General features: G+C 35.0%; 3 protein-coding genes across 5 annotated transcripts; all 3 read right to left on the bottom strand.

Annotated features, from left to right (window-relative positions):
* Nucleotides 1-5,017: 5,017 nt before the first annotated feature.
* Nucleotides 5,018-6,880, bottom strand: LOC140821338 (uncharacterized). Its single transcript, XM_073181812.1, has 2 exons — nucleotides 5,921-6,880; nucleotides 5,018-5,875 (listed from the first exon to the last, which is right to left on the bottom strand). The coding sequence occupies exons 1-2, from the start codon at nucleotides 6,878-6,880 to the stop codon at nucleotides 5,018-5,020; spliced, it is 1,818 nt and encodes a 605-aa protein (XP_073037913.1).
* Nucleotides 6,881-9,985: 3,105 nt separating this feature from the next.
* Nucleotides 9,986-25,321, bottom strand: LOC140821332 (LEAF RUST 10 DISEASE-RESISTANCE LOCUS RECEPTOR-LIKE PROTEIN KINASE-like 2.5). Of its 3 annotated transcripts, none has more exons than XM_073181804.1 (3): nucleotides 24,410-25,321; nucleotides 11,424-11,459; nucleotides 9,986-11,305 (listed from the first exon to the last, which is right to left on the bottom strand). In XM_073181804.1, exons 1-3 carry the CDS (start codon nucleotides 25,161-25,163, stop codon nucleotides 10,167-10,169), a joined length of 1,929 nt encoding a protein of 642 aa, XP_073037905.1. In that variant the 5' UTR covers nucleotides 25,164-25,321; the 3' UTR covers nucleotides 9,986-10,166. The 3 variants fall into 3 exon arrangements, with proteins under 3 accessions (XP_073037905.1, XP_073037906.1, XP_073037908.1); XM_073181805.1 differs by lacking the exon at nucleotides 24,410-25,321 and adding an exon at nucleotides 11,649-12,388; XM_073181807.1 differs by lacking the exons at nucleotides 11,424-11,459; nucleotides 24,410-25,321 and adding an exon at nucleotides 11,649-12,388.
* Nucleotides 25,322-44,145: 18,824 nt separating this feature from the next.
* LOC140821334 (LEAF RUST 10 DISEASE-RESISTANCE LOCUS RECEPTOR-LIKE PROTEIN KINASE-like 2.5) lies at nucleotides 44,146-47,965 on the bottom strand. Its single transcript, XM_073181809.1, has 3 exons — nucleotides 47,248-47,965; nucleotides 45,417-45,449; nucleotides 44,146-45,339 (listed from the first exon to the last, which is right to left on the bottom strand). The coding sequence occupies exons 1-3, from the start codon at nucleotides 47,915-47,917 to the stop codon at nucleotides 44,201-44,203; spliced, it is 1,842 nt and encodes a 613-aa protein (XP_073037910.1). The 5' UTR covers nucleotides 47,918-47,965; the 3' UTR covers nucleotides 44,146-44,200.
* Between the last annotated feature and the right edge of the window lie 7,041 nt (nucleotides 47,966-55,006).

Raw genomic sequence — 55,006 nt, 5'->3', positions numbered from 1 at the left:
CACAAAGTCCATGGAGATATGTTCCCATTTCCATTCTGGAATTTCTAGAGGTTGAAGAAGTCCTCCAGGTCTTTGGTGCTCTGCTTTGACCTGTTGGCACACAAGACATTTGGAAACAAATATCGCAACATCCTTTTTCATTCCACTCCACCAGAAATTCTTCTTTAGGTCTCTGTACATCTTGGTACTGCCAGGATGGACTGAAAATTTCGACTTATGTGCTTCTGACATTACTTCTTGTCGAAGGTTATCTATGTCTGGTACGCACAATCGTCCTTTCATCCAAAGGACTCCTTTGTCGTCGATCTGAGTATCTTGAGACTTTGCTTCCTTAGCTTGTTCCTTAAGTTTTACTAGAACTGGGTCTCGATCCTGGTTCAACTTGACGATTTCTCGCAGACATGGTTTAGCGGAGATTGCAGCTAGGGTAACCTTACTCATATCCCTCCGACTCAAAGCATCAGCTACTTTGTTTGCCTTACCTGGATGGTAGCTTATAGTCAAGTCGTAATCCTTCAACAGCTCAATCCATCGTCTTTGCCTCATATTTAATTCCTTTTGGGTGAACAAGTATTTGAGGCTCTGGTGGTCCGTGAAGATTTCGCACTTGGAGCCATAGAGATAATGTCTCCATATCTTCAAAGCAAAGACGACTGCTGCCAGTTCGAGGTCGTGAGTGGGATAATTTCGTTCATGCGGCTTCAACTGCCTTGATGCATAGGCAATCACTCTTCCTTCTTGCATGAGTACACATCTCAACCCTTCCTTCGATGCGTCACTGTAGATGGTGAAATCCTTATCTTCAGTGGGCAAGACTAACACTGGTGTAGACGCGAGCTTTTCTTTCAATGTCTGAAAACTTTTCTCGCAGTTGTCATCCCAAATGAATTTAGAATTCTTTTGAGTAAGCCTTGTTAGTGGTACGGCTATGGAAGAGAATCCTTCAACGAATTTCCTGTAATAGCCTGCCAATCCAAGAAAACTTCTAATGTCTATGGCGTTTCTTGGTTTCGGCCAATCTAGAATTGACTCCACTTTCTTTGGATCCACTGATACTCCTGCTTCCGATATCACATGCCCTAAAAAGGACACACTGTTTAGCCAGAATTCGCATTTCTTGAACTTGGCATAGAGTTCTTTCTCCCTTAAAGTTTGTTGAGTGAGGCGGAGATGCTCTTCGTGATCTTCTTTGCTAGGAGAGTAGACAAGGATGTCATCAATGAATACCACTATGAACCGATCCAGGGACGGCTTGAATACTCTGTTCATTAGGTCCATAAAGGCTGCTGGCGCGTTTGTCAGACCAAAAGGCATCACTGTGAATTCGTAGTGTCCATACCTTGTCCGAAAGGCCGTCTTTGGGATGTCTTCAGCCCTGACCTTCAATTGGTGGTAGCCCGTTCTCAAATCCAATTTGGAAAATACTGTGGCTCCCTTAAGCTGATCAAACAGATCATCTATTCTCGGAAGAGGGTACTTGTTGAAACGTCTGCTTATTCGTTTTCTCAAAACGTGCTAGATTTTTTTTTTTTTTTTCACTCAATTTTCGGCCATACACATAAACCTTTGCACTTTTTTAAGATAAACCTCAATCAACTAGTATTTAAAAATTCGAGTGAAATAGTCATAAAAATGAAATCGTCGCATGTTTTACCAAACCTAAAAAGCAATAAATGTTGAAAAAGTGTAGCCCATACTAAACCTCTCAAAATCTCTCAAAAAGCATAAATAAAATGTCGTAAAAAAAATCTTTAACTTAAAATCGTAAACTTAAATGCGGAAATAGAAGCGCTGGTCCTCGGGTTATGTGCACCGACAGTCCAGCAAGTCACTCGTCAAGACCTCCAATATCATAGTTATTTATATCACCTGCATCATACACACCTAGTGAGTCTAAAGACTCAACACGTCATATTCTTGATAACGAGTAATACGTAATACAGTTAACATATAACAGTGAAAAATACGTGTACTTAAAATATCATTTTCATGAAGATGCATAAACATAATTATTTTCGTAAATATTTTCATGATGCATAAAACTTTAAACAATAACATTTTCGTAAACTTAATCATATCATCCTTAAAATAATCATATTCATATTATCATCAACATATACGTATTCCTTTTTACTTTCGTTGAATTCAGATCGTTAATTGTGACTTTCGTGTTCATATACGTCTACGTCTACGTGTTGGGCGATGGATCCATCTACATGTAACCACAGTACTGGACGGCGGGGACACCAGCGACACTCTCACCCGTCAACTGGGCCTTGGCCTTACGTATTAACATATCATCGTATACATCTACATATCCGTATCCAAGGAAACACGATCGTCGGGCTCCCACTGGGACCATAACCCTCGCGAAATTTCCAACATATCATCGTATTAGTCACAATTACTTCACTTCCTTCAACGTTTCATATTCTCATCACTTTAAAAAAAATTAAACATGCGTATAACGTTTTTCTTTTAAACCAAGCATGCAACATATCTTTTAAATGTCCATAATTAAACCATAAAATCCATAAACGTTTTAAAAATAAAATTTTAACATATAAATAACCATGAACATTTAAAATAACATTTTAACATTTTAAATCATAAACATTTGAAATAAATCTTTCGTCATAAAAATCCCTAAATATATAAAATTCCATCAACATTTAAAATAATCATATAAAACCACATAAACATCCATAACCATTGAAAATAATCATATTAGCACATAAAACAGCATTTCGGGCACTGCCATGACGTTTACTAATTTTTAGGTGTAAAAAGACCGTTTTACCCCTGGACGTAAAATTTCACGTTTTTGAATTATTATTAATTTCATTGACTCTAACATTTCCAAAATAATTATTTAAGCCTACATGAATTTTTTCATATTTTTATTTAGCTTAAATCAAAGACTTTTAATTTATTCTTTAAATGTGACGTATTAATGCGTTTTAATCCCGAATTAAACCAAACCTTAATATAAAATTCCCAAATTAAAAACTTAGACTTATAATAATTATTTAAGCTTAAACCTAATTTTTTATAATTTTATGAAGCATAAAACTAGGATTTTCAATTAACTCGTTAATTAGCGTTTCGTGCGGCGATTAAATCTCGATTAAATCCAAAACTCGTTATTTTGATCCCAAATTTTTAACATAGCCTTTTTATTATTTATTCTACCCTTCCATGTCATGAGCCACCCCCGTGGACCCACGGAATCAATTTTGGCTTAATTAATCTCGTTTTTGACCCTTCGACGAACACACCGAGCCATCTCCTAATTTACGCGAGCCACGCCCGAGCCACCTTGAACCAAAACCTAGCCAACCCATCTAGGGACCCTACTGAACAGTTATAACCCATTGGACCTTACCCTAAGCCCCAAAAACGAAGCAAAACATTAGCTGCAGAAACAGCCCCAAAACACATCTAGACACCCTTGAGCCAAACTCGTTTTTCCCTGAGCCAAGCTCGAACCCTCTTGAACCAACCTCGACCCATGCCCCCTATGGACCCTACTGGACCCTTAGAACCTAAGGACTCGACCCCAGCCCCTGAAACCGAAGCCACATCTCAGCAGCTTGTCATGGCCGAGAAAACTCATATGCAGAAGGACTCTTGTTTTCACTCTTAGGACTCTAGCCGACCGAGCCACCCCTGAACCAACCTGTTGTGCACTTACCTAGGACTCCAAAGAGTCCCCCTAGCCCAGCCCAAGCCCCCTGGTCAAGCCCCTTAATCCCCTGTACCCTGCGCAACCCTGCACTAAAGAAATTTGCTTTCTCGGGTGGGAGTCCTTGCTGTCAAGGACTCCTCCCAGCCTCTTAGCTCGAGTCCTAACTTGGCTAGGAATCTTCCCTAGACTCCCTCCTGACCTTGGCCAACCCCTGGAACCAACCGAACCAAGCCCTAGCCGTGAAGAACCAAAGAAAACGAACCATATACTCCTTGGCCTGTGATGGTGCTTCAGCTTGTGTTGTGGATCGTGTGTAGTGTTTTAGGTGCTGTTTTTGGTGTCTAAATTCATCTAAAACGACGTCTAAGCATGTCCTGATCATGGCAGCCCCTTTAACACATATAAAACATGATTTTGGGAATTCAAAACACCAATTTAGGACCCATGTACATGAAGTTACGAGATTTTTAACATGCTGCTACATTTTTCAGAAAAATTCATGCATAAAACAAATAATATGATGTGTTGATGGTTTGAAGGAAAGAATAGGCGTGCCTTTGCGTATTTAACGCACGAAAAACCCGTTGACGATCGCGAAGTACGGACGAGAACCGCGGATTTAATCTCCCTAAGCTTCCACCGAATTTTTCCTTCAAAAATATAGTGTGTGCCGTGTGTTTTTCTTGCTTGGGAGAGTTTCTGAATTTTGAAAGAGGTGTGGCCGTGAGATTGGTTTTGCAAAGTGAAGGGTTTTGTGATTAAAAAAACTTTAAATAGCTAATTGAATTACTAATTAGGCTTAGGCCTATTAAACCTCTAAATTAAGCCCATTAGTCTAATTAAGATTTAAATAAAATATTAGCAATGTTTTTGTTTAATTAAATTTGTGAATTTATTAGCCGGGCTGCCAAAAAACTTGTATTTTAATTGAAAAACCAACACGGATAAAATTTACGCCCCGGCGTATAAAATCACCTCAAAACCCTTAATTTCAAAAATACTAAAAAGCATCGACCATATTTTAAATAATTAAAAATAATCATTTAATAAAAATCCTTTTCTATTTTTCAGCCATCGGTCCCCGTTCCTCGATCGTCACTTGAATATTCCTTAAAATACATTTTTAATGCATCATGACAATTAAATCATATTTAGCAAATAATCATGCATGTCACATAATCAAGTAAGCAATTAATATCAATTAGTTAACCATTTTTTTTTTCAGAATTCCTAGATTTGCATGCCGTTGGGTTACGTCGTATTAATTTTGGACCTTACAATTGTTCTTGATAGTGATCTTATTCAATTCCCTATAGTCAATGCACAGCCTCATGCTCCCATCTTTCTTCTTGACAAAAAGTACTGGAGCTCCCATGGAGACGCACTTGGTCGAATCTGCTTTTTGTCTAGCAATTCTTGAAGTTGCTCCTTTAGCTCCTTAAGTTCAGCTGGTGCCATTCTGTACGGTGCCTTGGAGATGGGTGCCGCTTCGGGCACTAAATTGATTTCGAACCCAATTTCTCGATCCGGGACTGCCCCTGGTAGTTCCTCTGGAAAGACGTCTGGGAAATCTCGCACGATAGGGATGTCCCTCGGTTTAAGTTCAATCTCTTCCTTTACTACGTTAACCGTTGCTAGATAGATATCTGCTCCAGATTTCATGGCTTTCCATGCTTGGGATGCGGAAAGAAGTGACTTCCGTTCCTTGGATTTGCCATGATACACGACCTCTTTTTGGTTCGGGGTTCGGAGCCTAACACTCTTTCCCTTGCAATCTACCATCGCATTGTTTCTTGCTAACCAATCCATTCCTAAGATGACATCGAACTCCACCATGTTCAGTTGTTTCAATTCTGCTTGGAATAGGTGCTCATTGATACAGATTTTACACTTTCGGTGCACTCTAAGTATTTCGATTGTCTTACTAGTAGGAGTCGCTACTCTAAATGGTTCAACTAGTAATTCAGGCGTAAGCCCTAGTTTCTTAGTGAACCTCTTAGATATAAATGAATGAGTAGCACCACTATCAAATAACACATAAGCTGGCATTTCATTGACAAAAATGGTACCTGCCACGACATCGTTTGCATCATCTGCTTCTTCTTGGGTTATTGCAAACACACGAGCGTTGGGCTTATTCTCCCTTGGCTTGTTGGGGTTAGCATCAGCATTAGGCTTGGTACTTCTCTTCAATGGCTCGGCAATTAGCAATTCGATGCCCTAATTTCCCACAATTGAACATGCTCCCGTCTGTCGGTGGCATTCTCCAGAATGACAATTATTACATTTGGGGCACATCTTTGGTTCTTGGTAAGTTGGGTGGGACGAAGCACCTTTAAATGATCCACTGGACTGATTCGGTCTCTTGAATGGTGGCTTCCCCTGAGATAAATGTCCAGTAAGAGGTCGCTTATTCTTGTTCTCGTTCTCCCGACGCTTGATATCCGTCTCAGCTCTTATCGCTGCTCCCATTAAATCAGCAAAGCTTGTAGGTTGGTAAACTGCTAAGGATGACTGGATACGGCTGATCAAACCCTTCTTGTATCTGTGCATTTTTAGAACTTCATCTGCCATGATTGTCGGGGCATAAGTTTCAAGGTCATTGAATTGGGAGGTGTAATCCACCACTGACATGTCTAGAGTTTGCGAGAAATTCTCAAACTCGCTCAGTTTCTGAAGTCTGACTTCTGCTGGGAAGTACTGTTTGAGAAAGACATCTCTGAATTGTTGCCAAGTGATTGCTCCGGCGGCTGTCAGGGTAGGTGAGACGGTTTCCCACCACTTGCTTGCCTTATCCTCCAGGAATGGCACTATCACCTCTACTTTATGTGCCTCCGGTATCTCTAGCAGTTGCAGTTGGGTTTCCACGCTTTTCAACCAACTCTGGCTACTCTCAGGGTCGGCGTCTCCCTTGAACACTGGGCAACGGTTCTTACGAAGGGACTCATAATAATACTTGATCCCATTCTGTGCCGGTGGTGGTTGTGGCTGCTGATTACCGTTACCATTGGGGTTTCCCAAACCCTGGATAGTTGTTGCGACTATGGTGGCTATAGCCATTAAATCTACTTGGCTCAGGCCCACTCTGGGAGGTGGATTGCCGTCAGCATTCGGATCTTCATCATTGTTGTTGCGGTTGTTAACGTTTGCGTATCGCGGGTTGCGATTGTTTCGGGGAGGTCTTCCGGCCATCTCCTACAAGCGTACAAGTTTCTAAGATATTTGTTGCATAAACTGATAGAATTAATTGAATAATAAATTGACGCCAACAAGTAATCGAAATAACAACTTTTATTGATTTCTCAAATAAACATAAACAACTGAATGGGAATTTACTGGAATGGAAAATAGCAACAACGGAAATAAACTAAAAATGGTTCACTAAAATATTCTAATCTGATATCTCTCCATTCCCCACGGCTACGTCAGGTGGGGCTTCTTCCTCCTCGGAATCCTCCTCCGGCACCTCCGGGTCTAAAAACTCTGCCAGCTGCATCTGCAGGTCTTGATTCTCCGATTCTAATTCAGCAATCTGTTTCCTATGAGTCAGAATCTTCCCTATCGCGTTGTCCAACTCATTCTTTGCACGCGCGCAGTTTGCTTGATCTTTCTGGATGAGTGCCTTCTCTCTTGCCTTCCTTTCGTCTATCTCCTTTGATAGCCTTTGGTTATTTTCTGACAATTGCATGACCACCTTCCAGGACTCTTCCATTCTCTCCTTATCTCTTACACGTGCGTGACGAGCTTCAGCCAATTCTACGGTACGTCTGTCCAATTCATTCATAGCTTGTTTGGTTTGGGCCCTCGTCAGTTGTAATGACTCTCGCAGTTCGCCGTTATCTTCATTAACGAGTTGGAACATCTCATATACCTGATCGATCCTCTTTTCTGCTGCCAATAGCTTGGTAGTTAGATCCTCCACTTGCTTCCTCCTCTCCAGATTGCTAGCTCTCAGCCTCCTAACCGTCCTATCGTGGCGTGCTAGAGCCAAATCATCTAAACGTATAGGAGACTGAGCGCGCGGGCGAGGTCGGGGACTGTCTAGCTGGAACGTCTCTCTATGAATAATCGAAGCTACACTCTTACGGACAGTTAAACGTATGCGAGCCATTTCCTGGAAAAAAAAGAAATGCTCAGAATATCAAAAATAGGACAGAATAAAATATCAGAGTCATATAGAGTCAAATAAAGGGAATAAATAAAACTTTTCGAAAATTTCCAAATATGGAAAGTTTCGAGATAGATATAAGGATTCGAAGCATATGTCGAACGGATTCCAGAACAGTTGACGGAATCGAATTCGGAGTTTCCTACGAAAAGTTATAGGAGTTACGAAACTTTCCTAAAACGGCAAAATCGAGGTTTCGGAGGCCTAAAAGAAAGAATTTCGCGATTTTTCGCTGGAGCTCCCGATTAGTGTGGGGAGTCTTGATCGTTGGGCCGTTTCGGAGGGGATAGCATTGGCCGATTTATAAAATCCCACCGAAGAATTTTTTTTTTTTTTTTTAGACAATTTCCTTCCCCAACCGGATTATGAACCTGGCGGTTCTGATACCACTTAAATGTCACGCCCCGAGACCAGGGTTAGTCGACACCGGCATTATCTCACAATCACATAATTGCAAAATAACTAGCCTCGTAGTACAGCATATACCAAACCAGTTTATTATCATAAATTTCCCAGAAGTTCAACGTCTTTACAACTCAGAAAGAAATAGAAACATGCGGAAGCGTAAATACGTAATACTGAAATCATAAGACTGAATAATCAATCGATCACGAATTAGACTGCTTCTTCACCATCCCCAAAAGTATTCTTGCTCATCATCCTCAATTTGATTCTCATTCTTATCTGGGTGGGAAAGTAAGAGGTGAGTATTTTTGGGAAAATAAAATCGTGAACATTCAGCCTGTGGAAATTTCATAAGATATATACTATATTTTTAAAAATAATAATAATCAAAATAATAGTGGATATTCTACTCATAATGTATTACGGAAATTGGTCTAGATCAACGGGAGAGTTAATTATTTAAGATCAAATAAAAGAACTTTATATTTTTTTTTATTTTTTTAATTTAATGTGTGAATTAAACAATAAGTAGGACCCATCGAGATGGAAAAATCGGAAGATTAGTAGAATGAACCACAAGAGTCTTTGTATATTAAGACGATCTCCAATCCATAAATCTATTTTGGTGCAGTTTTTGCACCAAAATATTGCAGTTTCTGCACCAAATATAACATTCATCTCCAACCCATTTACTTCAAATCTTACACTAAAAAGTATATTCCTAGAATATTCTTTTAGTTTACTATTTATTTATAAATTTAACAATATAATTATAATTAATATTAATATTAATATTAGTATTATAATTATAATTTCATTTTATTAATAGTTAAATTTATTTATTTGATTCTTATATATATTAACTCTAATATTTATAATACGAATTAATACAAATGCTTCATTATTAAAATTGACATAATTTTAATACAGATAATTTATTTTTAGAAATTAATATGAATCCAAATTCAAGCATCTGAACAATTATATTCCTTCCACAAATGATCAATTAAAGCATTTCGTAGTGCATAGTGAGCATACGAATTAATACAAATGCTTCATTATAAAAAGTGAATTGTATTGTTATATTAATTTTTTGCATTTGTATTTAATTATATTATTTATAAATCATTAAATCAAATTATAACTTAATTATTAATAATTAGCATAAATAAATATTTAAAAATCAATAATTATTATTCTTTATTTTTTATTATTAAATATCTATTTATATAAATAATAAAATATATATTGTACTATTATTTAAATAATCTTGATATTTTTTTTAATATAAATATTTATAAAAAAAAACAAAAAAAATAAAAAAATATATATAACCCTTGCGCCAAATTGGCGCAAGGGCCTTCCTCTGCGCCAAATTTGGCGCAGAGGAAGGGGGCTGCGCTATTTTAGCAAAATAGCGCAGCCCCCGTTGGAGTGCAAAACCTTGCACCAAAATGGTGTTTTGCACCATTTTGGTGCAAGGTTGGAGATGCTCTAAATGAGACGGGGAAATACCGAGGTTGAGTTCGTATTAATGTATTTGATTTTGAGGGAAAAATAAACATTTGATTTTGGAAACATTCATTTGATAAATGAATTTTAAATGATGAAATTACAATTAAAAATACTTAATTTGATATAAAGATGATTTGAAATTCACTTATTTTTTGTCCATGTAAATAAGTTAAAATATTTAAATTAATTATGGATTTGAAATTCATCGATCCTAGTAAATCCCGAAACTTGTTAGAATTTTGGTTACGTCTCCAACTCGGAATATGAAACTAACTTTAGTAGAATGATAAAACTTCGGTTGCTTAGCATACATGTTTTTACTAAAGAATTTTCTCAAAAGATATCATATTTCAACCTCATTCCCAGTAACTGTTCAATTGCCAATGTGATTTATAATAGAGATTTCGATTCTGAACTTGAATATACAAACGGTAATCTTGGGGAAGAAGACAAGTTTGGTTTTGGTGGAAGTTGCAAGGATTCAAGTTTTGCTTCCAACATCTCAATCACACCAATAATCGATGGCCTATTCTTGGGATCAGTCTGTATGCACCACAATCCAATTATTATCAGCCTTCTCTTCACAGTGTTTCCTTCATCTTCTTGCGAAATATCGCTGCCAACGACACATTTTTCAATTGTATTTTGTTCCAAATTCTTGTATATCCAATCTGAAAAATAGATTTCAGTCGAGCGTTCACCTTGATGATCAATGCTGTGCTGTTGCCTCCCAACCACCATTTCCAGAACCATCATGCCATAGCTATAAACATCGGATTTGTGAGAGACTTCGCCAAAATTCCTGCAAAATACTTCTGGAGCAATGTATCCCACAGTCCCTCTTGCCTCTTGCATTAACACAATGCTTGATCTGTTGGGGCATAGTTTTGATAGGCCGAAATCTGAAATCTTTGGCTTAAAATCCTTATCGAGAAGAATATTATGAGGCTTTATGTCGAAATGCAAAATTCGTGTGTTGCAGCCTTGATGCAAGTATTCTAGTCCTCGAGCAATCCCAACTACAATTTCAAACAATTTATCCACTCCTAACGTAGAATTTAGTGCTGAAGAAGAAGTATTGGGTATGAACTTCTCGAGTGAGCCATTGGGCATGAATTCGTAAATCAAAGCTCTTTTCGAACCGTCAAAGCAAAATCCCAGGAGAGCAACAACGTTGACGTGGGAAGTTCTACTAATACTGGATACCTCATTCATAAACTCTTCTCCATTTCCTTTTGATTCACTCAAGATTTTAACAGCCACGAGACGTCCATCTTCTAGTTTACCCTTGTAGACGATACCATACCCTCCTTTACCTAAATTCTCGGAAAATGAATTGGTTATTTTTTTGAGATATGAATATTTGTACATTTTGGGTGCAAGAGTGCCATGATTCTTCAAGAAAAGTTCAATGTCCACTTGGTTTTTTGCATACGTCTTTTGAAAGGCATGTGATTTTAGCAATTTTTTCCTGAAGAAGACAACGAGTACGAAAGAAGCTGCTACTGTTACAGCAGCCACACTTGCACCTGCATGCAACGAGGTAATGACTGAGATTTAAGATGCTAATGAAGTCTAACCTGAAGAAAAATAAGTTATGGAAACCAGAATACTAAGATGGAAACACGGTAATCAAACTGACAATACCTGCGGCTATTATTATTTTCCTCTTCTTTTTGTTTCCTGCAACCAAATCAAAGGTATGAAAAATTATTAATTGCATGTCCCAAACAAACCAGTGGAGGGTTACTCAAGAAGAAGCAAAAATAAACAACAGCATTGAATTTTTCGCCAAGAAAACAACTCTATATGTTAGCATAAAATTTGGTTCCTTTTGCAAGTAACGAACAACATATAATATATGACACGGACCTTTAGTTTGTTCAACATGCCACTCAAGATCAAATTCATAAGCAAGCAGTTTGAACAAGCCATCACTCCAATTCAAAGAACGATTCCACAAAGGCATTTGAATCGAACGACATCCAAAAGGGAGATCAGCCCCACTAGCACGATTTCCATCCTCTGGGTTTCTATAATATACATCAAAGCCTACACATTTCGAGTGATTTTTGTAATCTTTGAAATGCTCTTCCACACTCCTATCATAGAAAGGCTTGTCACATGTGAAGAGGGTGAGATTTGGGGATATTACGAATGAAATATGGGGAGAAATATAGAGAGGAAGACTGCTGAAAGAAAAACAACTACTGCGAGCCAAATTATACCGAAGGGATAGGTCTCGAACAAAATATTTATTTGTGGAAATATTATCCAAAACATCGTAGAACGGCCCTTTATCCCCAATCTTAAACATTGGTACCGAAGTATTACAAGCAACCCCGATTAACCCGCAGTCGGGGCGTTCGAGCCCGGTGAGGGGATACTCCAGGATCCCAAGTTCTGAACAAGGGAAGGATTTGGGGCAGTTGTTGGCATCGGAAAAGTTGAGAAGCAGAGCATAGAATACGAAGAAGAACACGAATAAATTGGGAAAGGCCATGCAGAGAAGAAAAAAATGGAAAATGGAGGCAAGATTTTTGTATTCCGGTGGTCTTACTTTTGTAACACAGCCGTAGTTGACTTGGTACACTTTACGGAAGACCGAACCAAATAAAATTAATTTAGAAATAATTTAAGGGTATTTTGTCAAAAACTCCCTATTTTCATTCTCAACTTCCTCTTTACTCCCTACCCCATTAAAACTTTGTTTCAACTCCCCATATCCCTCAAATTTCCAAGTTTGCCCTTATATCTTTATTTTAAATAATTGATTTTTTTTTTTGTAGTAAAAGGCCCATCATGCTTCCGTAAAATAAATTGAATCTTTTACCTTTTTGACTAGAGTACCACCGGGTTGTATCCACCGTTTTTTACGAACTGCTCCTCACAGTCCAACCACACGATCGCAACCGATGGTTACTAAGCAGATTCCTTCAGCAATACTTAGCACAGCTCTAATTCGTTTCCTACCTTAGAGCGTACAGCAAAAGATCAAATTTTTGAAAATAATACATGATAGGGGCTAAGAGCAAAGATCTCTTTTATTCAAACACAAATATTTATTTATTACATAGTAACCTCCTGTAGAGGAGGAGAAACTTGTTTTAGCTACTTATCGTAGCTGAACTCTTAACACACATAAAACTTGAAAGAAAATATTACAACCTTGTATGAAAGAAATGGAGAAAATATTTGATGATCTTCACTTCCTTCTTCCGGCTTTATTTATAGAAGGCTCTTTCGGATTTGAAACTCGGATTTCAAATCTTCATTAGCCTTTACAGCTTGCTTGGGGACCATGTAGTGGTTGAAGGGTCCCTGTCTAGATTATTAATCTGGACATCAACTTCTCATCCTCCTTTATCTCTTTTAGATACCATTGACGATGAGTTTCCAGGATATCGACAGTAATTTCATCTTTTTTATACTCTTTGAAATGATTTACTAACCATTTCAATGCTTCTGCCTCTTTCCTCTTGTATGTTATTCTTCTTTTCAAAACTTTCAAATATACACGATACATTTTTAAGTTTTGATTCTGGTGTGTTAACTGGTTTCCTTTCTGTCCTTATTTATGGATGAATTTTCGGGACCAGTTAATTTACTTTTATTCATTGGATTCCTTTTAGATTGGTGTCCAATGCTTGCTGAGTCATCCACCATTTGTTATTGGTGGTCTATTTGTCCTTTACCACTAATTAGTGGTTGTCTTGTTTCTACCACTTACATGGTAGTGGTCCTGCTTTTGTAATGGAGGGTCACATGTCCCTTTTAATTTTGTCGAGGAATCTTCGGCTTTCGGCTTCCTCGAGGAAATCGTGAATGTGGTCCATCCCCACTTGTACTGGTATCGGTAAAGTGTTTCCGATCAGATCTCGGCTTGAATCCTTTACCAAATTCCGGTTCCTTCTGGTTTTGGCATTCTGGACAGATGTTTTCAGACCATCTTCCTACATGTGCCATATTACAGAATTTCCGACGAGTTTCTTTACTTGCCGGCAGCTTGCTATTCCACAAAAGATTTCTTTTCTTTTCAAATAGATCTTCTGCAAAACTTGTTGTTTTTCCTGTCATGGTATTTAACAGGAATGATCCGTTCACTGAATGATTGTAGAATTTGAACGGAAACTTGACTTTGTCCATCTCAGTGAGACAGACCCAAATACCCCAAGCTCTTCTGGTAGAAATGTCATCTTCAGTTATTGAAGACACCAGGGGTGTTTCTTCTGTCGGAGGGTCCTTGATAAATTTCTGGACATTCAAATCTGGCCTCCTTAGCTTGATGAAATGAAAGGCTTCGTTAGAACCTTTCCCTGCTGGTTCTGGTGCTGCACTAAAGAAGTATAGCTCCAAAACATCTCCTCTGGACAAATAATCATTGTTTGCCCAAGTCTCGTGAACAGCTTCCTGGATCCACTTTGGTAAACCTGAGATTTCCGGAAAGCTGGGTGATGTAGTATAAACTGAGGCAAGAGCCCCAAATTCATACCAAGCTTTAACCTCCTTGGGATATGAATTAGGTTTCATCCATACCCTTGGATATTTTCCTGAAACATCAACCCTATTTGTAGCTGGGTTAATGCAAATCGGTGTTTTTAATTTCTCCCAATTCTGCTGATAAACCTGAAATGGAGAAATTACACCTTCATTAGTACCAACCTTAGCTTTGCCTTTGTCAATACGAGGCCTAAGGTTGATCTCTCCCTCTTCAATCCCCGAGGTGAAGGGTTGACTTGAGGACTCAAGATAAGGATCAGGAGTCTCAATTTTTGTTTCAGCCGACTCATCTCGTGATGATCCCGACTTAACACTTGTGCAAGGGGTATTTGAATCCCCCGCTACAGGTATAGAGTCCTGTACTCGAAAACTCTCCATTTGAGAAACCAGTGGTCTCTCAATGCCCTGGAGGATAGGCCTTTGCGTTACAGACCATAACTGAGTATATGCCTGTAAACATCCTGTAATTCGATCAGAGACAATTCTCTTATCAGCTTGTTGTAGCCTTCCCGCAACTTCTGCGTTAACAGCTAACTTGTTGAACTCGGTTTGAAGCATTTCAAGGTGTTCCCTCAAATGCCTCTGCATCTTGATAATAGCATCAATGTCAATGCTGTCCATCTCTTGTTAAAAAATCTGCAAGAATATTTTCATGAGATTTTATTATCATAATATCAAAAATATAATTTTGACATAAAGCTTGCCATCGTAATAATCTAGCCTTCTCCGGTTTAGACTCAATTCTATTCCTCAAAAAGGCTTTAACTTGAGTGTTATCAACTTTCAAAGTGAATTTCTTTGCAAGTAAAAATAATGGCCATTTTTCAAAAGCCCTTTTTACTGCATAAAATTCCTTTTCGTTGATATGCCATCTTATGGCTTCTGCATCTGAGAATAACCCACTACAATATCTGCATGGTTGTTCTCAATCTGGTGTGAGCTTTGTTAATACTGCAGCCCACCAATGATCACTGGCATCGGTATATAATACCAGATCATCCTCGTCTTGAGGAATAGCCATCTTTGGAAGATTTTTGCAAACCTTCTTTAAATGGATAAGTCCTTTTGTGTGTTCGTCTGTCCATATAAATCTAGCATCCTTTTTCAATAATGGACTGAACACCTTCCTGTGTTTTGCTAGGTTTTTAATAAACATCCCAGCAAAATTAACAACCCCTAAAAAACTTTGAAGTTGCTTCTTGTCTTTGAGATTTTCTGGAAAATTCTGCACTTTTTCTACTATGTGCTCTTGCAGAATTATTCCTGACTCATCGATCTCAATTCCGAGGAATTCAATCTTTCTTGTAGCAATGACTGCTTTCTTTTCAGATAAAACCAGTCCTTCTTTCTTGCAAACATTAGAGAAAATCTCTAAATGTTTAACATGTTCATTCATATCTTTGGATGCTATTAAAACATCGTCGATGTAAACAAACATAAACTTGAAATAATCTTTGAAAAGATTATCCATCTTTTTTTGAAATATTTGGGGTGAGTTAGCCAATCCCATTGGTAATACTTCCCAAATATAATGTCCTTGAGGTGTGGAGAAAGCTGTGAATTTCTTGCTTTCTTCCTGCATCCGAATCTGATAGAATCCAGACTTGCAATCAAATTTAGAGAATATCTTGGCATTGCGAATGCAACTAATCAAGTGTTCTCTACTAGGTATAAAATACCCATCAAACTCCAGAATCTTATTAATTTCTTGATAATTAATAACCAATCTGGGTTTTCCTCGTTTAATTTCACCATGGTTTCTTACCAGAAAACCTGGACTGCTATATGGTGACATACCTGCTTTGATTAATCCAAGGTCCAAATGTTCCTTGATTATAATCTGCATATCCCTCTGATCAATGATGTTCATTGGGATGGGTTTACAACGGACAAATTCATACTCTTTGCCTTCCTTGATCTTAAGGCAAGCCCTGAGTTGATTTCTGTCCCACCATGCCAAGGGATCTTCGTTATAATTTTCTTTGATCCTCTTCTTGACATCTTCCAGTGATACCTTAGATTCAAACTCTACTTCATTTGTGTGTAGAGTTATCTTAAGGCATTCTATATCTTCTGGTTGGAGTTCCTTATCTGCTCTTAACTGGAGCATTGTTTCTCCAAACCGTCTTGAATCCTTCATTTTTGGGTTCAGAAGTTTTCCTGAATCACCACGCTTGCTGCAAAACTGGATTGGCAATTTTCTGTAAAATGCCTCCCGAAGTCTCTGGACTATGATTTTGTGAGCACATGGTGTTGTGAATACTAATCTTCTAGTCTCATTTTCCTGTGTATAGGATTTGAACATTTGTAGGAAATTATTTCCTAACAATATGTCAGCTCCTGTATCATGAAAATAAATTGGTGGTGTCTTTACCTTGTACCAAGGTGTTTGTCCAGCACCGCCAATCATGATTTCAGTCATCTTAATCCCTTTACATAAGATTAAGATTCTTCTGGAAAAATCTCTTCCAGCAATCTTGGGTAACTCTTCTTCCAAATTATTTGGAAAAACTCCTCGTTTTGCTGTACATATTCCAGCACCTGAATCAATATATGCAGCAAAGTATTCTGCCTTATATTGTTCATACAACATTCCTACTGGAATGTATATAGAGAATGGACTTGTGGTCATTGGATTTTCCACATTTTATCTTCTGCCATAAACTCCATTCCATACTCTAGACGTTTCCAAGGTTTAGGTTCCTCGAGAAACTCTAGCCCAAGAATCAATCGTTCTGATTCTTTTCCTGGAATTCCTTGAATATGAACCTCCAATTCTCCGATATTAATCAGTCCTTGGTAAGTTCCTATCATCGGTTGTTCCAAATGGTATATTGAATTACAAGGAAATTGATTCCTTTGTTTTGTAATATCAAATACTATTTCTACTTCCTTCCAACCTTCTGGGCCTCTGAGCTTTCCTATTGTAGAAAAACTTTTCAGCTCCTGTTGGGTTTCTATGACATGCTTTTTATCCCATCTGTAACTTGTAATTCTATCTCCTTGAAAAGATAGTCTTCTTGGTTCCAATCTAAGACTTTGATTCCTCTGTAGAATCCGTTTGTCTTGGATCTGGATATCTGTTTCCTGTATTAAAGGAAACTCAATTCTTTCTGGATAAATTGCCTGCGCAACTTTTCCAAATATCTCAGGGATTTCAATAAATTCGTTTCTAATAAACAACTCAGAATGATGTGTATTAGATAGAGCATATGAAATCTGATAGGTAATAGAATATGGTCTATTGCCTTCTTTCATCAACCTTTTTTCCTTAAAATTCTGATGTAATGTCAAGGCTCGGCTGAAATCTCGATCTGCCAGGTTGTAGGCTATCCTTGGATAGATCACTCCTACAATTTTTCCTGCACAGAGGTTTCCTGAGATTGTTCCCAGTACTGAATCTTGTAGATTCCCCATTCTTTTATCGCATATGGCGATATCAATTGGTGAATCTATCCCTTCTTTGAAAGTAGCCTTTATCATAATCTGGATTGCTCCTATGTGAATCCAGGACATAGTCCTTGCTACTTCTATCTTGAGTTTTTGTAATTCCTCCTTTATTTCTTCGGAAGGAATTAACTGCATCTCCATTCTATTTCCTGTAAGTTCCATTGGGACTGCCATTTCCCTTCTAGAAACTTTATAGATTAGATGATGCTTTCTGTTTCTTAGGCCAAGACTTCCTAAGAACTTTTCTACCTGTCCTGCAGAGAAACCTTGGTATCTCTGTAAACTCGGATTTTCTCTCATGATTCTTTGAACCATGTTATGAGATATTGTTGTCTGGCTAAAAAACCCAGACAAATCTTCATGTGTTTCGTGTCGAAACACCTCGTCTTCAGTCAGATTCCGATTCTGTTCCATCAGATTCTTCTTGACTTAAGACGACTTCTTCTTCTTCATATATACTTTCATCTGAGGCGATGTCCTCAAATCGGTATACTTGAATAAGATCTTGGTAATAAACTGCTTCTTCAATATCCGGAGTAGGATCAAAACGTTTAATACCTCTTTTTTCATTTTCTGGACAATTGGTCGAGATATGACCTCTTGCTCCACATGTCCAGCAATTACAATCCTTGAAACTTTCATTGGCTCTAGTATGAGCTCTTCTGAAAGTTTTCTTTGTAGGTGTTCTTCCCGTGCTTCGAGATGAGCTCGATGCTTGGGATGATACGGTTCTTGGTTTCCAAGAACTTCTTCCACTTCGTGCATAAGGATGAGTCCTAAAACTTTTCCTTTTATGCTTCTGTGGTTTACTTCCAATAATTGTTGGAAGATCATTTTCCTTACAACACAAAGGAGTTCTTTTGTTGATACCCCTTAGTCGTTTGTAATTCTTTTGTAATGCTGCCATGTGACACCATTCTGCTAATTTCCCTTTAAGGAAAGAGGCTCTTCTTGCCAATGTATCTGGATTACCAGGTACGTATTCCCTTATGAGAATTTCTCTCCAAGGGCTTGGCATTTTTGCGAAGAAAAGCTGCATAGCTATATCTTCTTCGACTCCTGAATTCCATCTATATTTGGTGAATAACATAATGTATTCATATATCAAACATATATCATGTAATTCAAGACTATACAGAGCTTAAGTATATTTTTTCTTCTTCTCTGTATCTTGACTGTTGAAATAGTCTACCCCTATAAAGTGTGCTTTGAATAGGGTAGCCATCTTTCCAGCGATCTCACTAAGAGATTCCCCAACTAGGACTGACTCTTTCATGTCTGCTGAAGTCATGTCCCAAGCAATTTTTACTGATCCCATAAGACTCATTTCCAAAAGTTTAATGAATCCTTCTTTGTTGAGATCAAGTGTTCCTGCTGCAATTCTCATAGCAGATGTCCAATCGTCTATGAGATCTTCTCTGTTTTTGAAGTCCAATACATCAAGGTTAAGCATAACCCCGTAAGGATGTATAGGATCTAAAACAGTTTTCCCATAGGGTGTTTGGTGCAAAGGAATTTGAGTTCTCCTTGCCCTTGTTCCCGCTGGGTGTGATCCTCCACCGGTATGGAAATCAGTCTGAGGTTTTCTCATATTTACATTATGAGATCCCATACTTTCCCTTGGTGGTTCCTGAGAAGATGACCAGGTTATTGCAGGTGGTGTTTCACCTACTGTTGTATTCATCTTTAGATCGACTACTTTGAGATTTGCGAAAGATTCCGCAAGCTCTTGTAGATCCTCCAAACCAATCCTTTCTAAAGTTGTCATCAGATCAATTTCTTTTCTGAGACAGACTTGATTAGATTGATCATCTTTTCTTCTTCAGTTAAAGGTTTTGACACCACTCTGGCCTTCCCTTGTTGATGTAACAAAGGTTCGGTACCAAAGGATGGTGGTAACCAGCCTCCTGAAGTTCTTCTACTAGAACTTGGTTGTTGTTCTAGTTTCTGTATTCTTGTTTGAATCTCCTTTAAGATTTCAAGAATTTCTTCTTGTTTTTCTAGGACCTTTTCAATCTTTTGAGGTACATAATATAGCATATTGCCATAATTTTGTACCGTTTTCTGTATTTCTCTAAGATCCAGAGAGAGCTTAGAGGAGTCTGGTACTATCTCCAGAAATTTATTATTCTGAATCATAAATTTTTACCTGAGGGTGCTGTTGCTTCCCTTCGTAGATCTTCTGTCTATACAGATCCATTGTTCTCTGAAGAATTTCTTCTGAGTAGATTTTGAAGTATGTTTTTACGGTTCTTTAAACCTTGTAAACGCATACCTTTTGTTCTGAGTTCAGTGAAGCATATACTTCGCTGTAATTCTTGTTCTAATTGATTTATTTCCAGGGAAATAAGTTCAATTTCGAACTGGATGGTAGTCCCTGACATATTTAACAGATCATTGAAGATCTGGTCTTTTCGGCCTGTAAGAGTCTACCTTTTGTGTATGCAAGGTTTTGCAAACACTGCTATCTTTCATCAGGAGATAAATTTCCTGATTCAATGAGTTGTTTCAGATGCTTTATAGAACATCTGAATAGCTCTATTCGGAAACTAATGTTTCTGGAATAGAGATTGAAATGATTTCGGGGATTCCGAAATCCTTTCATTTCTTGATACATGACATATACCGTCATTTGTCTGATGTTTCCATCAGATCTGTACCATAACTTGGTGGTCACCATTGGGACATACCTCTGTTCTCCTGTTTCTGATATCTAACAATAGTTAGATAAACTTGTGTATATTCCAAAATATTGGAATAGTTCTTGTAAATTATTCTCCTCGAACTAAAGTTCGGATTCATAATTTTTTCGAAATTCTCCTTCTCATACATTTAGTTACTAGTAATAATAAAATTTTCGTGTTTGAAATAAATTAACCATGCTCTGATACCATTTTTGAAGCGCGGAGGATCAATTAAAAGAAAATAGAGAATAAGGGTAGTTTTGTCAATTTTATAGGTTTAGGGAGTTAAAAGAGAGTTTTTGATGGCTAGGGAGCTAGGGACAAGTTAAGTTTGGGTTTAGGGATTTATGAGCAATTTCCCCATAATTTAATCTGAAACAAAACTTGAAATGATATATATATTTTTTTAATTATTATTGTTTTTTATTTATTTGCTTAATTAGTTTGAAATGGTCAGATTGAGGTCAAGAACACTCAAGTTTCGCTGTCATTATCAACTTGACTGGAGGGTCGTTTACATAATTGACCCTTGACTTTGTGACATGAGTTAAAAAAACTACAAAATTGGATAATCATACAAGAAAATGCATTATATATTTAGGTGTACTGAACATCATATCATTAAATTCAAGAAGTTGAATTATGAGTTAATGAATTATTAGTGACTGTCAGCTAACTTCAAGTTTGCATCAATTTATCTGAAGTTTCCTTCTCCTTTTTTTCTTCCTTTTTTTTGCCATATTTCTGTTGCACAATGATTTTGTTATCTGAGAATAGGAGTGTGCAAATTTCGGTTAAATCGAATTATCCGACTGAACCGAATTTTTCAGTTCGGTTAATTTGTACGTTCAGTTTTGAAATTTTAAACAATCGGTTAATTCGGTTCAATTTCGGTTTTAATTTGAAAAATTCGGATTTAACCGAATTGGTATATATATTAATTTAAATTGTATATAGACATTTAAAATATATTAGAAAGAAACTCAACTTTTCATACATCAGAAGAAAGCTCATTCATCTAATGATTTATCTTCAATATTTTATTGATATTTTTTGTTCAATATGTTTCTTGTTATTTATAAGCATTCTATCGTTTTCTTTTGTGTGTGTGTTAAAATTCACATATTTTAAAAAATATCGGTTATTTCAGTCGGTAACCAAAATAACCGACTTGAAATTGGTTCAGTTAATTCGGTTTCTATGAATATTTCGATCAGTTCGGTTATTCGAAAATAAAATCGATTAAAGGTCTATTCGATTCGGTCGATAACCTAATAGACCGATTGCACACCCCTGTCAGAGAACCACAAATTGAGCTGGGGATGTTATAGAAACAACCTTGATATCGAACAATACAAAAGAAATTGGATTTAACTGAATTGAACAAAGATGAAAATTTTTACACACACAGACTGCAAGAGAAAAGATCTCGATCCACACTCCCGAGCTCTCGTATTCTACGCTTCCAAGCTCTCGCGCTCGACTCTTTCTCTCACGCTCTCGAGCTCTAGTGCTCTCCACCCCGACTCTCGCTACACTATATGGTATTATAGCAACAATCAAGACTATAACGAATCGTATCTATACTGCAGCACTAGGACACTTCATTTCTAATCTTATAACCAGGACTCTTAGGCTAGAGCTATGCGCAGTTATCCATGTTGATCTTGTCCGTGTTTTTTCTTTGGTTCTAACATATAGATATCTCAACAAAAAGTACATCAAATTACATAAATTGTCTTTAAAAGAAAATTATTTCTATGGTTCATCAATCCTAAACATTTGTGGGGTTAAATAATTTTATTTGTGTTGGGACTATATTTTAATTAGGTCCAAAATTGGTCAAGTCCAAATCGCAGAAGAAAGAGGTGACAATAGTAGATAAGACCTCATCAGTTTTGAATTGATTTGAATAAATCAAACTACGTATATACAAACATGAAGATATCACAGAGAGCAAAATCATGTAGTAGTCGGGCAGTGGGAAGAACCGCCCAAAAGATCAGAAGAAAAGAAGAAGATCGACAGAAACGAAAAACACACACATCTCGCACAAACGTTGGCAACTCCCTACAGAAATCTTAGTCATAACTCAAGTTTTTTTTTTTTCCAGGATTTAGCATTAAGAATATTTTTAAGTCATACTTTAGTACTATTTGATTATGATTTCATGTTGTGTAATTTTCTGCTGATTTGTAAATATACAATCGTGTTCGGATTTTATGTCGTAAAATTCCATCGTCTTTTCTTTGGTTTTGTTGTATTTGTTTAGGAGATTATAACGAACTATCAAGTTTACTATGCATAGTGTTCGTGAATTTTAAAAGTTAGATTTATTGGTTTTCCGCACAAGTTAGTGCAATTTATATTGACACGTCCAAATTAAACTCAAAATAATTAGGCAAACAATTTGTCTATCATCTATTAGTAAACTTCCTAATCACCATCCTATTTTTCTCTTTTTAGGCAAGACAAATCTTCAGTGTTTGTGCTAGTAAACCAGAATTAAGCAGATCCTTTTTCTTAGTGGACCGATAAGTTGAAAGATCTAAAAGCAGAACGATTCAATGAGAAATAAAAAAAGGTAATAAACAATTGAATCGTAACAAACGATTCATGGCAAGAATTGGTTCATTTTGCAAGTAATTAACAACAAACCGACCTTTAGTTGGATCGAAATGGTATGTTCATAAGTTAGCAGTTTGAACTGGTCATCACTCGAATCCTCAGTAGCTTTTATAGGCAGTTGAATCGACCAACATTATGAAGAGCGAAGGAGATCAGTCTATAATTAATATACTGTAAAGTCTTTGCAACCCGAGTATTTTTTTTTTTTTTTTTGTAATTTTCAAGATAATCTTCCATGCCTTTGCTATGAGTGGAAGTTACATTACATTTGAAGAGGGTGGTGAGGGAGAGAGAGATTTTCGCAAGTATAACAGCTACGGTTATCCGAATGAGACTGTAGCATTGTGTCTCGGACTCGGACATATTCATCGGACGAGATATTTAGTTTCATAACTTCGTACCACATCAAGTTTTCCTGGTGTCGAAGAAGAATTACAATCAACCTCGATAATCCAGCAGTCGGGGGCCGGTCGAGCTCGATGAAGGGATACTCCGGTGTCCCAAGATCTTTACAAGGGAAGTATTTGGGGCACTTGTTGGCATCACAAAATTTGAGAAGCAAAGGATGAAATACGAAGGAAAAGACTGACAAATTGGAAAAGGCCATACATAGACGAGAAAATGGAAATGGAGCCAAGATTTTTATATTTCGGTGGTCTACTTTTGGAACAGTTGTTTGTGCTACACACACGGTAGTTGGACTTGGAACATCTTTATGGAAGACCCACCAAATAAAATTAATTTTGAGATATTGTAAAGACAATAGTTTTACTTTATGATATAAAACACATTGGTTTTCGAGATTTTATGCCCGTTAAGCATAACATTATTTGATAGTTTAATGAGTAGGTCTCTTGTGAGACGGTCTCATTAATCTTTAGTTGTGCGATGGGTCAACCTTACCGATATTCACAATAAAAAGTAATACTCTTAGCATAAAAAGTAATATTTTTTCATGGATATATATATATATATATACACACACACATTCATAGATATACGTTCAAATATTAAATTAGCTTTTTCAAGGATTTTTTTGAGTTGTATAAGTGTGTGTTGAGATCATCGACTCCGAGATCTCATTTTAAATTTGAAATATTTTGCTATCAGACGAGTTTTAAGTTACCGTTGTGATTGTTTATTTTAAGAACAGTTGAAAACGACATGTTATAAATTTTATTTCAATATTATTTTGTTGAATTTTATAATCGTAAATGAGACCCATGAAGTAGAAAAATAGTGACAATATTAGAATCAACCGACAAGAGTCTGCGTTAAGCACGAAAGGAGACCACCAATTACCAGTTTTTGCTTTGTTAAACGTATTTTGGTTAGTAAATAAACATCCAAGAAAAGGGAAAAATTACTTACCGCGTAGGCAACTCGAGGAATGAGACCTGTCAGGGCAGAAACATATGAACTTGTATAAAGTTTCATTAAATCCACAACGCCCACCACTTATTTCACATGCGTCACAATCGGCTGATGTCCAGTTCAATTCGAATCCCTTCTTGGCAACCTCGAGGACATCTCCAATTCCACCGTTTCCACCGCCCGATTGGCCGGCCCCATCCACCGGCACCAGAACGTTTCTTGGGCAATCTTCCAGCGCAATTCTGATCAAGTTTTTATCTCTACCATCATCATACAATGCCAAGTCCCAGTTACCACAGTCAACCTGGTACTTAGACAGATCATTAGTTAATGTTTCCCGGCAGTCTCCGAACAGACGGAGATGTGTTACATCTACATAATCGAACTGGGGTTGCGTATAAAGCGTGCTGTTTCTAATTCCGGGGAGACAGCTGCTGGAATTTGAGTTTAAAACAACTGAATCAATCACACGAAAATTCCGGTTTGTATAAGAAATTCCCTCGATTACATATTCGTTTCCGGGTAATCCAAGAACTGGGGATCCAAGATCGCTGCAGTTTAGCATAAATCCAGGGAATCCACAGTAGGCTTGCTGCAGGCCTTGAATATAGAACGGAAAGCTTATGTTCAGGCCACCACAAAGGACCGGTACGCTGCAGGCTTCATAGCCGTTATCAGCGCCGGAAGATCTTTCGGATAAGATGATGAGACAGAATATACAGAAGCTCCAATAAATGAAGAAGTCATGCATGATTTTTGGGTTCACTGGATCAAAACCTCTCTAGTTTTAATTCGAAACAAAAATTATCAGAATCTTAAAGAAAAAGCAATTTAACTCTGGTGTACGAAGTGGGTTGCGTTGACTAGGTCATCTGAATCTGTACATGTGTTTCTGTACGCGGAACTTAAGTACCTCCAAAATTTTGAATGAATATTTATATTTTAAGTCCTATAAATTGTATTTTTCACTATTTTATTTTTGTAACGACATATTCCTATTTTTACTCGTGTAATTTATATTTTTTGTACATTTTTTGTTTTAAAATTTGTATTTTTGGTCAATTTTTTTTATAAGAAGATAGGATGGATTTGAGTAAAAACAGAAAATTTACATGATTAAAAATAAAAACTCATCGTAACATGACTAAAAATAACAAAAACATATAAGTTATGTGAGTAAAAATACAATTTCATTATTAACAAAATTAAAATAAACAAAATTAAATTACAAAACCAAAAACCTAATTTTTCCGAAACCAGCAATTGTGGTATAAGTTGCCTCAATTGACCAAGCTCCTTTATAATTGAACTTTTTGACTATTTTTTTCTTTGCTTTATGATGATGGAACTGCACTTGATTGATTAATTTATTTAATTTAAGATTTTGCTGCCACCGTACACTTTATTGTTTTCCCTTGCCGACACCACCGTACCCTCCCTTTGCGAAATATTTAATATTACATTATTCACTTTTTTAATAAAATATTACATTATTCAATGGTGATTGGTCTATGAGTATGATCTCATTAAAATAGAAATATTATAATATAAAACTCTAAAGTATATGCCTAACATACTATTACATTTCACGCAAATATCAATTCAGTTACAAAGATAATTTTAAAATAATTATAAAAAATTATTCATTGTGTTGAGTAAAAATTGTTAAATGGCCTGTTTACAATTTATCTGCATGAGACTTATTATGTAAAATTAAGTGTGATTATTGTTTGGTTGTACATGCATTTTTTATATTATGAGGTTTGCATTTATATATCGTAATATTACATGCAATGAAGATGAATAAAATTGGCATATTAAGATTCACATTATATTTATATTTAATTGTAATTTTATTTTTTGTAATTTTAAATGAACAAATTGAGTTAAAATGTGAATAATAAACTTATCTAATATGTTTTCTCTTGCAAGATCCACATTATGGATAATTAAATTGAGTAATTTAATAATTATGAGTAATAGCCATACCAAATTTTCCTTTGTGCAATTTTAAAAGATGTTGATTTTCTTACTAAATAATTATTACATGAGAGAATTAAATATAATTTAATAATTATATTATTAAGTTATATGAATCTAACTGAATTAAATATTTAGTTTGCATGCAATTTTATGTCAATGAATTATATTTATAACATGATTTACATGATTAAAATATGACGTGTGGTTTATTGCTTCATTTGCTGACATTAGCATTTATAATTTTATTTATTTATTTATTTTTCAGCATTTTGTCATGTTAATTACTCTGATATTAATTTCGTAATTCTCAAGATTCCATGTTATAATTATAAAGTGCGGAACGGAATATTTTTCTTCATTTGGGCGGTTCAGTGAACATAGATTATATTATTAGTAAGCATGAACCATATGTCATTACTGAAACCAGTTATTCATATGTTTATATTTATGAAAATTTGGAGAGATATAAGCTTTTCTCAAATAGTTTCATAAAGAACAATATTTAAATTGAGATAAGGTGTTCAATTGAACAATATGATAGTGTTCATACAATCACAAGCACCTTACTTACATAGTTTTTATAAAGATCACCAGTATTTGAGTGCATGATCCTGTCACACACAAAAAATGATATATCATATTAGTTAATACAATCGAGGTTGAGATATTTCTCGTTCAACTCTTATTAGTTATGAATCCAACATGGTCAGTATTAGTCACAGAACTTGGTGGATTGATTTTGATTCTATAGTCCATATTACCAATAACTTTGTTAGGGTCAGATTAGAGTTTAAACGAGATAGGATAAACTCTTTAAAACTTTTTAAACTTTGAATTATTCTTAACAAGTTTTTTAAGTTGTTAAGAAATATTCTTGAACGACTAGACTTGCCCATTCACCCACCTTAGAAATTTTTCACTAAAAGACTTTGGTTTTACAATATTTTGTAACAACTCACTTCAGTTAGAATTTATAACTGCTTAGATTGAACTTTTAGTGATCACTTTACAAATTCGGATGTTTAAGAACCCTTGGTTCACCTACAAAAACCCAACTGACGGTTTGATAGCGTGAGTTGATAGTGTAACACGAAATTATCTTTGATGATCTTATATAAACTGATAAGAAATGTTAAGTAAGCAGCTTATGACAGAAAGATTAGGTGTGCTCGAAGATCTTGAAATATGTTGGCTTGAGATAAATTCTAATAAAGGATTAAGTTATATTCTTCTCTTCAAGTTTTATATATTTATAGTTCAAGAGTTCCAACGGTCGGATTTTTTTTTATGAATATCTGTACTTCACCTGACAAAAGAAACATGTCGCTTTCATTCGTCATAAGTATTGTTAAATGCTCATCAAATGTTCCTTGTGTTTTTGTGACGGTAAGCTCTTGTTTTTCATAAAGCTGACACACCATGTCCGAAATAAGTAAATTTCTATCATTCAGGAGTTGTAAGAATACTGTGAAATCATTCTTTATATGGCAGACATCTGAAATGTTAGATCCTATATGAAATAACTCTTTTCTGGTTGGTGGCAATGCGGTTGGATATTCAACGGATTGGACAGGTGTACCGTAGGTCAGTTTGACAGATAATATCTTGCAGCCTGAGTTCAGACAGATCTGTGGCTTGGCTTCTTGCCATAACGTCTTGATATTCTGATTCTCTTGTCTTGAACAGCCTGAAGCTATCCCGCTGTCCAAATCCTGAACTTACATTATAAGAGCGAGTGGACCTGAAACTGTTCGATACTGTTATTTTTCAGTCGCCAATTGTTGAACAAGAATTTTTATGTTTTGGTTTTAATAAATCTATCAAAATTCATGATCTTAAATAACACTTAGAAATTTACCAAAAATTGAAACGAAAAAACTTACTCTAAATCGAAATTAAAATCGTCTAAGAGAAAATGAACCGAAAACGCGGATATTAATAGACAATTAGCGATGGTTTTTGGTTAACCGTCGCTATTACGGTTAAATCACTTCTTTCCAAACATTCTTCCTCGTTTCCATCACTTTATAAAAATACACATGCAATAATATCATTTTCTTTTAAATCAAGCATTCAACACGTCTTTAGCATTTATCGTTTTTCATTATAAAATTCCATAACCTTTCAAAATAAACATTTCTAACGTTCATTTCAACATTCAGGGCACTTCCATGACGTCTAACATTTTTCAGGTGTAAAATGACTGTTTTGCCCCTGAAACCCTAACTTTCCCAATTTACCCTTAGACGTTAAAACGACTACCCAAATCCATACAAACTTAACATAACACCTTAAAATACACCCATAAATATTTCTTAGTCATAAACTTAAACTTATCGACTAATTTCTCAATTTGTTTTACAACTTCAACCTACGTCCCGATTTTAACCCGAATCAATTCGAAACTAAACCAAACTTGAACCATAGCTTATTAACATCTAACCATACCCTATGTAACCCAAATTAAGCCATTTAAAATCCTTGAACAAGCCTAGAAGCCTACTGAATTTTTCTGCCCTAGTTTCGAAAAACCTAACTTGAATAACCATGAGTTCCTTCAAGCCTAGACCCTAACCACCATGTCCAGACCCTATGAGACCTTCCTAGGACCATACTCGAGCCATTGGCAAGCTACTGGACCAGACCTAACGAACCTAGCTTGCACATCCCTCAACCCGTCATTCAACAAGACCCGCGCGACCCAAGCTTCAACCTACGGCCTTCTCCTCGCACCAGCCTTCCCTCAAGCCATCTAGGACCTTGACTAGGTCCCCTTAGAACCCCTGGATGTGACCCAACCGTAGCACACGGCCTGCTCCTTCATAGTCCTCAAAATCGAAAGCCTAGCTTGTTATAAACCAAATTTTCGTTCAACATTTTTACCCTTCTTGTCCAGCCCTTAGTCAAGCCTATATGGACCCTTAATCATGCTGAAAAACGCCCTTTCCCATAGTCTTATCATGACAGCCCCTTTGTGCAACATAAACATGCATTTAAAATTATGAAAACTCAAAATTTGATCATGTATTGCCATAAAACGAAAATATAAGAAAGTGAATCGTATTTTTCATGCAATCATGTATAAATACACATAATATGGTATGAAAGATGAGTGAAGGAAGATTAATGTGAGCTTTTGCATGTTTCAAGCATGAAAACAATCCTTGACACGATGGACGTTGGCGGAGAGACGGGGGAGAAGATCTTGCTGAAATTTCCCTTCAAATTCACGTGAATGGCCTTTAACATTTTTGTGTGTGTGGCCGTGTGTGCTGATGGAAAAAACCTAGGAGTCTATGGAGCTTGTACGCGTGAGATGTGGTGAAGAAATTAGGGTTTAGGATATCTAAGTTTGACATAAATAATTGGGTATGAGTCTAGGTCTAATAACCTAGGTATAATAGTCCCATTAGAATGTAAGAAAATTATTTCATTTAGGATAGTTTTCGAAACTATTAGTCGAGTTCCCAAAAAGTTTCTATTTTCTTAAAAAAATTGATTATCGGTTTAAAATACGACTCGGTGCGTAAAAATATCTCAAAAAGCACCATTTTCGAAAACACCATATAAAATATACCATATATTAAATAATTAAAAATAATCATTTAATAAAAATATTTTACCATTATGGTCTCCAGTTTCCGTTCCTCGATCGCGTCTCGAATAACCTTTAAAACACAGTTTTTATGAATTCAAATAGAAAGTCATATTTTTAAACATTTAAATATGCCTACCACATTCAATAAATGTAATTAAATAATTTAATTAAGTATTTTCCACTTTTCCTAAATTTGCACGCAGTTAGATTATGTTATCACATTTTAGACCTACAGCAATAGTCAAGGATATGAAGGTGAGCGGGTCCTCGTTCCATTCAAAGTTTTGGGGGCGATGGTTTAGTATACTAATTAATCATTTAGTTTTGTGATCCTTCTGAGTCGTCTGCTTGAAGATATTTGTGTTCTTTTGAGTGAATCACAAATTCTACACAAGACTAGACTGTTGGATGCATCGTGAATCTTAACTTTGAGACCCAAAGGTTTCACTGCAAAACTGACTTCAGGTCAACTGATGGAATTCAAGAAAGAATTCAAGAGGCTCTCCAAGACTGGGGCTCAAAAGGCCAAAGTCGGTCGGTCGAAGGCTCACAAGCCTAAGACCGTGAGGAAGTTAATCACTCATGAGAGTGACTTTGAGGCAACACCTCCATCACCCGTCAAGAATGCTAGAATCACACCTACATGTAGTACACAAGTTGAATCATTGAAGTGTATAATATATGTATATATAAACATGAAATTCTATGATTTAAATGATTTATCAGTGACTAATATCCAAAATCTGGAGCCTTTTCCTACAACCGAAATCGACACAAAAAGTTTACTTCAGGATGTCAGCTGGTTAGGCATAGAGAACAAGAAAAACATTGGAAATAGGATGCAACATTTTGTGAAATATTTCATGCATGTTTGATATCATTATTTGAGAATTTATCGAACATGTATCCATATAAAAGATAGGGGAAATAGTTTTATGGTTCATTAACTTTTTCAATTTTGAGATTTGATTCATTAAATTTCAAATTTTTTTAGATTCGTTAGAACTAACTTTTAGTTTTCAAATACTTTGCTCCAACTGCTGACGTGATACCAGAAAATACTAAAATGACATTAAAAAATGTTAATATAACATAACAAATTGATGGCTTGCCAGGTGTCTCGTTAGTACTTGTACCACAATAGCTGAAAAGTAAAATTTGATGTATCAAAATCAAACCTTAAAAACTAAATGAATCAAAACCTAAAATTAGACAAATTAGCGAACAAAAGTAGTTTTCTCTTAAATGTGTCTAGTTGTTTCTAATCTTTTACTCGATAACATACTCAATTTCTACAATTTTTATAATATATTTATTATATTTAACTTAAATATTTCATTAGCTTCGACGAAAGAATTTATTCTATTGATATTATATTTCCATTATATTATGAATTACAAAAAAATTATCTGCAAATCATCGTTTATGTAATCTTAAATTACTTCACATGGTCAATAAAATGTCTTATATATATATCATAATGAGGACAAATTAGAATTTTAGTGATGTACGTAAGTATGTTTTAGATTTTAATCTTGTAAATTTGATTTTCATCTAGTAATTTGGTTTTTTCGTCTGGTCATTATTTTTGCTTGCGACGACTAAATCTATCGAATATGATTTATTTAGAAAGTTCTCGCATGTCAAGCTTTTGACGTTGCACCGTTTGATCTGGTTAGCTAGGGTAGAGTAGATGCTACCTGTAGGGGTAGTGCCCTCACAGGATCTCAGCCATTGATTTTATATGGTGATTAAATCTGGGCCTTTGATCACTTCATAGGGTGTATGTGTGTGTAAATCTGGGCCTTTGATCACCTCATGGGGGCAGTACCACACAAGGTAGGGTGAAATGAACCGCTAGCTAGATAGGTCGTAAAAGAGTAGCGCAGATTTTAACGAGTAATATTATATCTGCTTAGTACATGACTGATGGTAGGAAAATGATTAAACTGATCTCTAAATAATATAAGACAACATCAACAGATAAGATGCATCTCGCCGAACTCTTAGATCTAACTGTATACTTTATCTTCCAAAATTATTTTTTTTCAGAATATTTTAAAAAACAAACACAATAATATAGTTTTTTTTAATCTTTCTGTTATTTTATTTCTTAAAATATAAGTGTCTGCAAAATATAAATAAAGCTACACTCAATTTCTTATTATCAAACGAAACCAATTTTGAATCAAAACAAAGAAATAATTACTGTATGAAGGCCTATAAAGTGAGTGGGAGTTGTCCAGATCGCACCTTTTACGTTTTTACCAGTAACAGGCGGCGCCGGGGATAGACTATCCGATGCCACCGGTGACGGCGATGGCGACTACGTCTTCGGTCGCCAGAATATCCGATGACGCTGGTGACGGCGATGGCGGCTCCAGATTAACGTCTTCTGTCGTCCATTTCAGCTGGAACCCCCTTCTTAACACCTGATAAACATTATCAACGCCGAAATCCACCGGTGCCACAATATGTGTTTCACAACTTTGTATAGCCCTTCTCAAGTACGCAGGGCCCAAAGAGTCATAATCATATATCGCCAAATTCCAGATCTGATCATCATCTTGAGCATTGCAAATAACTCTGTACATCCATAAACCCGTGGACGCATTTCTCCGGCAAAGCGGGAACAAATGGAGGCTAGAGGCGTTAAAGAAGCTGAAACGTGAAGTGGGAAGCGAAGTGTTTGTGATTTCTGGAAGACAGGTGGTGTTGGGATCGAAAGTTAAAAGAGCTGCGTCGTACACGCGGAGAATCTGGTCTGCGTAGGAGATATTCCGGATCACGTACCGGTGATTATCGGGTAGTTGGAGATTTAGGAAGCCAAGATCAGTACAATTTAGCTCGAATCCAGGGAGACCACAGTTGGATGGTTGCAGGGCTGGAATGTAAAATGGAAAGCTGATGTTTGGGCCGTTTCCGCAAGATATGGGCGGACATGGCTGCTGCTGATAAGCAGAAGGCACAGACGATGCGAGGATGAGAGACAACACGCTAAGTTGGAGGAGGTCCTGGATCATATTGGATATCAAGAATCTATCCGTGTTTTAATTTTGTGGAGCTCATATTTTGATTTGGTAGGGGTGTGTGCAGTTTGTAGCTGGAGTATGGAGGAATGGATTGATTCTTGTTATTGAAATATATGTTTATTTATTGAAAGAAATATTTTTTTAGATATCATGTATTATAAAAATTTATTGGTTTACTTATATGTCATGTCATATTTATTTATATGCTTAATCAATATATGCGTGCACGTAAATTAGGCGATAACATATATTAATAATCTTTTTTCATCTGTTCGGTTAGTAGATTTCGGTAGGAAAATCTGTTAATGCATATGCATGAAAAATGATGGAATAATCAGTGTAATATTTTTGCAAAAATAAAATCTAAATTCATAAAATATGACCATTAATCTTTTTTTTTTAAAAAAAATATAATAATTGTTAACATGGTCTTGCCTCTCATAAGATTAAAAATTAGGGATTTATCAGTTAACCATGAAAAAAATATGCTTTTCAGTGTCATCTGTTGTGTTTTGTTCTGATTTGTATTCGAAATTCGTACCGTTCAAATCGTATAAATATATATGTATCTTTGTTATTTGTTACTATCGATCAGTCTCCCTTGCTGAATATTTCATAAATTACTCGTCTCTTACTCTTCCTCCCTAAATAAGGATGAAAAACAACTAGACAAGAAGGAAAAAAAGATGTTATGAGGCTAGTGATGATCAATCCAAAATTATAGTTATAGTTCTGCTTTAGTACTTGTAGAATTCATTTCCTGACATTCCGAATTTTGTTTTCATATAATTGTAAATAAAATGTTTACTTGTGAGAAAACTAGTTTTGTTGTATAACGAAATACGATGCTTGTTGTTATTCTAATTTTTATTTTTCAAACAACGCCAATGTCATACACTCCGATCATGGGACGAAACAGTGTGCCTTCACTTGAAAGTGTTCATTAAACATTAAGAAGAATTAGTGGAATTAACAGTGTGTTTGGCAACCAGGATTTCGTGGGATTTGGAATTGGATTTGGAAATTCAAGTATTTGAAATTCCATTTGGTATTTGGTTTAAAATTTAGAAATGGTATTTACAAATCCATTTCTTGTTTGGAGAAAAAAAGATTCGAATTTGGAATTTTAAAATTTTACTAAACTACCCTTGGAAATCATATAAACATAAGTAACTAAAAAAAGTTTAGAAATTAATATTTCTTCTCTATTATTTGTATTTGTAAATTTAAAAATTAATTATTATTTATTAATCATAGTGCACATAAAATAATAATTAAAAAATCATCAAACAACTTCAAACTTTAACATGAAATTAATTATTAAACGTAAAAAGAGGCTTTAGTAATTACTATAATTTTTATTATATTAATCAATAAATAATACAAGAAACTTATAAAATTTAAACGAAATCTTTCAACTTCTAAAAAAATTAAAAAGGAAAAAAAAAGTCTAATCATTTAGAAACTTTTGGTGGAGAATGATGTGTTGGATAAAAAAAATAATTTTATGTTTTTAAAATTCAAATCCCACCAAATATTATCAAATTTGATGGGATTTGAATATACTTGTTGAAATCACATGAAATCCTAAGCAAATCCGAATCCTTTTTTTTAACATCTTGCCAAACAGTAAAAATAGGATTTTGAAATCCAAATCTCATGAAATCCTCCCAAATCCTGGTTGCCAAACACACTGTCAACAGTTCCAAGTGATTATATTTTGTCTCTAGAACAAACTCACTACTTACTTTGGAACCGAAAATTAGCCTGAGATATTTTTTCACAAATCAGAGCACAAGAAATCTAAATTGTGGTATAATGCTATGAATGATAACAAATTTGTGCGTAACAAATAATAGAATCTAAAAGTTAGTCCAATCGTCATTTGTTGTAAATGATTCTTTAAGAGAAGGAAAGTTTGAATAGACAACATTGAACAACATAAAAATAGACTTGTTGCCAAGAAATTCACTCAAGAGAAGACAATTAACTACATGGAAATATTTTCTCATATATTTAAGAAAATTCTCTAGCTTTATGTGATCATTACATTAATAGCCCATTTGATTTATATTTTTATTAGATGGATGTGAAAACAATATTATCAATAATGATATAGAGAAAGAAGGTTATATGATATAAATTTAAAGATTCTTCTCTAATAATAGTGAGTATTTAATATGCAAGATTGAAATCTATATAAATTGAAAGTTTTACATTAGTGATATTTAAGATTTCAAAATGTTATATCTTCATTGAGTTTTGTTAAAAACATTATGGGCGATCATGTATACAAGAAGATTAGTGGGAGCAGAATTTGTTTCTTGTTGGGAAAATATTAGAATAGTAAAGGCATTGACCATTAGAAAGCTACAAAATGTTATAATATATCTTCATAACTTAATATTGTGTGATTATGAATAGACGGGTTGACAATTTGAAAGTGAATTGCTATTTTCACTATGGATTATGAGTTTGTTTCTTATTTTGAAGCACTTTTATATAGTATCGTATATTGTCGAGTTTCCTTAAGCATATAATTGTGAATTTTATATCAAGCTATCAAGATTATAATGTGACCATTCAATTCATGTGGTCTTTATGACTAGAACAGAGTCGAATTAAGCATATCGACATAAAGTATTTCAGTAGGTGGATAACATGTTGAGAAAAATGAAGTGGTCACTGAATATGTTATTAAGGATCGGGTTTGACACTTTTGAAGGTACTTCAAATACAATATTCTCCCTAAGATGCAATAGCCTATTTTATAAGAATAAATACACCGATAAATTAAATCGAGTTTGGTTTTCAAACCAAACAGAAGATACTCGAAATAATCATTCGTTAAGAAAATTGAATAGTTTAAAGCCTTAACTTGTGTTTAAACTGAATAACTGAAGTAAGGGTGATCTGTTCTGGCTTATATCATTTCAGTTATGAGAAGAACTGAATTGATATCAGCTTGAACTGATCAAATCAATTTTAGAATAATAGTTAAACAGTTAAGGACACAAGATATGTTTATGGATGTTCTGAGGCTTCAACTGCTCTTACGTCACCTCTTCTATCATATCGGGTAAGATCCACTAGAAGACTTTGATTTATACAACTCTTGGCACAAACCCACTCCAGAAGGGCATCACCCAACTAGAACTCCTAGCACTTAAGATTACAGACAACACCTTCTGCAATCTGCATAATGTTTAACGTCTTTATGTCAAGACTAAAAAAAAATCTTTAATTTCTTTGTGTGAAGACTCACTCAGATAAAAAATAAGCTCAGCTCTCTGTATATGTGAGTGATTGTGTATGAATGTGAAAGAACTGATCTCATCAATACAACACGAAGGTGTTCTCACACAATTGTGGTAACTGCTTCTAGTAGGCTGTTATGAAGTGAACGTGCCCTCAATTTTCTTACATATCGGTATTTAGTTGTAGTTCCATTTCTTCTTATTGTTTTTGATGTGGTTGTTGTTATCATATTCAATGGTCGTGGTCTGGTATTTATGGCGCTCAGCTTACCGTACATAAGGACTCTATAATAATGTATGTTGCATTTGCATGTGCTTCTTTAGGACATGTCTTGTCATTCTGATGACTGTTCTGGAAGCTTTTCTCTTTTCAGTTTTGTTTCAATGTCCATTATTGTACATTCGTCTGTGAGGTAGCTTGTAGCTTGCACCTTGAATATTTGTGTTTAGCTGGATTCCATTAAATATTCTTGTCGTGACATGCAAACTGATTAGTTACAACTGATGCTTCTGAATTGGTATGTGAAATCAGTTGGACTGATATCACTTTATCAGTTCTTTTATTTAGCTGGGTTCTTCATCAGTTGAGCTTTTCATTAGCTGGACAGGCTTCTGAAGGTCTATTGCTGAACCACCTATCGGACAATCAGTGGAACTGTTATTGGATATCTATTGGACATGTTCAGTTTTGGCAATCAATTGGGGGTCTCGACAGCTTGAGTTTTGGCTTCAGGAACTGATCAATGTGGGATCTGATCAGTTTCAGTTTTTTGCGCACTAGATAAATTTGTGAAAAACAAAATAATAACATTTTTTTAACATCAAAATCAAGATTGCGAACATGAAATATTCCAACACCTTATTAGTGAGTGTATGATCATTCAACCTAAAGACATGAAAAATAAGATGTTTAAAGATCATGTAGTAATATTAGTGGACTTGGTTCCGTTATGATTTTGTGGTATATACATTTGTTTTTTTTTTTTTGAAGACTCGTTCAGTTATAATATTTAGCATATTCATTTGTATCAATATTCAGTTTTTTCGAGAAAAATATCGATTAAGTTGTACCTCAAATGAATCTTTGGTTTTATTTATTAAGTCGTGTATATAAATATGGTACATGTAATACATATAAGATGATATTCAGTAGAAGAAGATCTATCATCATGATTCATGTTTTTTGTTTATTAACTTAGGATGATTATGTAGACCAAGTGGAAGAATGTTAGATTAATTTATTAAGTCCATAAAATAATTTATTTATGATCAACATATTTCCCTAAGACAAATATGAGAGATATCTCACATTTAAAAGAAAACAAAACAAGAATATTATATGAACTAAGATTATGCATATGTTGATATTTGATTTATCATATCCCGGATAAAAATCATTAATCTTTGTCAACTCTCAAGTATTTCTATAATGGTTAGAGAAGATCAATAAATAACGGTATACATGGTGTAACTGTTAATCTTCCGAGCTTTTTCGACTTATATATTTATATCTTAATCTACAATGGTAATCTTTTCAAAATAATATATTTGTTTTCAAATACAAATGTAGTTGTTGTCATGTCATCATCATTTCTGACATGTTCTGAAAGTGGATTGAAACCTAACATCCAGTTAAAATTCAGTGACTCTTGGTATGGAAAGCTTTATCTACTATTTCAGCTGGACTCTGATTCTTAACCACTGATTATACTGATTTTTCAGGAAATATATGGATTTAGACTGTCTAATAACTATATAGACTGTTAGTTGGGGTCCATCAGTCAACCTTGATTCGGTTTCGCTATCAACAGAATTTGTAATCATTTAAACTTCTTAAAAACTTCTTTTTATGAAAATTTAGTTTTCCTCCTTGAATTCAGTTCGATTAATCTCTGTAATTATCCATTGGATCGGCAACCTTATTCAATCACCAAAACTTAAAATGTTCCAACAACATGCTTCCAAATTTGTGAAATTATTCAGAAAATACATTATCTATACAATCGCGTAAAGATTTAGAAGATCCAAGTTTTCTCATGTTTGTGAGATCTCATCAGTTCCTCTCTAAATTCAATATCAATGGCTAGAGATTAAAATTCATTTTTTACTTTTATGTTTCCGCATACTGACATTTAAGTGTTATGTTTTGCGCAGATGATTGGATTTAGTTCATTTTTATGTTAAATTTGCAAAAAAAAAAATGTCAAAACAGTATAATACAATACAACAACAAAAAATATAATCCATATATTTCTATTTTCCAAAAATATTTTTGGAAAGTATTAAAATGTAAAGAAATGACAAAATAGAGATTTTACTTATTGTTTTTGTTTTTTTTTTTTTAAAAATAGAATAGATATGCATAGACGTGTTAAAATGAGCCCCGCAAAAAACAAGAGCTAACACGACCACAAATAGTCGTCACAGTAGATCGTTGAAAGGTCTTTTGTAGACTACGGATCGTTCAAACTTTGAATATATATGAGAGAAAATTACTACTTCAACCAACCATATCTACACGATTGATTCATTTCCAAATTATATTAATTAATTATATCACTTTATCGAATATTTTGTTCATATTTGAATTTATCGAACTCATATATATATATATTCAAACTTTTTTTTGAAGTAAACTCGAACCTAAATTATTTTGTTCGATAGTTCGCGAACATTAATATTTATTAGATGTATATGTTGGAGATTTAATAAAATAAATCTATAAATCATGTGATTAAATCTATATATCACAACATGCTAGGAATTCATGTCGAATTATCAGAAAATATAAATAACAGTAAACACGTACCAGAATCCATTGTTCGATGTAGCGTCAGAGTTAGGGATCTTCCAAGACAACAGAGAATCGACCACCTTATTCTTGCCTTTGATGGGAGAAGGAGAGAGATCTAGAATACGTGTGCCATATGTATTCTGTGTTATATTCTCTGTGCCTTGGGTACCATAACCTTATATAATCTTAGCAGTCTTCAACCCATCATAGAAGACCTAATTGGGCTGGGCTTCTACACATAAGGTGGACCATACCAATTTATTTAATACTTTGGAAACCCATAATTAATTAGATCACTTTATTGGGTTATTTATTAGATAGCTTGTCCATGTACAATTAATTAAATTATGTGAGCCCACAAAATAATTCCAACAATCTCCCACTTGGGCCACATAAGTTATCCGGATATTGTACATGCAAAAACTGGATTGAGCTCTTGCTATCTAAACCAAAATATTCCTTAACAATCTGGTCTATCGATTATACCAATATCGAACCAAAGCAGTCATCGCTACATTTAAAATCACTAGACCCATCAATGATCACAATATTAGCATAATCAATAACATAGATCAAGTATGGATGTGTAGCATGGAAATACATAAATGTGATCCCAGAATAAAACCTGTATTTCCAACTGGTCCTCCTAATGACTCAAAGAGTCCAATAACAGACTTTCAACCAAATACTAAACCGCAATGAAAGTCATCACTTTATTTCAGAGTAATTCAAATAAACCTTAGTCTGTACAGAAACTCAAATCATGTCAAATGAGTCAATGCTTAAACCGAATACAAACTCCCACTGTACATGCATATCAACTATATGGACAACACCAATGTGTTTCATATGCCCAAAAGTCTTGGGTGGCCAACCCATGACAAATGCATCCGCAATTATAGAGTTTGCAATAACATTCTCAATTGACACATAACCACTCTGAATTATTTTCTTCCAACTGGAAACTTCATATCAATATATTTTGACTTTGACAAATTTCAGTTGTTCTTTAAGTATAATATAGCGGCTTTATTATCACAGTTGATCCTCAATGATTTCTTAGACCAATGATCATTACCGTTGATAAAATTCCGCAAATTTATTCGGAGTCCAAATATCCAACTATTTCCAAATGTCAGATTTCCGACGTGTGAGCATAAAATATTTTATGTACCGCATAACCCGATTAATGATCCAATGTCAGGTTTCTTAAATATCTGCCCAACATTCTAATGATGTTCACAATATCTAAACAATGTTCTCTATAAATCTGAATGAGATTACCACATGATAAAATTTATACCACCACATATGTACACATAAACATCAATATATTCTTCTCAATGTTGACTTTCCAATTTACTCACTCCCACTAAAGTCAACATACGAAATTAATTTGCATTTAATTTCAAAATTTCATGCATGCATAATGTCAATGTCATTTAAAATATTGATGGTCAATTTATCAAGCTTATCAATCAAAGAACTCATACCAAACATATTTGAATTTCGAAAATTTGAAAATACCACGTGGATAAAGAAAAAACCTTATTTGTTCAAACATGAAACTAAAGTCAAATTTCGTTTTTCAAATTCAAATATCAGAAAAAAAAAAAAAAAAAAAAAAAAAACTCAGTTCTTAAATAAAGCTTTAAAAAAAACACCAACAGTTTTATTGTCATTTTCCATAAGATGTATCTTTCACCATCAGTTGACAACCGGCTCTTTAGGCAACCCTTTCTTTGCACGCCAATTGGCGTATTTGGGACAATCCTTCTTCACATGTCCATCAGTCTTTTTGCAAAAGAAACAAGTGATCACTTTATCTTGTTTCTGTTGCTCCATATGCTGTGAAGTCCCAGAGTTTCCTTCCTTATTGCTCCATTTCCTTTTCTTATTGATGCAATTACCTTGATAGTTAGATGCCAAGTGAGCACTTTCAATCATATCCTGTTTCAATCTCTCCTCCTCCTGAACGCACTGTGCAATAAGCTCATTCAAAGTCCACTTTTCCTTCTGGGTATTATAACTTATTTTGAATTGATTAAATTGCGCAGGCAGAGAGATCAAGACTAAATGCACGACTATGTCTTCCGACTATTCCAACTTGAATGCTTTTAGTCGAGTCACAAGATTTGACATTTCCATTATGTACTCCCTTATATTCGCTTTCTCTTTGTACCGCATTGAGACAAGTTTGTTCAGAATAGTACTTGTCTCTACCTTTTCGTTTTCAGTGAAACGATCTGCTATTTGAGTAAGGAACTTTTTGGCATCATTTTCTTCAGGAATTGCACCCCTTATATTATCTGGAATGGAATGTTTCATAATCATCAGACTCATGCGATTAGATCGCTCCCACTTTTCCAAAGAACCCTTTTGATCAGCAGTTCCTGAACTGGTCAAAAGTGCGGGACGATCTTCCCTTAGCGCATAGTCCAAATACATGCAGCCGAGCACTATCATAACATGCTCTTTCCATTTCTTGAAGTTTGAGCCATTAAGTACTGGAATGTTGTTCAGATTGGTAGATATAGAAGATGTTATAACAAAATAGAACAAAACCGCTCACAATAAATTATAGTCCACGCATATATTTAAATTAAATAAATCACAAAATATATGCATGCTGATGGTGGGCCCATAAAAAATTACATAGCACAACATTGATATTTAGTCTTTGAACAAAAATAACAATTTGTAAGTGGGACACTCAAACATCATGGTTATTAAATATTGATAATAAATCCAGCCAACAATATGCCTTTCTTTGGACCGACAATTGTATGCATGGATAAATCCGAAATTATCACATATTTAGTACCACATATTGTGCTAAAATTTAGCCAGAAAATGACCTTCCTTTGGGCCGATCATTTTCCGTATAAATTTAACACAATTTAATATCATATAATGTGTCTACAATCTGGCAAGAAAATAATCTTCCTTTGTGCCGATTAATTTTTGCATAGTTTTGACACGCTTTAAGACCACATAATTATGTGCTTATAATCTGGCCAAAAAATAACCTTCCTTTAGGCCGGCTATTTTTCGCATAGATATAAATGCACTTGAAAAAGATATATTGAATCTAAAATCTGGCCAGAAAATAATCTTCTTTTGGGCCGATTAATTTCCGCATAGATCTAGAAGCACTTTAAAATCATCTATTGTGTTTGAAATTTGGCGAAAAATAGTCTTCCTTTGGGCCGACTATTTTTCGCATAAATTGAAACACAATTTATTTTGAAGTTGAACAATATCTATATATCTCAAAAAATCACTTTATTAACATATAATTTAAATTTAACCAAATTTGAGATACAAGATATCAACTTAAATTAAATTTTCACAAGATAATTTAATTTACTTGAATTGCGCCAAATAAAGCATGGAGACTAAATTCGCAAGAAATAAAATATTTGCACCTCATAATTATTCATTCACAAATATTTTATCGAAATAAACGAAGATGATAAAATAATGAATAATTCCATATTAATTTTATTTCATGCAATTAAATCTTGAAATGATCGAATTTAATTTTCACAAATCAGAATTGCGGAAGTAAAATTTAATAAAAGATTAAAATTCTGGATTTCAACATTTGGACAACCAAACAAGGCCTTAAATTCAACCCAAAAAATCGAAACCCTAACCCAAAATCGCGCAGCAGCCGCTAGCGCCGCGGCCGCCGCCCGAACTCCGACCAAATGTCGGGAAAAGACGACCCATAAGGTGGCGACCTCATTATAACAGAATCCGATCAAAATCAGGCCGGAAATCGGCCGGAATATGGCCAAGAAAAAAAATCGCATGAACTCGCGCATCATGAAGAAATCTCAACCAAATTCGATCGGTACAGAAGCTTTTACGGCTAATTGATGGAGGTTTATGGAGCGAAAAAGTGTGAAGAACAAAACGCCTAAGAATTCACCGCCGAAAAAGTGCCGGAGAACGGCCGATTTGCCGAAATCCGGCGACCCATACCCAAAAAACGAAAATCGGATTTCGATTTTTTTTCTTTTTTTTTTTAAAAAAAAATCGAAAATAAATCTGAATTTTGGATGTAAAATTCGTAAATACTAGATTCAAAGAAAATAAATTTATTCAGATCCAAATTCAGAAAATTTTAAGAAAAAATCAGATCTGAATCCAAAAACTTTATATACTAGAATATTGCATCAGATCTGGGAATAAAACATACTTTTATTTTTCGATCCATCAATAAACAAAATTCCCATAATTAAACATGAACGTGGCTCTGATACCACTTGTTGGAGATTTAATAAAATAAATCTATAAATCATGTGATTAAATCTATATATCACAACATGCCAAAAATTCATGTCGAATTATCAGAAAATATAAATAACAGTAAACACGTACCAGAATCCATTGTTCGATGTAGCGTCAGAGTTAGGGATCTTCCAAGACAACAGAGAATCGACCACCTTATTCTTGCCTTTGATGGGAGAAGGAGAGAGATCTAGAATACGTGTGCCGTATGTATTCTGTGTTATATTCTCTGTGCCTTGAGGACCATAACCTTATATAACCTTAGCAGTGTTCAACCCATCATAGAAGACCTAATTGGGCTGGACTTCTACACATAAGGTGGACTATACCAATTTATTTAATACTTTAGGAACCCATAATTAATTAGATCACTTTATTGGGTCATTTATTAGATACTTTGTCCATGTACAATTAATTAAATTATGTGAGCCCACAAAATAATTCCAACAATATATATATACATTTTCAGCTTTCGGACTTTTCGAACTTTCGAACTTTCATTCTCGAACATTACTATTCGAATAACTCACGAATAACTTCGAAGATTTCGAGCCGAACTTGAGGAAAAAACTAAAAATATTCGAGCTCTGAATCGAACTCATGTACCTAAATATTCATCACTTATCAGAATCATATTTTATGTTGTCATATATTTTTTAAAATTCGGTGATATATACTTCATAATCATTATTAAAATATAAATACATGTATAGTATCCCTAACCCAATAATTCTTTTATAACATGACATGTTCAATATAAATCCTCTTAAGAAATAAAACCAGTTGCAATAATCAATATAATTCCTTGTCAAGCACAAAAGAGAATCAAGATAGGGATTTAAATTCAAAATTCGAAAACATCGACGGTGATATCGGAGAGGAAGACAAGTATGGTCTCGGTGGAAGTGGCAAAGATTCAAGTTTTCCCTCCAACATCTCGATCACTTTGCTGATCGATGGCCTGTTTTTGGGATCAGTCTGAATGCACCACAATCCTATAATTATAAGCTTTCTCTTTACTAAGTCCCATTTACCTTCTTGCAAAACATTTTTATTAAAGGCATCCTTTTCAACTGTATTTTGTTCAAGATGTCTGTATATCCAATCCGAAAAATTCACTTCACTCGAGCGTCCACCTTCAGGATTAATGTTGTTTTGCCTCCCGACCACCATTTCCAAAACCATCATGCCATAGCTATAAACATCGGATTTGTGAGAGACGTCTCCAAAGTTCCTACAAAATACTTCAGGGGCAATGTATCCAGCAGTCCCTCTTGCCCCTTGCATCGACACAATGCTTGATCTATTAGGGCACAACTTAGATAACCCGAAATCCGAAATCTTTGGCTTCAAATCCTTATCAAGAAGGATATTATGAGGCTTTATATCAAAATGCAAAATTCTTGTGTTGCAGCCTTGATGCAAATATTCTAGCCCCCGACCAATCCCCACGGCGATCTCAAACAGTTTATCCAATCCTAACGAACCTTCCGGGGCCGAAGAAGAAGAAGAATTGGGTATGAACTTTTCGAGAGAGCCATTTGGCATGAATTCATAAATCAAAGCTCTTTTCGAACCCTCGAAGCAAAATCCCAGGAGGGCGACAACATTAACATGGGAAGTTCTACTAATACTTGACACCTCATTAATGAAATCTTCTCCATTTCCTTTTGATCCACTCAAGATTTTAACCGCCACGAGACGCCCATCTTCTAGTTTTCCTTTGTAAACGCTACCGAACCCTCCTTTACCCAAATTCTCAGCAAATGAATTGGTCATTTTCTTGAGTTGTGAGTATTTGTAACTTTTGGGTGCAAGATTTCCATGATTCTTCAAGAATAGTTCAACAGCAGCTTGGTCAGCTGCATCCCCTTCTTGAGGGGAGAGTAACTTCAGCAATTTTCTCCTTGAGAAAATTAAGAGAACGGAAGAAACTGCGACTACCACCGCACCCAGGGTCACTCCTGCATGTAGTATACAAGTTGAATTTTTTGAAGTGTATATCATATATACATGAAATTCTATGATTTAAATGATTTACCAGTGACTAATATCCACAATCCTGGGCCTTTTCCTGCAACCGAAATCGACACAAAAAGTTTAATTCAGGATGTCAGCTGGTTAGGCATAGAGAAAGAGAAAAACATTGGAAATAGGATGCTGCATTTTGTGAAATATTTCATGCATGTTTGATATCATTATTTGATAACATATCAAACATGTTTCCATGGAAATTAAATAGTTCTTATGGATCACTGACTTTTTCAATTTTGAGATTTGATTCATTAAATTTCAAATTTTGGTCATGCTACACTAACTTTTAATTTTTAGATATATACTTTGGTTCAATTACTGATGTGAGACCAGAAAATACTAACATGACATTAAAAAATACTGATGTAGCATCAAAAAAATTGATGGCATGTCGGGTGTCATGTTTGTAATGGTACGACAATAGTCGAGAAGTAAAAGTTCATGTATCAAAATCAAACTTTAAAAACTTAATGAATCAAAACATAAAATTTGACAAAATAGCGGACCAAAAGTAATTTTCCCTTAAATGTATCTTCTTGTTTTTAATCTTTTAGTCGATAACAAACTCAACTTCTACAATTTTTTAATATAATTATTATATTTAGCTTAAATGTTTCATTAGCAATGAATTATTCTATTGATATTACATTTCAATCAAATACATTATAGTATGATTTTATAAAAAAATTTACTTGCTAATCATCGTTTATGTAATCTTATATTGCTTCATATGCACAATAAAACGGTCTTATATATCTATCATAATGAGGAGAAATTACAATTTTAGTTTTGTATGTCGGTTTGTTTTATATTTTAATCCTATAAGTTTGTTCTTTATTTAGTAACTTGAATTTTTTTTGTTAAAGTCAATTTTTTGCTCGAAATCATTAAATCTATCAAATATGGTTTATTTGACATCGATACTCTCCACGTGATACATGTTACGAGAATAAAACTTACACCGAACACATTAAAATTAATTTGAGAAAATGAAGGGGTGTAAATAAATCAAACTACCTTCAATATATACTTCAAAACAAGTGGAAAAAATTTGTCTTTTTCATTAATTATTATTGTTTACGTAAATTTTAATGTTCGTAATATAGGATTAATACTTATTTAATGAAGCACGTAGGAGAACACCGATTTCAAATAAGCAGTATTCGGTGAATTTAGTGATTTCAAGCATAAAAATGAAAAAACCAAAAAAAAAAATCAAAGCAAACCCAAAAAAAGAAAAACAAAGTTTCACTATAAAAATAAAATTTTGACAAGTTAACGTATTAAAACAAAAAAGAGACTAAGTTAATTATATGACTAAAATTGTAGTTTTCTATTGGGCTAAGCTTGGATGTACCAGAGAATTACTAGGATTGGTGACCTTTTGGAAAGTTTTCATGCGTCAAGCTATCGACGTTGCGTTTTTTCATCTGGTTAGTTAGGTAAGCTATAATAGAATGACGCCAGATTTTAACGAGTAATATTGTCTCCACTAATGATAGGACGACGGCTGGGAAAATGTTAGACTGATCTCTAATAGATATGAGACAACACCAACAAATATATACACATCTCATCATACTCATGGATCTAAATGTATACTTTATCTTCCAAAACTAACTTTTTTCAGAATATTTTAAAAAGCAAACACAATAATATAGTTTTTTTATCTTTCTGTTATTTTATTTCTTAAAATATAATCATAAACTGTGTCTGCGAAATATAAGTGAAGCTACCTTGAATTTCTTATTATCAAACGAAACCAATTTTGAATCAAAATGAAGAAATAATTACTGTATGAAGGCCTAGAGAGTGAGTGGGAGTTGTCCAGATCGCACCTTTTACGTTTTCACCAGCGACGGGCGGCTCCGGATTAACGTCTTCCGTCGTCCATTTCAGCTGGAACCCCCTTCTTAACACCTGATAAACATTTTCAACGCCGAAATCCACCGGCGCCACAATATGTGTTTCACAACTTTCTATAGCCCTTCTCAAGTCCTCAGGGGCCCAATCGTCACCTATCGCCAAATTCCAGATCTGATTATCATCTTGAACAGCGCAAATAACTCTGTGAATCCATAAAATTACCGTGGACGCATTTCTCCGGCAAAGCGGGAACAAATGGAGGCTAGAGGCGTTAAAGAAGCTGAAACGGGAAGTGGGAAGCGAAGTGTTTGTGATTTCTGGAAGACAGGTGGTGTTGGGATCGTAAGTTAAAAGAGCTGCGTCGTACACACGGAGAATCTGGTCTGCGTAGAAGATATCTTGGATCACGTACCGGTGATTATCGGGTAGTTGGAGATTTAGGAAGCCAAGATCAGTACAATTTAGCTCGAATCCAGGGAGACCACAGTTGGATGGTTGCAGGGCTGGAATGTGAAATGGAAAGCTGATGTTTGGGCCGTTTCCGCAAGATATGGGCGCACATCGCTGCTGCTGATAAGCAGAAGGCACAAACGATGCGAGGATGAGAGACAACACGCTAAGTTGGAGGAGGCCCTGGATCATATTGGATATCAAAGAATCTATCCGTATTTTGATTTTGTGAAGTTCGTATTTTGATTTGGTAGGGATGTGTGCAGTTTGTAGCTGGAGTATGGTGGAAGGGATTGATTATTGTTATTGAAATATATGTTTGTTTATCGAAAGAAATATTTTTTTAGATATCATGTATTATAAAAATTTATTGGTTTACTTATATGCCAGGTCATATATACTTGGTCAACATATGTGTGCACTTAAATTAGGCGAGAACATATATTAATAATCTATTTTTATTTGGTTCGATTTAATCGATTTCGTTAAGATAATTTGTTAATGAATATGCATATGCATGAAAATGATGGAATAATTAGTGTAATATTTGGGGAAAAAGTCTAAATTCATAAAATATGACCATTCATCTTCTTTTTTTTAAAGATATAATAATGGTTAACATGGTCTTGCCTCTCAGAAGATTAAAAATTAGAGATTTATCAGTTAACCACGAAAATAATATGATTTTCAGTGTCATTTGTTGTGTTTTTTTTTCTGATTTGTATTCGAAATTCGTACTGTTCAAATCGTATAAATATATATGTATCTTTGTTATTTGTTATGATCGATCAGTCTCTCTTACTAATATTTCATAAATTATTCATCTTGTGAGAACCCGGACGCTAATTCATTTCTTAATCATTCTTGGGAATAATTCAATCAATTAATATAAACATGGTCTAATTTTTTTTTTAAATACAAGTGCGGAACGTAATGGAATCACTTTGATATACATATCAAAAGTAAAGTACACGTCTTGTACTCAATACATTAAAATCAACTAAGGTTCAACTACTATATATCAAGTACTGAAGCCTATCTACTTCTGATCCGGATCTCCACGCTAACTTGTCCTCTCTCATCCTCTTCTTGACCCTGATCATGTCCCACATGTTGTCATACATACATACAAACACGACAACAGTCGAATAACTCCGGTGAGAATATAATCCCAGTATAAACAATATATAAATGCAATCATATAAAAACATATATAAAAGCATAAGCAGTCATCAATAACATGTATCACATCTGAAAACATGAATCGATATAAAGTGTAAATCAACTAGTGACTCGTCATCTCAGACTCGACTCATCTCTAATCTAGGGATCCCGGTTCCTGGACATTGGCACATATATCGAATCTCAGCTATATGAGTTGATCTACTCCTAAGCAACATCAATATAGTTCAATCATCCAGTGTCTTGGCATATCCGCCAAAGACTTGGCATATCCGCCAATAACTAGGCATCTCCGCCCGCGACTCAATACACGCTTTGCTATAAATCAATAGACTAAGCATATCAATATCATGAATTGCAAACATCAATGCAATAAATAAAGTATGTAGTTTTTGGGAAACTCGATTCCAGTCTGACTCAAGTCGATTTCTCGGTTAACATTGATTTATACCTTTCTTTATGTAATTCTGACGAAGTCGATGTCTCGAATTTGGAGCCTGTCAATACTCAATCTGGCAATGAAAATATCGATGAGTAATCAATACACCATTCAAATCAATACTGGATATAATCAGAACTCAATCTAATTCTGTTTCAACGGCATAACTGCACAATCTCCATATACCCAGCAATACAAATCAACAGATATCAATTCCCACGACTTATAATCGATAATCATACAAATCTGATATCAAATCTCAATCAATTTCATTCTGAAAATCATAACAATTTCATACGACATATGTTTTTCAATCCGGTTTCAATTATACGATGTCTAACATGTCAAGAACATCATATATGAATCATATCCGATTCCTTCAATACCATATTTTCAAATCATATCAAAACGTAATAAAACTTACGTCCAGTTGAAGCTCTCGTCGATAGAAACACGGTACTGAAATCGGATTGAAAATCGGACGGACGGATCTTTCGTAATCACAAATCTAAAATATAAAAAGGCGTAAGGATTTTTCACAACTTTCCTCCGGAGCTTCTCTCGGTTTCTAGCGGATGATTCTGAAGAACAAGTGACAAAGTTGATATATATCATGCATGTCTCGGCCATGTGGCATCTCTCTTGTGCTGCACGTCTCGCGCATATGCGCGACCCTCCTCGGCGCATATTCGCGAGACCTACTGGTCCCCGCAATATTCTTCTCGGCAGCTCGCGCATATGCGCGAAAGAAGCATATGCGCGTCCTTCTTCCGCGCATATGTGTGAGGTTCTCTGGACTCGACATTTTTTCTTGCACACGTTCGCGCATATGCGCGTCCTCTCTCGCTCATATGCGTGAGGTCCTCTGCCTGCCTCGCGCATATGCGCGCATCAGTGTCGCACATATGTGCGAGGGGTACTGTCCTCGCACATATTTCGTGTATTTCTCGTTTTTCCCGGTCCGTTTCTTTCCGTCCATAATCACATCAAATTATAAATCAATAATCGTAGATTAACAGATAAAAATCCCGGACATTACACATCTCTTACTCCCCCTCCCTAAATAAGGACGAAGAACAACTAGACAAAAAGGAACAAAAGATGTCTTGATGCTAGTGATGATCAATCCAAAATTATTGTTATAGTTCTGCTTTAGTACTTGTAGATTTCGTTTCCTGACATTCCGTATTTTGTTTTCATATCATTGTAAATAAAATGTTTACTTATGAGAAGACTAGTTTTGTTGTATAACGTATTACGATGCTTGTTGTTATTCGAATTTTTATTTTTCAAACAATGCCAATGTCATACACTCCGGTCATGGGACGTAACAGTGTGCCTTCCCTTGAAAGTGTTCATGAAACATTAAAAAGAATTAGTGGAATTAAGAGATCAACAATTCCAAGTGATTATATTTTGTATCTAGAACAAACACACTATTTTGGAACCGAAAATGATCCTGAGATATTTTTTCACATATCAGGGCACAAGAAATCTAATTTGTGGTATAATGCTATGAATGATAACAAATTTGTGCATAACAAATAATAGAGTCTAAAAGTTGGTTCAATCGTCATTTGTTGTAGATGATTCTTTAAGATAACTAAAGTCTCAAAAGAAAAAATTGAACAACATAAATATAGACTTGTTGCCAAGAAATTCACTCAAGAGAAGATAATTAACTACATGGAAATATTTTCTCGTATATTTAAGAAAATTCTCTAGCTTTATGTGATCATTACATTAATAGCCCATTTGATTTAAATTTGCATTAGATGATGTGATGAAAACAATATTTATCAATGATGATATAGAGAAAGAGGGATATATGAAATAAATTTAAAGATTTTTCTCTAATAATAGCGAGTATTTAATATGCAAGATTGAAATCTATATAAATTGAAAGTCTTACATTAGTGATATTTAAGATTTCAAAATGTTATATCTTTATTGAGTTTCGTTGAGAACATTATGGGAGATCATAAATACAAGAAGGTTAGTGGGAGAAGAATTTGTTTCTTGTTGGTAAAATATTAGAGTAGTCAAGGCATTGACCACTAGAAAGCTGCAAAATGTTATGAGATATCTTCATAGTACTAAATATTACGTGCATATGAATAGACGGATTGACAATTTGAAAGTGAATTGCTATTTCCACTATGGATTATGAGTTTGTTTCTTATTTTGAAGCACTTTTATATAGTATCGTATATTGTTAAGTTTCCTTAAGCTTAGAATTGTGAATTTTATATCACACTATTAAGATTATATTGTGAACATTCAGTTCATGTGGTCTTTATGACTAAAACGGGAGTCGAATTAAGTATATCGACATAAAGTATTTTAGTAGGTGGACAACATGTTGACAAAAATGAAGTGGTCATTGAATACGTTATGAAGGATCGGTTTTGACACCTTTGAAGGTGCTTCAAACACAATATTCTTCATAAGCTGCAATAGCTTGTGTTTAAAGAATAAATACACCGATGAATTAAATCAAGTTTGGTTTTCAAACCAACCGGAATATACTCGAAATAATCATTCGTTAAGAAAACTGAACAGTTTAAAGCTTTTAGCTTGTGTTTAAACTGAATAATTGGAGTAAGGGGGACCAATTCTGGCTTGAATAATTTCAGTTATGGGAGGAACTGAAATGATATCAGCTTAAACTGATCAAATCAATTTTAGAACAATAGTTAAACAATTAAGGGCACAAGATATGTTTATGGATGTTCGGAGACTTCAACTACTCATACGTCACCTCTTCTACCACCTCGGGTATGATTCACTGGAAGACTTTGAATTATACAACTCTTTGTACAAACCCACTCTAGAAGGGTAGCACCCAACTAGAACTCTTAGCACTTAAGATTGCAGACAACACCTTCTGCAATCTGCATAATGTTTAACGTCCCTATGTCAAGACTAAAAAAAATAATCTTTAATGTCTTTGTGTGAAGACTCACTCAACTAAACAATAAGTTCAACTTTCTGTATATGTGAGTGATTGTGTATGAATGTGTGAGAACCGATCTAATCAATACAACACGAAGGTGTTCTCACACAAATGTGGTAACTGCTTTTAGTAAACTGATATGAAGTGAACATGCCCTCGGTTTTCTTCACATACCGGTATTTAGTTGTAGTTCCATTTCTTCTTATTGTTGTTGATGTGGTTGTTGTTATCATATTCAATGGTCGTGGTCTGGTATTTATGGCGCTCAGCTTACCTGACGTGAATCTCGATACGAATAAATAGCAAACACGATTAAACAATCGCACCCTCTATTCAATTACGATAACAAGACTCGTGTGTTTTCCCGATCTTTGAAACAAGTAATGGATAGGTGTGTAATATTCACCTCTAAACTAGCAAGAGTTTAGCAACAAATAAACACGAGAGAAACAATCGCGTTTCAAGAGAACCTCCAAAGAACCCGCCCTTGGCAACCCTCGTGAAAATCGATCGACAAACGCCACAAAAGATAAATCTTTTGATAAGTTTGATTTGATACAACGCAAAAGTTATAACGAAACTTAAGCTTGTGTTGAGAGAATTCTCAATATCATAAAAGATGAATAATAATCAATTGTTGTTTTTACAATCAATAAAATTCGTCTATATATTGACTACAAATCAAAAAGATATGAAATCTAGTTACCAAAATAAATAAAACTCTTATTTAGGAAAATAACTCTCCGTCAAAACTAAAGGGCACGGACCCCGTGTAGAGGTCCGGAAGGGGGTCCGTGTAGGCACTGTAATTTTCATGGCTCGAAAGTAGTAGACACGGACCCCGTGTACAGGTCCGTGCTCGGGTCCGTGTAGGCTCGGGATTTCTCTTCCTCAAGTGTAATGGACACGGACCCCGTGTACTGGTCCGTGCTTGGGTCCGTGCAGCCTCGGTTCTTCAAAATAATGCTTGAATAATGTTCCTTCGGCTTTCCAACGTGCTCCCATGCATCACGAGCCCTTCTCCCTTGCTTATCAATAAGTTGAACACCATGCCCGGCCACGTTCACATCATACTCCCCTTCTTCAAAAAGATTTGTCCTCAAATCTTGCCCTCCTACACAAAAACGAAGCAAGTTAGTAATAACAATAATCAAATTATCAACATGCTTACCTTTCAATTCAAGTTCGTAGGCGCTATTGCTAGCTCGCTCCATCAGCACTGGAAACTCCAACATCACAGTTGTCTTTCCTATGAACTCATCAATTTCAACATACACCAAATAATAAATGACACCAAATGATAAAATACCATTAAGTATCACGAAAATTAAGTTCCTCCCTTTCTTAGACCTAGTCAACACACAAATGATATCCATACACGTGTACGACCATAGCTCACTAGGAATAAGACATAGTTCATGCACGATATAAGAATCTAGGCAAAATGTCAATCTCTTATATGCAATGCATGCCTCACAATCCCACTCAACATACCTCTTCATATGCAACCAACACATATAATCATGCATTTTATCAAAGATAAAAACACCACTATATGCATCACTAGTACATAACTCATAAAATGAGCATAACATGAACAACTTAATCTCCTTAAAATTATATTCATCATGGACAAAGAAATTCTTATATTCATTCATGCTCTTCCCAAAGTCTTCATCACACAAGTAGGAATCATGCAAATAGAACACACTAAATGTACTATCCATGTTTTCATTCAACTCACCACATGAATTTAATCCTAATGCACATAGGTCATTGCCATGACAAAGTGTCAATTGGACAATCTTTGAACACTCAAAATCAATAACATTTGAATCTAATTCATGCAATGCATATTCATTCTCAATAGTATGACGCTTAGGTAACAAGACTAAACCACATTCACATCCTCTAAACATCACATTTTCAACTTGTCCCCATAATTCTTGCAAACAAAACAACAATGAATTAAGGTAAGGAAGCAAATCATACCTCATGGTTGTTGCGTTGGCAACTAACCTTACCTCACATTGATTGCCTTCGAAGTCATATGGGTCATCCCATGGCTTTCCCACACCATCTATACTTGCTCTCTTCCACATCATGACACCAATAGAATCCTGCAAAGAAAAATTAACAATGCTCGGGATTGAACCGGCTATATCATCACAATATGGATAAACCACTTTGTACAAAGGTACATGTAATGGTTTATGCAATAATAAACAACTCTCATCCTCACTCTTTTCACTCTCTTGGGCCTTAAAATCATTTTTCTTTTCTTTTTCTGTTTCTTTTTCTTTGGCCTCTTTTTCTTTTTCTTTTCTTTCTATGGCCATCTCACTCTTTTGATCACTCATTCTTTCGGCCATTTCATTTTTTTTCTCTTTCAACTCATGACAAATTGATTCATCAATACAAATTTCATTCGTAGGCAGTTGAGCAAAAGAAACAACTTGCACATCATCTAATAACTCACCCTCCACAGCACAACACTCAATACTCAAGTCAGAAGTTAGTGGAGTACCAACCTTCTCAATTCTCTCAACCCCCACTTTAGATTTGACATCAATTGGCGGTTTTTCTACAGTCATCTCCTCCTTTGGACATTGGGTGATATAATGCCCAAACTCTAAACACCAACAACATATAATATCACAAGTACTAGAATTTGAATTTTTAAATGTACCTTGATATTCATATT

The sequence above is a fragment of the Primulina eburnea genome, unplaced genomic scaffold (genome assembly GCF_022965805.1).
Source record: "Primulina eburnea isolate SZY01 unplaced genomic scaffold, ASM2296580v1 ctg524_ERROPOS1344499, whole genome shotgun sequence".
Taxonomy (NCBI): Eukaryota; Viridiplantae; Streptophyta; class Magnoliopsida; order Lamiales; family Gesneriaceae; genus Primulina; species Primulina eburnea.
Note: the sequence above shows the minus strand (reverse complement) of the source record. Positions and strands in the feature narration are given on the sequence as shown.

What these genes read in the sequence shown, in the direction of transcription:
- LOC140821332 (XM_073181804.1), bottom strand. Translation starts at nt 25,163, where the DNA reads ATGCATGACTTCTTCATTTATTGGAGCTTCTGTATATTCTGTCTCATC. An exon ending in TTCCTCGAGTTGCCTACGCG is followed by an intron (nt 11,460 to 24,409) that starts GTAAGTAATTTT and finishes ATTTGGTTGCAG; the next exon opens with GAAACAAAAAGAAGAGGAAA. An exon ending in GAAAATAATAATAGCCGCAG is followed by an intron (nt 11,306 to 11,423) that starts GTATTGTCAGTT and finishes CGTTGCATGCAG; the next exon opens with GTGCAAGTGTGGCTGCTGTA.
- LOC140821338 (XM_073181812.1), bottom strand. Translation starts at nt 6,880, where the DNA reads ATGGCCGGAAGACCTCCCCGAAACAATCGCAACCCGCGATACGCAAAC. An exon ending in AGACGGGAGCATGTTCAATT is followed by an intron (nt 5,876 to 5,920) that starts GTGGGAAATTAG and finishes GAGCCATTGAAG; the next exon opens with AGAAGTACCAAGCCTAATGC.
- LOC140821334 (XM_073181809.1), bottom strand. Translation starts at nt 47,917, where the DNA reads ATGATCCAGGGCCTCCTCCAACTTAGCGTGTTGTCTCTCATCCTCGCA. An exon ending in CGCTGGTGAAAACGTAAAAG is followed by an intron (nt 45,450 to 47,247) that starts GTGCGATCTGGA and finishes TTTCGGTTGCAG; the next exon opens with GAAAAGGCCCAGGATTGTGG. An exon ending in ATTGTGGATATTAGTCACTG is followed by an intron (nt 45,340 to 45,416) that starts GTAAATCATTTA and finishes TACTACATGCAG; the next exon opens with GAGTGACCCTGGGTGCGGTG.